At 36.0% G+C, this 72,089-nt stretch overlaps 1 protein-coding gene across 1 annotated transcript; it reads right to left on the reverse strand.

Annotated features, from left to right (window-relative positions):
- Positions 1-3,614: 3,614 nt before the first annotated feature.
- On the reverse strand, positions 3,615-58,659 carry LOC149576456 (2-oxoglutarate (2OG) and Fe(II)-dependent oxygenase superfamily protein). The gene is made up of 2 exons (XM_089817360.1): positions 58,256-58,659; positions 3,615-5,433 (listed from the first exon to the last, which is right to left on the reverse strand). The coding sequence occupies exons 1-2, from the start codon at positions 58,571-58,573 to the stop codon at positions 4,096-4,098; spliced, it is 1,656 nt and encodes a 551-aa protein (XP_089673486.1). The 5' UTR covers positions 58,574-58,659; the 3' UTR covers positions 3,615-4,095.
- Between the last annotated feature and the right edge of the window lie 13,430 nt (positions 58,660-72,089).

Below are 72,089 nucleotides of genomic sequence, written 5' to 3' on the forward strand. Positions count from 1 at the left end.
AGACCGGTTGAACAATGGGACCTTTTAGTTGATCTTTGGAGGAAAGTTTACCAAATTGTTGGAAAAAAGCTTGCAAATGAAAGAAACAAGGTGGAAAATGTACTACAAGTTTAGCTAATGCAACTAAATTAAAGCTTCAAAGTAAAGGGGAAGATGTCATGCTTGAGCAATTATTAATTTTTACTAAACATCAACTTAGATATCAACAAAGATATAGGATTCAAGGCCAAAGAATTTGAGCAAGAATGAACTGGTTGAAAGAAGGGGGACATAGGATTAAGATATTTCTTTAATATCATTTGAGCTAAGCACAAGAGAGAATTGATTGAAGATATGCAGATTGAGGGGGGTAAAACTAATGACCCTACTTTGATTATAGAGACTTTCTTTAAGTTATATTATGATCTTTATTCAGAGGCTCTAAATTGTTGTTTGAATGTGATCCCTAAAAAGCTATCAAACTTGGACAGTGATAATCTTACCAGGAGCATCTCAATAGATGAACTCATCGGAGCCATTAAGTCAATGGCTAATGAGAAATCGCCAAGACTTTATGGGCTCTCAATAGAGTTTTGTAAAGAAATTATTGATTGGATAGGATAGGAACTATTGAGCTTCTATAATGATGCATTTGAATGTGGTTCTTTGGGCAGTAATGTGAATAAAGGAGTCATCAAACTGCTTCCCAAAAGTGGGGACAAATCCTTGGTTAAGAACTGAAGACCTATTACCCTTCTTAATTTGTCTTATAAAATTATTACTAAAGTACTAGCTAGAAGTATTGCAGACATCATAAAGAACTTTGTCCATGTTACACAGACAGGGTTCATCAAGGGTAGATATATTTTTGGAGAATCTTATCTCTAGTTCGAAGGCCATGCATTGGACAGAGGCAGAGGGGGAAAATGTAGCCATGATCCTACTTGATTTTCCAAAGGTATATAATAGGATTGAATGGTCATTCATTATTGGCATGCTCAAAGCTTTTGGGTTCCCTCCTTACTTTTGTAAGTGGATTGAAATTGTGTTCAAAGATTTTTCTACAATTATTGATGTGAATGGGGAGCTCTCTGAGCCTATTTTCCTTCAAAGATCCATAAGGCAAGGGTGTCCCGTTGCCCCCTCTTTTTTTGATAATTGTTGATGCTTTGTTTATAAAACTAATTAATGCTCAATTTGTTGACTACTTTGTTTTTGGAGCTTTTTGAAGAAAATTTTACTAAGGCCCTTGATAGGCTAAACTTCCTTTTCTTGGCATCTGGAGCTAAAGTAGCCCCACAGAAAGTCTTCAGTGCTTGGTTGGTCAAAATGCCCTCTACTTGGTTGACCAATATGTGATGGAACTAGATTGGCCTAAGAACTATTGTAAGGTATCTTGGTATTCCCTTTGCCATAGAGCCATCTATCTCTAACATGTGGGATTGGATCTATAATAAGATTAATAGGAAATAAATCAAATGGAAAACACATTCCCTCTCTCTTGCTAGGAGAGTTCAAGTTGTGCAAAAAGTGCTTTCCTCTCATCATCTTTATTTTGCCTCCACATGGTTGTTTACTATATATCAGACTAATATGCTTGAGAAGATTGTAAGGGATTTTCTATGGTCGGATGGCATGGGCTCTAAGAAAGGACATTGCGTAAAATGGGAATGTATTTGTTTACTTAGAAGGCTTGGGGGTCTCAAGTTGAAGGACATTAAAGCCCATGGGATAGCTCTTGCCTCGAAATGGATTTATAAAGTTTCTTGGAGCAATGAACTCTGGAAGATCCTTGTGAGGAACAACATTGAAAGATTTGTAATCAAGGGCAAACAGTGGTCAAACATCCTACTTTGGGATATCATTATGGGGGAATCCAAATTGAAAGTCTTTAGGTCTAAGGTGTCCAATTCCTTTTGGAATGCATGGTCTCAAGTGAGGGATTTTGGCTCTCTTAAAGGTGTTGTTGGTGGTCCTCAAACTATATTGTCGTTGACAGAGCAATCTGGTGGGGATTATACCTTAATAATAAGCCTTTAGCTTTAACACAAAGCTGCTCTGCCAAAAAATGGAATAAACAGGGAATATATGTTGTTAGTGACTTGCTGGTCAATAATAAGTTAGGGTCGCGGGCCGAAATTTCTACCAAATATGGTATACCCATTTTTCAGAAGAAAACATAACTCTATTATCAAAAGTGATTGGTAGTGAGAGTATTGGTAAGATCATGGACAGTGATACATATGACAGATTTATAAAATGGACTGAAGGTACTCTTCATAAAGATGCTTCTACTAAACAGAACTATGGCTTGCTCAAGAATGATCACTCTGTTTTCATACACGTCTCAATGCTGAGTATTAGATTGTCATTTCTCAAACTGGCATTTCTTTTTTGAGTATTTTTGGAAAGGCCCTAATGAACCAAAAAAAATCATTTTAGTTGGCTTCTTTTGATTAAAAGACTTGCAATTGGCTCTGTTTTGTCTTCCATCGATGTTGAACCTATATTCTGTAGTATATGTAAAAAGTCTGAGAACTTTTAGCATTTGTTTTTTGATTGCACTTATGCCAAGGTGGTCTGGTCTATTTTTTTCAGTTTCCCTATTGAGTGGAATAAGAAACCTGGTTTGTCATGGAGTAAGATACTTGCTAGTTATGTTGAGTCTTTTGATTTTCAGCAAAATAGATCTTGGTTTGTGCTAACTGGTGAAATTCTATGGCTTCTTTAGAAAGACAGGAACAGGGAGATTTTTCAAAATGATAGCTGTCCTACTGGGTTTAATCTTAAACTCACCCATTTTTACATAATGTCATGTCTCTATCTGCTTGGATATCCCAAAGAGCAGATTCAAGAAGCTTATGTATGATGGTGCCCTGCTGATCCACAAAGATGAAGTGAAAGCTTCTCAGTGAATTGGCAAATATCAAAGCTTTTCACCCAAGCAGAGATTGATGATCTCAACAGCCTCATGGAGAATTGCCATCTGAACTCAACTAATAGCACAAAAGGACCCAGGCATCAGGATAATGAGAACCTTGGCGGAAGGAGCAGTTCAAGTGGTGCTGCTTATAATGTCTCTTCTACGAACTTCTCAGCACCCACCTATCACCAAGGGTGCTGGAACCACGGGCTTTAAAACATGCAGCCCAATCTGGATGATATTTTTTTTTTTGTATTGTAAAATCTTTATGTATAAGACACTCATGGTAGTTACAGCAAGTAGTAGCTAGAACTAAGCTCATATGCTCATTAGGTCACCTCCCCCAATATTGTAATTGTTTATAATATATATATATGGGGGTTGGTTAGTTTATTTTGTTCAAATGCTGAATACTCTGTTCTATTCATGTTGATTAAACTATTCTAATACAAAAATATAATGAACACAAATTCATAAATTATATCTCATATATTATTATATATATAGGTTTATCCGACTGAAGTTATCAAACATCAACAGTAGTGTTTGGATAAAGAGCACAAGTTAGATATTTTACAAAGATTACATATATGATTGCTAGTCAATAACATGCAACACCAAGGGCATCATCCTTTTACTCTGCTACTTAGTAGTGACATGGACTTGGCTATGCTCCAGTGTATAAGTGGCATTCATGAAATAACAATGAACATTTAAACATAAGCTCTGGTTTCTCCTTTATCATCTGGTGGGGAGACTGTCCGCTTTGCTATTGGAAGTAATAAGTAGTCAATCCAGAAAAAAATCTTTCTCGACAATTTTCCAGATCTCAAGATACAATTATGGCTGATTAATAATCTGTACCGATAAAAACTACAAATAAACATATAAGAAGTGTTATTATGACTTGAAGTTCAAGGCAATTTGCATCTAGTATTCCACAAATGTGACATATGGAATGCTTCTCCTTCATTTAGGTTCAGACGACTTCTAGCAATTAGCTTTTACGCAAAAAATTTCGAACCATTAATCACATTAACTGAGGATTGAAGACAAAATAGCCCTCTTTCGGTTAACATGCCTTTTCATGGCAGTACAACACAGAGCATGCTAAAATCCAAATCCACCACCTATCCAACCGGGAGATGCCAACTACAGCAACCAAATATCCTTGAAAGCACTTATAACATTTTCTACCTACTTGACTGCATGCCATCAGCACCATAGTACTTCCTAGTAGTTTCACGTGAAAACTCAGCAAACGTCTGGCCTTCTTTCCATCGGGACATTAATGGTGGCAAAATCTTTTGGATCTCATTAATAAGCATTTTCAAGTCATTTGCATTTTGAGTAAAGGTCTCAGTACTCACTGCAGATTCCAGTCCAAGATTTTCCAAACCAGGTTCATTTTCATTAACTGCAAGAGATAAGCTGTTAAGATTGTTTTTCAAATCATTTCGCTCCATCATTTCTGTACTAGGACTTTCAGTAATGTTTTCAAAACTATGTTTGGCTGCCTCCTTTTCTTCATAAAACAATTTCGGGGGAGAGAGAGATTTATTCCATGCCGGTTGGAGAAACACTACAAATGTTTCCCGGCTTACATCTATTCTTTCTGGAGGTCTGCAAACACAATGAGCAGTAGCATGCAACTTTCCACCTGACAATATTTGTGCTGCCTCCCCTACCTGCACAATCAGACTGCCTAATGGAGCACTAGCAAACATAACCTTGCCATTAACAATGTTCAAAATTTTCAAGTATGTGTGCCCATCAGGAGAGGAACACTCTTGAGCAGATTGATTCATTAGAATACCATTACTTATAATTGGAAGTGAGAAAGATGATAGAAATAAAGGAGCAGTGAGCAAGGTAAAAATTCCATAATCATAGTGCCACTCTTGCCAAAGATCAGGTTTGACTGGACTGGGAAACTTTTTAGTACTGGGATAAAATGAATCATTCTTTTCTGCAATGGCAAAATGATCTTTTCCCTTGATTTCTTGATTGCTGCTTGCTGATGAATACTTTTTGGAGCGGGTGCATCTTGATTCCTTACCTGAAAGCCTTTTGTTAGATCCATTTGTTTTTGCTAAGCCCATCAACATATTTGTTTCACTGAGTGAATGGTAGTGGATGAGACGACCCTTGGCTGTGTGTGCATCCAGTATCACCTTCTCTAGTTCAATTCCCTCAATGGCCTGATCACATATTTGAGCCAACCTAAGTCCAACTTCTACCATGCAAAAACCCAGTTGCTTGAAACTATTCCCAAGCCCTTCAAACTCACTACAATGCTGAAGACCTTGTGAAGTAACTGTCTCAGCATCATGTTTTTCAATGACCTTAAATCCTAAATTTTCTTCAGGTAGCAGCACTGTCCTCTGCTTATAGCAATTATCACCTTTTGATGTTATATTTTTGTGTTCCAATTTTACTGAAGTATTCTGAGAAAAATTTAACTGTGCTGCAAATGAAGAGACCTTCCTATCTGCTTTCTTTAAAGAAACATCTGTACCTAAACCATGGTCCTGCCAAGAGCTTGTCAGAAACCACCCAAAGATTTCCCATCATAATTTATATAGATAAATCAATCAAGCGATCACTTCATTATAAGCTAAAAATAAGTTTTCACAAAGAACGTTGTTAGAGATAAATGTATATTGAAACAGAAATTCAATATCAATGCAATCACAATTCAATATCAAGTTTCGGTATGTTACCATGTTCTCTCTCAAAATAACCTATATAAATTTCATAAAGAGAACATTTTCATACAATGCTAGAGAGAACATTAAAATCTTCAATCCAATCACAGTTCCACAAGGGTAACATGGCATGACCACATAGGCCTAGATAGGGATTCAAAGGCGTGGATTGATAATTCAAAGAGTAAATAGTACATATATGATTGTGGAAGCAAGTTGCAAAAGAGCAATCTGAAGTTTGAACAATCTTTTCATAATATATACTGCCAACCACCATTTGAGGTTTATAAATTAAAACTGTATAGTTAAACTATCACTGCTAGACAAATTTCATTTTATTATATTTTGTGAGGAAAACATGTCCATTTAAAAAATCAAGAAGTTCAAGAATAAGAATATAAAAATCTGGATTCTAGTCCATGTTTTAGAATAAAAGCCCAGTCATCTAGAACCTCTATCATCAACTATCCCAGTCTACCGTATTTCCAATCATAAAAAATATGTTGTTTCTAGTCCTTTTAGCTCTCTGATACATAAAAGAGGTGTCAAACAAGACAAATGCATTCCTCTTATTTGCTTCACCTTCTATGCTGCATATATTAGATATTCTCTTTTCCAAAAGGGTTATGAAAGGCACTCTATTCCAGGGCAAAACTGCCAGACTTGACCAAAACAAGTAGAGTTTTTTAGTGAACCTTGAAACTTTTGGCAGTCTGAACTATTACAGAAGTAATTGGTACATGCTTGTTATTAACAAAGACCGGAAGGTCAATTTATACAAAAGAATAAGACAATGTTTCCCTAGGAAACGATTGTAAAGAATAAAAACATTCTATTCTAGAGAAAGCAAACTAAAACTAACTAGATATTTACAATAGATAACCATTAACTAACAATAGACGACTTATCTATTATTGTAATACCCTCCCTTAATGATTAATCTATCTAGAACACCAAGCTGTCCTCTGAATTTGACAAACTTATCAGGACCAAGAGACTTAGTAAGAATGTCTATAGTCTGATCTGTGGTAGGAATACACTGCAAATCTATAGTCTCGTCTTCAACCAGCTGTCATATGTAATGATAGTGAACATCCACATGCTTGGTTCATTCATGGAAGACTAGATTTCGTGCTAACTAGATAACGCCTTCGTTATCAACAAACAGAGTAGTCGGTCTTGTTGGTGACATATGCATATCCCCAAGCATCCAATGAAGCCAAACAGCTTCACATCTTGCCTTAACAGTCCCTTTCTATTCGGCCTCTGTAGAGGAGAGAGAAACTGCCTGCTGCTTCTTACTGGTCCATGTGACTGCACTGGATCCCAAACTGAACACATATCCAAACGTTGACTTTTTATCATCAACAGAGCCTGCCCAATCTGAATCTGTGAACTCACTGAGTTTAGGATTAGAACTTCGAGAGTACAGAAGTCCATAATCTGAAGTGCCCTTCACATAACGAAGCACACGCTTTGCTGCCATCCAACGATCAATCTTAGGAGCTGTCATAAACCGTGAAATATAGCTGACTACGAAGCTGATATCAAGCCTAATAGTAGAGATGTAGATGAGGCTGCCTACTAGTTGCCTGTATGCAGTATCATCAACGGAAGGAGAATCAGACTTTGCTGATAACTTGAGACCTTTCTCCATACATGTAGATCCAGGTTTGCAATCCTACATACGAAATTCGTCTAACAGGGCCTTGGCATATTTGGACTGAGAGATGAATATACCAGAAGACTGTTGCCAAACTTCAACACCTAGCCAATAATGCATGAGCCTAAGGTCAGTCATATCAAAAGACTGGCATAAATTCTGTTTGATTCCCTGAATCAAAGACGTCGAATTGTCAGTGATGATCAGATCATCCACATAAATAACCAGAAGGATGATGTCATTTTCAGTAGTCTTGATGTATAGATTTGAGTCTAAAGAACTCCTCTTGAAGCCTTGATTGCTGAGGTACTTGTCAATTTTTATGTACCATGCCCGAGGGGATTGCTTCAAGCCATAGAGAGATTTTACCAATCTGAGAACCTGATGGTCTTTACCAGCAACCTTGAAACCAAGAGGTTGCGTCATGTAGACCTCTTCATGGAGATCACCATTTAGGAAAGCACTCTTGACGTCCATTCAATGAACCTGCCAGCCAAATTGTGCTGCCATGGCTAGGACTAATCTGATGGTGCTCATCTTTACAGTAGGAGTAAAGGTCTCCTCATAATCAATACCCTGACACTGAGAAAAGCCCTTCGCCACTAAACGAGCTTTGTACTTGTCCAAAGTACCATTTGATTTGTATTTGATTTTGTAAACCCATTTGCAGCCAATGGGTTTCTTCCCTGGTGAAGGATCAGAAGGGACCCAATTGTTGTTCTCCAACAGGGTCTGGTGTTCAGATGTCGAACTATCAGTGATGATCAGATCATCCACATAAATAACCAGAAGGATGATGTCATTTTCAGTAGTCTTGATGTATAGATTTGAGTATGAAGAACTCCTCTTGAAGCCTTGATCACTGAGGTACTTGTCAATTTTTTTGTACCATGCCCGAGGGGCTTGCTTCAAGCCATAGAGAGCTTTTACCAATCTAAGAAATTGATGGTCTTTACCAGTAACCTTGAAACCAAGAGGTTGTATCATGTAGACCTCTTCATGGAGATCACCATTTAGGAAAGCACTCTTGACGTCCATCTGATGAACCTCCCAACCAAACTGTGTTGCCATGGCTAGGACTAATCTAATGGTGCTCATCTTTGTTGTAGAAGCACAAGTCTCCTCATAATCAATGCCCTAATGCTGAGAAAAGCCCTTCACCACTAAACGAGCTTTGCACTTGTCCAAAGTACCATCCAATTTGTATTTGATTTTGTAAACCCATTTGCAGCCAATGGATTTCTTCCCTGGTGGAAGATCAGAAAGGACCCAAGTGTTGTTCTTCAGCAGAATCTGGTGTTCAGATTGCATGGCCTATTCCCACTCTAGAATTCCTTTAGCCTCGGAATATGTTTGAGGTTCAAAAACACTATGAATGTTGGCCATAAGAGAAAAGTTAACAGAATCTGTAGTTTTTCTCTTTTTCCAAGCAGTTCTCCCATCAATGAGCTCATCATCACAAAGATCAGTGTCTTAGCCCACCACTTAGGCCAAATAGGAGAATGACCATCATGAGTATCAGGAGATGTATGATGATCACGTTCATCATCAGAAGAATCTGGATCAAACTCAAGTGAAGCATCTACAAAGCGAAGTGATCCTACAAGAGAAGTCGGAGGTGTCTATACAGGTATCACTTGTATAATTGGAGCTCCAGGAGCTATTGGAGCCCTCCCATCAGGTGGACCTAATGGAAGCCGAACTCCCAAATCATGAACCTGCATAAGCTGGTCTGCTAGATCAAGAACAGGAGAAACAAGCATGAAAGGTCCCTGTTACTCATCAAAGACTACATCATGACTGTAGATGAGACGAGATGTCTCAACATCGATCAAGCGGTAGGCTTTGTGAAGACTGCTATATCCAACAATGTCTTGGCATCCAACTTGGGGCATGACGCATCAGGGATCCAAACAAAAGTAAGGGAGCCAAAAACCTTCAAGTGACTGTTTTGGGCTTGCGACCTAACCAAGGCTCTTCCGGAGTTTTACCTTTGACCGCCACTATGGGTGACTGGTTCAACAGATAAATTGCAGCATTAACTGCTTCTGCACAAAACTGCTTCGGAACATGTCCATGTTCGAGCATGGATCAAGCCACCTCGGTGATTGTTCTGTTCCGACGTTCAACTACACTGTTCTGTTGTGGCGTGTGGGGTGTGGTTAACTGGCGTTTGATGCCATATGTATCTAAGAAGTTGGAGAAAACGTTAGAACAAAATCCCCCCCCCCATTGTCTAATCTAAGAGTAATAATAGTTTCCCAGACTCTTTTTCAACTAAAGGTTTAAACTTTTGAAATACAGGAAATGCATCTGATTTCTTTTTAAGAAAATATACCCACATTTTTCTACTGAAATCATCAACAAACAACAAAAAATACCTGGACCCAAGAACAGGAGTGGCCATAGGGCTGCAGATATCGGCATGTACAAGCTTAAGTACCTGAGAAGCTCGCCATGAGTCGCACTGGTGCAAGGTGTGAGATGTTGCTTCCTAGGCTAGCATGCATCACAAACTCCAAGCTGTTGAGTCTGAATCTCTGGCAAGCCAAGAACAAGCTCATCCCAAGCAAGCTGTGAGAGATAATGCACATTCAAGTGCCCATATCACTGATGCCAAAGTGTGCTAACAGAAGACCGCCGAGCAGCCATAGCTAAGTTCTGAGAATCACCAGAATCAGTAAGTTTGAAAAGACCATGATCCTCAAGACCCACTGCAATAGAAGACTTAGTCGCCCAATCAATGATTGTGCACTAATGTGAACTGAAGGTGACTGCCAAGTGTGGAGAATGTCGCAATAACTTACTAACTGAGAGTAGATTTAGTTCCATCCCTAGAATGTAGTATACATCAAGGAATGTAGATTCCTCCCAACAGAATAAATTTGAATGTTGCCTTTGCCGACAACCATGTATTGTTCTCCACCACCAAAAATAACAGACTCTGAATAAGGTTGGTAGTCAGTAAACCAGTCTCTGCGGTGAGTGAAATGACGAGAGGCACCTGAATCAATGTAACAGGCAAACAACTTCACATGATCTATAGATCTTTTAGCCATGAAGGCGTAAAAGGCAGATTCCTCCTACTCAGTGTGCTCTCCACTGTTCGCTTTGGGCTATGAACCTAATTGGTTAGACTGTGCAGCCAAGCGTTTCCAACATTCAACCTTCATATGTCCAAACTTGTGGTAGTAGTTGCATTGAATGTTCCAATATTCAAAAATTGCAATGGTCTGCTGCTTCCAAGTGCCATAATTTCGACCATTGAATTTGGAGTTATGCTTGAGCAGAATGTTTGTTAGAGATGCCATGGCACGTTTTTCAATGAAAACTATGAAAATCTATGAAGGCACGTTCTTCAAGGCAAAAAATGGAAGACCCAAAAAAATCAAAGTGACCTAGAAGAGAGCTCAAAAAACCTAAAAGGAATATGTTGTTTTCTGGATCTGCTAGCTCGAAAATTGAGGCAAGAAAATCGAGGCACCCAAAAAAACAGACAACCCAGTTGAGCTCTTGAAAAACCCAACAAGAATCTGAAATCAAAATATTTTTTTGAGCTCATAAATCAGGGTTTAGAAAAAAATACAGTCGACAGCCATGGAGATAAAAAAATGGCATAAAAAATGACGTTTGCAAGCAAAAAGATGCCCGATTTGTTCCAGAACAGAGGCATTTTTGTAGGGACAGCACAGACCAAAACACCCAAGAAATCATTGATTTGCAAATTGCGATTTTCAGAAAAAATGTCCAAGAAAATACGCCTTTTTTCCAAACGAATTTGCAGATTTTTGTCTCTGAAACCCTAGCCGTGACTAGGTATTATGAAGCACGTAAAAGACTTCAGAAAGAATTTTGGAAAAAAAATTGGAGTAGATAGTTTCGAAAGAAATTATAAAAAATTCGAAAAAATTTGAAGTCTAGGCTCTGATACCATATTAAGGAAGTAATTGATAAATACTTGCTTGTTATTAACAAAAACCGGAAGGTCAATTTATCCAAAAGAATAAAATGATGTCTCCTTAGGATCGTAAAGAATAGAAACATTCTATTCTAGAGAAAGCAAACTACAGCTAACTAGATGTTTACAATAGATAACCATTCACTAATAATAGACGACTTATCTATTGTTGTAATATGAACCTCGAAACATGAAGTTGAGTTTTTACACCACCGTCAAGAAATAGATCAATTAAGTGTATGAGATCACGTTAACTGATGCTCACAAGAGGATTTTGTTTATATATATACACACACATTGTTCATACTAGATATTCCTCATCAATGGAGTACACAAGTCTTCACTATTTTATCTGTCAGGTTGTACAATGATAAAAAGATTTAAACAATTAAGATGGGAAAGATTCTTGTTTGATGCTCCCAACAAGAAACTTGATTAGAAAAATGTAGAAAGTAAACACCATAGGTTCAAGTCTATAATACTGGGTTCTACATTATTGCCCCCTATACCAGTTGTATTCCAATTCAGATCTATTATAGCATTAGGTTTGTCCTGGGTTTTGCCCATGCACCCCAAGTACCTTGTGAAGGACCCACAATGCATCCTGGGAGCCTAGGGCAGACCATAGGTGAACCCAGATGAAAGTTCATGCACTATTAATTATTTTGGTGCACTGACCTTAAGATATCATTATTTATCTGTATTTTGCTACTATTCATTGAATTGTGTTTTGTTATTACATGAGTTGTGGTTCTAGGTCATACTTTAAGGTAAAAAAAAATTTCCTTTTTATATCACTTCCTTGTTGCCCCACTTTCCATCCCGAATCCATAATGAAAAATGGAAAATGTCTTGTCATTGGTTAAGTCTAGGTGTGCCTAGGTCTAGTTTTCATTTGTCTTAGGTATAAAGTTTCTCCATCGGATTATCCATTGTTCCCTTCCTTCGCATCACATGGCCGGGCAGGTTTCCCTCTATGTCGTGAGTTTGTGGGTAGTTTAGGACCTAATCTGATGGAGATTCTGGCAATTCACAAAGTGGTTTTCGATAGTGGACTTTTTTATGGTTCATGATGTTTTTCATATGAAAATACAAAGCTTGCGGAAAAACAAAGATCGCCCTCTCCTTGGCGAGTTTCCAACCCTTGAAGGTGCTTTTCCGTAGAGATCGACAAATGAAGCTTACAGGCTGAAGCAAGAAAGAAATGAGTTGTTCTATGGATGGGTCATCTCTAAATTACAGCATTCCACCTTGGGAGGCACTCAGGATTCATCATAGTGCTCAAAATCACCTCTAGCGGAGAATTCTGAAATAACTTCTTCACGGCGGGCTTTCGACCCATGAAGTCTGTTTTCCGATAAAGGCATTTGTGAGAGAGAAAAGCAAGTGGGTCCCTTTTCCATTTTCGCAATCCTTTTGAGATTTTCCAAAACCTAGAGGCACATTGACTTAAAGGATAAAGTGAAAACAAAGGCAAGGGCGGAAAAACGGAAATTGCTTTCCCCTCGGCGAGTTTCCAACTCTTGATGGCGACTTTCCACATCTATTGAAAAATCAACTCTGCAAGCATGTCGGGCACATAAATTGATCACAAGATAATTTAAAATGGTAATGGAAACAAGTTAATCACATTTGGAAAGGTATTTTGAGCAAAATCTAGCTGAGCGAATATTTCCTTATGGAGTACTCCGTTCTTAATTCTCCGGAACTTGGTGAAAAACGGGAAAGTATGTAATTAAAGAAAGTTACCGTTAGGCCAACGGGAACAGTGAAAAGACATGGAAAAATCTGTTACAAACTCCCGCATTTACTAATCCAACGGATTTATCCTTTAATTCACTCGTGTAGCACGGATCTTGAAGATTAACGGGTGAATTAGGATTTCTATATAGAAAGAAATATAACAGTTTTTCAAATTACCGCTTTTTATTGAATTGTTATGCTGTTGAATTGTATAGCATTTTCAAAGCTCTTATACTTGCAAATTCTACTCTCAGCACTGCTTTCAATTTTAAGGTTTCAATTCACTTCCATCTCAGATAAAATGGCAACTAGATTCATCGGGTTCGATGGACTGAATGGAATCAAATCTACATTGCAAAATGTTACAGATACCTTGCTCTGTTTCTTTGACATGCAAGATTTTCAAAGGCGACTGAGGTCAGAACCAATTCACCCCATAACTGAGAAGCTCCGACGAAGCGGGCTAGTGGAAGCAGCTGGATTTCCGATGGCAGTTCAAGCTCCTGACTTGATTGTGGAATGTATAAATCACTATAACCCGGATACCAGACAAATTTTTCTGCCCGACCATACAGTTTTAATCTCGATTGATAGGCAAATTGTAGTAAATTGCCTCCGGGTTCCAGAGCGAGAAGAATTTTCCGAGTTGACAGTAGGAGCCATGTCCGAGTTCTCTTTCAAGAAAATGGTGTGGCGAAAAGAAATTATCAGGTCCTCGTTCAAAAAGCCACGAGGAGCTAAGAGTAAGGTTCCTAAGACTCTATTTGGCACTGATCTCAAGCCCGAGATCGTAGACATTTTGGTTCTCTTACATCGATTGAAAGGTGAGGTAGAAGCACTCAATTTTGTTGAACAGTATTTCTTTTTGGTACAAATCATCTGTTCAAATACACATTATGTTGATTGGGCCTATGAGGTAAGTGAGCATCTGTCCAGAGCCCTCAGTGCCGCAAAGTTTTACAATACCTTCTACATGTCTTCTTTCCTGATTTATATGTTAGCTTCTCTACAATTGTGGCTAGGCCTTCCCAGAGTAGAGAACTTCCCTGATGATGTGAAAAGTTATGAATTTTATCCATGCTTGCAATTACAGAATAGCTATGCAGAATATGTCAGATTTAATGACTCATTTACAATGAGGATTTGCAGGGAACTCCAAGGATGCCTGGAGAGGAGGTTCAGCCCAGAGGCAATGGCGGCCATCAATCAGTTTGGTAGCTATTTTATTCAATTCTCATCCTTTTCATATTTGCGTCTTGTAGCTTTCGACGGATTTCCTTTGAAGCTGCCCAGATACCCAAGTGATCTGATTGTGCTGATAGAGATCATGGGGCAAGCGATCCAGGTGAACGTGCTGAGCGCAAGCTTGAAGAAGAAAGGGTATGAATTCCCTATGAAGGTTGGAGCTTACTGTTGTGAGTCTTGTTCTAATGCTAAAAATATGCTCAAGGCATTCGAGACTAAGTACAAGTTGGAAGAATATGAGGTTGTGAGACCTATGTTCGATCCAAATGGATACGCTAGAGAGGTGCTACAAATTGGGAGTGTGATCAAGCATGCTACCACTGTAGAAGATTATTGGGCAGATTGCAAGGATGAGTTGGAGAGCCGAGATTGTGCTTTCGCCAAGCTCACGGTGGAACAAGTAAAGACATATGGTATTGATCTCAATGTTGAAGGGTTGGAGGATGATGGTCAAAATATGTATAGCAATACCTATTTGACTAAGTTAAGGGGGATTCCTATCAGTTCTGAGCCATATGTAGATGTGGAAGAAAATCTTGATATCATGATGGCTATGATCATCAAGAGAATGGGGAAATGGGTTGAGTGGACATCCAGGAAGAGCCAGAGTAAAGGTGGAGCCACTAAAGTTTCTCCAGCAGTTGCAACGCCTACTTCATCTCAGAGTGCTACACCAGGCGTGACCATAGCTTCCACTCAAGGGCCAACTCAACCTTTAGGCGGAGGTGATCAACCTCCGGACAAGAATGTCCCTATAACTAAGACCTATCATGATAGTTCCCTCCTAGTTATAGGAACCTAGACTAATACTGAAGAGAAGAAGACAGAAGAGCCAAAGGACAATGCCTCCACTCCAGTCCCATCCCCTCATACTACTCCAGTTCCATCTCCTCACACTACCCCAATTCCTTCTCCTCATACCACTCCAGTTCCATCTCCTCATCATAGCCCTGTTCCATCAGTAAGTGCTTCGCTTCTGAGGCCAAATGGTTCCCCTATACAGATAGTAGACTTAGGGGATGGAAAGAGTAGCAGCAGCGAGTCTACTAAGTCAAATGAGGTAGCGAAGAAAACTTCAGAGGTGGAGAAGGGCCAGACATCTTCTAGGTTCATCTCTAAAGATTTGACAAATCCTTTCTCTTCAACTGTTGTAACAATAACTCCAGTTAAGAAAAAGATGTTCAGTATTGAATCACTTGGACTGGCTTCCAAAGTGATAGGAACAGATTCTTGGTTGGAAGATACTTTGGAAAGGAAGAGAAAGAGAAAGGATGAAAGTGCTTCCACAAAAGATATTGTATCTCTCGCAGTTCGTTGCGGGTCTGCATTGACAAAAGTTAAGAAGCAAAAGACTTTGTCAATACTTGGGCAAGATCCGGAAACAGGACATTTGACAATGGAAATAGCCAAGCCAAACAAAGGAGGGAGAATCGAGGACATGACGGCCAATGATTTCACTTTGCATTCAATTGATCTTGGAGAGGCCAAACATGACACAAAGGTTGGCACAGCCGATGATTTCACTCTGCATTCAATTGATCTTGGAGAGGCCAGACATGACACAAAGGTTGGCTTGTGGAGGTCAAGTAATGAAGTTATAGAAGGCCAATTAGAAAGTCTTAAGTTATCAAAGATTAGGATGAAAGCTGAGATAGAAGAGTTGAACAAGTTCATCAGGCAATTGGTCACCCCGCTGGCCACTATCTCTGGTGTGTCAGTAACCCAGAATCCTACTGCTGCTGAAGTGCAAGCCCTCATTTCTCAACTTCAAGAGGATAGACACTTCGGCTAGATTGGAAAGGAATAGATTGAGAAACTCAAATCAGAAGGAGTTTCTATCATAGATCAAATCAGTAATGTTATCCTCAAACTGGAAACAGAAAAGGAAAACATCATGTCTAATAGCAATACTCTAGCTGAAGAAAGGGTCAAATGTGATGATTGCATCTCTCTTCTAAAGATGATCATCTGGATGAAAGCAAAAAAAGCAGTTGAAGCAAAGATTTTGAAGAAAGGAAATGAACCTTTGTTCGAATGGTTCCAAAACATGCAGTTCAAGCTAGAAATGATCTAGCTAGTTGAAAAGGGACTCAAGGAAACAGAGGATAAAGCAAAGAAGACTCAAGATAGAGGATTAAAACTCATGAAAGGGTTACACACTGATTCACAAACTAGTGGTCAAGGAAAGGCTCTCATTGGAATAGATATAATGAAAAATAACTTTTCTACATTTTTGGATAATCTGTCTGGAGTGACTTTCAGTAGTCAAAACAGAATTGCGGAACTCCAGACACTCAGTGGTTGTATACACGTGGCTGCAGAGGAGTTGCCAAATCAGTTGAGTGTTGTGAAAGAGCTGGCAAGGGAACATTCAAAATGGCTCTTGAGATTCACCAATATACACGTGCCCAACCATGAGGAGCTAATTCCAGTAATAGTTGCTGCTAAGGCATATAGAGCGAAAACAGAAAAGGGGAAGAAGTCTAAATGATTCATATTATGCCCTCTTTTCGTTTTCTTTTGTAATTTTGTAATACGACAAACTGGCATCTTGCCAATTGTCATTTTCAAAAGATGAACAAATTAAGCTTCTATTGTAACGGTCATCTCGAAACTCTATATGTATGGAATTGAAAGATTAATGAAACGTCAGCAAATTTTTGGTGTGAGATACTTGATGTTGAAAAGACAATTAATGGTATTTTGTGTCAATTATTTCCTGTTCCATTCTCTGTCATTTTTAGTTTGTGTTTTCTCTTTTGCCTGAATTGAAGCAAGGAAAGAACATAGTTTCACTCCCCTGTTTTGAGATAGTGAACAAACGTGATAAGAATTGTTGTTGTTTGTTCGAAGAGAAATCCCTTTAAATGTTTTCCTTTAACTAACTCTAGTTTAGATTTAAATTAGCTAAGTTGAATGTTGTCAGGAGTGTTGTTAAGCTTCGTGAATGCATAACATGTGTGGGTTCATGAACTTAATCAAATCTTCAGAAATCTTTATTTGCCTGAGTTAGATTTTGTTTAGGTCTGACTTGGTCTTACCTCTTCTGTTCTCGGGTCAAGAACATACCCCGAATTAGATTTAGGAATAAAATATAATCATTGATAATCTATCACAGGGAGCTGTACCTATCAATTCAGAGAAAAGCCTATTTATCCATAAGTGGCTTTTCAGCTGTTAGTAATCGGATATTGTCCCAAGCTTGGGTATTCAACAGTCATAATCAAAGGACAAATTTGTTTACCAACATTCCTAAGAGTAAACCACTCCCTATTTCAATCTACGTTTATTTGAAAATGTGTCAAACACTGCATTACAAGAGCAGGAGTCTTTTCACTGTGATCTCATCTCTACTCTGCACTCCTATTGTGAATTAATGCCAATGTGCTTCATTTCAAACTAAAAAAGAAGTGTAATAACTCGTATGCTTTGATATGCTTCTAAGTTTTGCCTTGTCTTGTAAATCAATTGCAGGAATTTGACCATGCAGGAAGAAAGTCAAGAGACCATAATTGGTAGATCCTTCCTATGCTCGAAGTGCTGATTAGGAGATGAATACAATGTTTGGTGTGGAAATTATATGAATTCTTTAGTGAAAATTCAAGCCTACAAGTTATTTACATTTATATGCATATACACAAACTTGTACCTATACCCAAGAGTAAGAAATAGTTGTGCTGTCCAAGAGCAAGAAATAGTTGTGCTGTTATATTCAATGGTGTCCTTGTCCCTCTCCCCAAACCAACAACTTAGATTGGAAGCTAAACTACCAGTTCTCTCTACGAAGTCTCAAAATTTGGGTCTAGATCTGATCCACACCCAATTTGGGATCCAACTGTCTAATTGCAGAATTATCTGCAGAGTGTCTTTTCATCCATGTATCTATCCCTGATGAACTTGGCCGAAACACATCAACAATTTGGGATCTTTTTTTACTATTTTTGGTTTTTCAAATCAATTTGGCATTTGAATTTGACTCTGATGGATAAAATATTAAAACGAACCCTTAACATTACAAGTGGGTCCTAAAGCATTTGAAAGACTGAAGAAACCAAATTTTATCTTAATGTGAATATTTGAAAGTGTAATAACAAGAATTATACCGATTATGAATGCAAAACACAAACTAGTTTTACCTCATTCATTCTTGCTTTCCATCACAAGAATAGAGTTGAAGATTGATCAATGAAAATTCCAAAGAGGTTGGTTGTTATTTCTATATGTGCAAGAGCCATTTTCTATCATTTATCAATGATATTTATAGATCAACGTGCCGTTGGCGTAAATAGGATGACAAGGCATTGGTGAGACTCAAACCCATCATAGTGCAAAAAAATGTTTTTATCCAAGTGTAGGGAGTACTAGAGAGTTCATGAACAGCCACAAATAAGATGCAACCATAATGAAGACTGCATCACCAAATGCAAATCAAAGCACAAGTCGTGAGATTTATTGTGAAGAGATGGAGCAAACTCTTTTAAGTCACTCCGACAACTCGAGATCCCAGCACAACCATTAAAAAGAAGCACGAACCCCTCAAGAAAACATTGTGCAAGCATGGAATGTTGAAACAAACTACAACACACAGATCTTCATAAACATGTTGTCGGTTCCCAAAACTATAGATTGGAAATCCAGGAGCTTGCCAATTCTCCAATAGGATTCCACAATCAGTTCTAGCCAACGAACGGGAATGACTTCAATTCCCCTGCACTTCAGGCTTTGCTACAACTAGGCAGGTAAACCTTCACTTCAAACTTGATCACTTGATCCGAAGCTTTTCTATAGCAAATTTAAGCTTTGCGAGTTCTCCGATCAACAAAATCCTTGAACTCAATCAAAATAAAGTTGGATTTTGAATGTTTGAATTGATTAAATGTTTTGTATAATGTTATCAAAATTTTAATTTGATCTTTGTAAGAAGGAAGATATAGATTTTATGACTTCAAATATAAACCCAATAATAATAGTTCAATGATTCAAAAGCCCAGTGCCTTTTCTTATTTGGGCAATAGAGTCAACTATAGTGAAGATTTCCACATACAACTTTATAAAGTTCCATGCACTTAAACTCTAAACAATTTAATAATCAAGACACAACGGATCAAGTATATATACGAAATTTTAAATTAGACCAGATTGCGCTTTAACTCCTAAGGTAGGGAGACAAACCGGACATAAATACTGAAACAATTCAATATTTCACTATATCTATGATGGGCAAAATTAGAACGGCATAAATGACCCTATCCACTTATCTGACATTTAAATTATTTAAGAATTTTAAAGATGATTATTAAGGATGAATCAGCTGCAATTTAAATCTCCGTGCCTTTCAAATAAACAAAACAAGACATTTTATTTTTTATTAATTTAAAATATTTGAATTCTTATTACAAAGCCATGCTTTAATCTCCTTATTCCTCCTTAGAAATATTCTTCTTCTAATTGCTTCTTTGAATGTGTCTTGTTGTTTTGTTTTGCTTTTGTAACTCTTATTTATACCTTATATAATGAAAAGTCATCTCACCTTATGAGAAACAGACTACACCTTCCCATGAATAATTGCATCTCTTTGTAAAGATCATTTTCTTTAATTATAACCACAATTTTAAAGAATCATCAAATGACCTTAATCCATGACATGAAGAACTAAAACATGTTTACCGATATCTTTGTGATTGCGGTTAATATTTAGTTCTTTTATTTATATAGTTTGGCATCTTTAATAATCAACATGTCCTCTGTATCATAGTTCCCATAATCACTGAGGTTCGATTCCATGTTGTTGGAAAAGTTTAAATAATTCTTTGCCATCTCTGCATTAAATCCATTATTTTAATTGAACCATGCTCCGTGCTTTACTAATTCGAATTAGGCATATACCAATTTATCAGACCTCCTTCAATATATATTTATATCACTGCATAGTTTTATTGTTATCATTCCTTGCCGTGTATCCAACATGGGGAAGATTCATTCAATTGTTTTTTGAAGCTCAGCTTTCCTGATTAAAAGCCAGAACATAACACCAGTCTCATTTCATTATTGAGCATGATAATAATTTCTTCAATACTGTCCCCTTTTGTTTATCACAGGTTGCCATATTAATTTTTCGTTGATGTGAGCACATAAGGTAATAGATGCAACGTTAATAGACTATGCCTCTACTCACAATGACATCAGTATTTTTCATTCTTCTTCTGTAGCTTGTTCGAAACAATAGTCTTTAATGGTCGCTGTATATGTTTTTCTGATATAAGATGTTGCCGTATCAAACTTTTGAATTCACTCACTGAAAGACTTCACAGTGATATGGGCTCGTTTTGCTTCTGTATATTTCTTCCTCCATATCACTTCCGGCAATTGTTCTATTACCTTTCCATTATACACTTTTCTTCCAACTCCTTACTGATAAATTCCTGTATGTCTGACATCAGTCTCTATACTTAAATACTGATCGAATGCTCCCTCAAGTATAAGTTGTTTTGAAGAAATTTGTAATCTGTAGTTGTCAGCACAAGGTCTTCAATACCATCATGGAGGTATTTCATCACCTCTTATGGACAACTCTGTGATCAGCTGGTGCAATGGAAATATATACAGCATCAATATTAAAGCCTTCATTGCCTACTTCTTTTGTGAGATATTGAACTTGCAACTGCAGTTGAATGCTTTGAAAGTAACACATATCCTTCAAAGTGTTTGTCAAACATGCTCTGGTATCTTTGCTTCTGTTCTGAATTATTCTTTTGCATCCTGGACAATAATTTGGAATATTCCCATGATATGTTTGATATTAGATGTTTCTGTATAGTGCTGAAATGCATGCATATATGAACCAGTTTCCTTTTCCACATTCCCCTGATCATGACCTTCAGTTGTTTTGAAGCATATTGTTTGAATATTAGTAGTGGGTAAGATCTGAAGATTCTCCCTTTGGCATGGTATTTGGGACTCTAGATTTTGCCAAAATTTCAGAGTTCCATCACATGGCACAACACATCCAATCACCAACACATGCAATCAACATGTGGCAGCTTCAAGCATGGACACAATGTGTGCAAGCCATAAAAGATGGTGCAACACTTCGATGGACAGGCCGCAACCTTCCAAGACTCGCCAACAAAAAAGCATAAGAAATCAAATCGAATCAAAGATTGCTCAAGCTATATGACAAACACGCACAAGATGATAGATGATAATGGTAATGCTATGGTTAATGGTCCAGCTTTGTAATATCCAGAACAACCATGCTCATTGCGTACCCTTGTAATATCTATCACAACAATGTGAAAGCCAAACCTGATGCATTATAAATGGTGCAATTATTTCAATAGCTCATAGGCATAGACTTGTAGTATGCAGCCATCTCAAGTCACAGCACCAACAGAACCATCAAATAGAGGATCCATATCATTGAGCAGCAAGAAAACATATTGTGCAGCTATCAGAACAATGTGTAAAACAACTAAAAAACATCGTTGAGGCCAAAGAACCATTGGACAAATTTTCAGAAATGGCAAAATATGGGAACAACAAAGGAACAAAGTGCAACCATTAGAGACAGCGAACAGACCCCATAACAATATTTGGAACCGTCGGATCACCAAAAAAACCAAAGGTTGCAACTTAATCTAAACAATGACAAATGTGCTAGGAACAAATGTTACATTATATGTCTAGATAATTGATTGCCATACCTACCACCAACATTTCATACCATCCTTTTCTCCAGCTCAAACTTTTTATAAATAAATGGTGCATAGTTTCAAAGTTGTAAGTTTTTCATATAAAGTAGTGGACTGTAGTTAATCTTCATGCAGAATGTTGAAGAAATGGAGATTTATTTCCTTTTGGGTATTTTTTTTTCCTCATTCTCACTAGTTTTCTAGTTCTTCTACCTACTGCTTTATATATATGTAACCTGTTCTTCAGAACATAAATGGAGATTAGATTGACTAGCAAAAATCTTCCATGAAATGAAACCAATGGCCTAGATCTTGCCACCTCAGCCCTAGTTAGGGTTAGGGCTAGGAAAGAGAATCTACAATGAATGAGTGGGTCCACGTGGACCAATCAGAACAAAGCCTCTCTTAGTGGGGTAGGCAATGTCCACCATGTAAGTCCTCTCAGCAGGAGAGTGGGGATTGAAATGAATGCCCCCCATGCATTAAATGCTTTGCCACCCAAAACTAGCCAGTCAAGGATTCCCTAACATTGAATGCAATGAATCTAGATATGTCAACTTTGGAAGGTGATTAGGCGCCATTCTTATTGACCATTATGTCATTGTTGGAGTTGTTCATGCTTGAATTGGATCTTAGGAACTTGAACATCTCCCTTTGGAAGTTGTCCTTGTTTTTTCCTTATTAAGGTCTTTAGATCCAGAGGAACTTTAAGTGTTGCATTCTTCCTACTACACCTATTCTTGAACTTTGATCTTTGAAATCTTGAACATTAAATGCCTAGAACTAGATTGCTTGAAACTTGATGTCTTCAACACTGCAACTAGATTTTGGGACTTATAGTCTTCCTTGAACGTCTCAAACTAGATTTCTCATGTTGTCCTTGTACTTCTTTTAGACTGGATTTCTTCATCCTAGATCTTTCTTGCATTTATGTCTTTCATCCTCTGACTTGTAAGATGCCATATTTCATGAAAATGTCTCCTTGTGAACTTTGATTTTATGGCTCTAGTCACTTCTCTTCCATGGGTGAATTTGAGATCTCGCAAGGGAATTTCCATGCTTAGCCAAATTTTATCCAGTGCTTGCAATTTCTTCCTTCTATATACATGAGCTAACTAGGTGGATTTTGAACACTTAGATAAATGCCTTAGCATAAGCAAATTCTCGTCCATGGGTGAAAATTAGACAAGGAGGTTGAGTATTGGTCTTCAAAGATAATCCATGAGCATGTAGGATATTTGCTCTTAGGCACAAGGCATGGAGACAAATTTTCCTTATTTAGAAGAATTCCTTGCAATCAATGAATTCCCTCCCTTGGGCATGAATTAGGCATGGAGGAGGAATTTACTAACACTTTGCCATTTTTGATATTTCCTTGTCCTCTTGACTGCAATTGAGACATGAAGAAGGAATTTGGGGTTTTGGGAAAAAAATTCCTTACACTCTAGGAATTCCCCTTCCTAGGTGCACATGGAGCATCGAGATGGACTTTCCATTTTGAAGACATTCCTTAGACAAAGAGAATTCCCTCTCCTAGGTGCACTTTGAGAGTGGAGGATTTTCTCCAGAAACAGTGAAATTTCATCTCCTTTCCTTTACAGGATATTTTCCAAAGATGTTCTTCAAATCAACTGGCTCGCTTGCACATTCTTCCAAATATAGAACTAGACACCCTTTTGTCTCTTATCAACCAAACCTCACATGACAAAATTGAAAATAGACCTGCCAAAACTAGACTTTCTAAAATTAGTAGGTTGTTCCAAAGTCAAAATAAGGCCAACCCGAGATAATGAAATTTACTAAAAAATAGACACTACTAAAAAAAGTAATTTATTCTAAAGTCAAAATAAAGCCAATCTGAGATGCAATGAAATTTACTAAAAATAGACTTGCTAAAAATAAAAAGTTCTGAAATAGGGAGTTCATCAAAACAATCAAAATTTCACTAGCATGCCCTTTTGAAAGATTTTTCCTTTCCTCTTTCATTCCATTTGAATGCTCGAGTGCACTCCCTTGGGAATGTAGGATTTTATCGCTTGGGTGGAATTCCTAAGCAGTGGAGGATTTTGTCACTTGGGCACAATTCCTTGGCAGTGGAGGATTTTGTCACTTAGGCACAATTCCCTGTCTCTAGTGGATTTTGTCTTTTGGGTGCAAATCCTTGGCAGTGGTGGATTTCTTCTTCTAGGCACAAATCCTAGGCATCGGTGGATTTTGTCTTCTGAGCCCCAATCCTTGGCAATGGCAAATTTTATCTTCTAGGCACAAATCGTTGGCAGTGGCTAATTTTGTTCATGACTTAATCATTCTTTCCCTTGCATAAAAAATGTAACATTCAAGTATAAGTCCTTAAAAATTCAAACTCAACCAAATTTCAATATGAATACACTTACATCAGTGTTCTTTTCCACATTTTTATTTCAAGATCTCTACTAAATTTGATAATGGAACAACGATTCTCTAAGAATTTTCACATCTTTTTCTATTGCAATCAGGAATCTTCACAAATTATTTTAATCATTTTTTTTGCATTTCTTTCCTTCCTCGATCAGCACTCAGCCATTTTGCTTCTTCTCCATGCCTTTCTATCCACACTTAGCCATTTTTCAACATTTCTTCCTCCTTTTTTATCCATACTTAGCCACTTTGATTGATTTTCTGCTTTTGGATGTTATTGATAGATTTTCTCCTTTTGGACGTTCTTAAAGGATTTGCTCTGACTTGGTGAAATTTCATCTCCTTCCCTTTTTTGGATGTTCTTCAGACTAAACCACTTTGGGATCAACTACCTCATGTGCCCATTCTTCCGGATATAGATATGGATACTTTTTTGCCTCCTCCTTGGTTGTAATAAACATAACTGCCAAAAATAGACTTACTACAAATAGTAAGTTTGTACAATCACAAAATCAGGCCAATCGGAGACACGGTGAAATTTATTGAAAATGGACACACAAAAAATAGAAATTTCCAAATGTCAAGACATTCAAAAATTGACAAGCATCCTCTCTAAAAATCAATTCATTGTTATAATTGGTCAAATTCACTGCTTTTCACAAGATCCAAAAGCAGAAGGCATTCAAATCCAGACTTAGCCAATTTCACAGAAATGATACAGACTGCAAAGAGAGGGTATCTCTATTTAAAATGGGGCGATGTGCGAAAAGGTCACAACATGTACAAATCCATTGCAACTCTTACAACTCTACAATCTGCCTCTTGTAGCTCTTGATAAATATATTTTTGCAAATGAATAAAGCATTATGTTTACTGTGCCTTTTATGGTTTTGCTTGTCAGTTCATCTCTGCTTTTCATTCATATTTACAGCCTTTGTTTATGTGTGAAACTGAATGATCCTTTTAAATGCGTTCTGACATTTAGATCAATGACTCTGTATCTGTGCTTTCCATTGTTGCCATTCTGACTCCTTGTCCCATTGACAATTAAGTCCTATACAAATCAGCCAACATAAATAAAAAGTTCTTGTTTGACATATTGCAAGTCTTCTAATTTTCTTCTTGTGAAATGTTGGAATAACTTATTGAACATCACAAATAACTTATTGAATATCTAACGAAGAGTCAGCTTTTATAATCCTAGAGGTTGCCCTGCAAATCACATTTGACATTTGCAAACTCCCATGCTTGGTGTTCATTTTAGTGTGGGTGTGTATGAGTGTAGATTCAAACATCAATAATTTTCAGCATACCTAGTGGGGTGTGAACCAAAAAGCTTCAGGCTATGTATCATCTCATTTTATGTTTCCCGCAAATTTGTGATTTTGTTGCTAATTCACAAAAAAAATCAGCATATAGGATAATAGGACAATGAATCTTCCACCTAGCAACTCCATTGATGATTCCATTGCTCGTGAAATTTTGAATCTTCATTCCTGCAAGCTATGGCAGCTAGACATATCTACATGTATCTCAATATAACAGCATGATATTTACCATTTGCAGATTGGGACTATGGCATGGGCCAATGCAACAGTAATGGTGTCAAATGACTAAATTAAAATTGAAAGTATTGCCTCACGTCTATGAAGATGATTCTTTCACAATCAGATCACACTAAAGATGTTGCAAGTTTGTGTATAATTCATAATATTACTACTCAAAATGTGGCCCTGGGATTGCTTGTTTCATATCTCAAGGCCCCAAGGGTGATGCATGTGAATAGTTTAGAGATCCAAACCATCCTTGTGTGATGTCCTGTTTCCGAAATAGAGTTTAATAAATAATAATATATAACTAAATAAATTATAATAATATAATTACAAAACAATAATTAAACATGAAGAAATCTACTGTGTATATCAAAGACAACTGGAGTTATATATTAATGTATTATCAATCACCAAAAAAATATCAGGATAGAGATATCAATTAAGATTATAAACATTAAGAAATTATAATACATTTAGTTATAAACATTAAGAAAGTATAAACCTTATTTTAAATACTTTACTATTTCAATAGTTGAAATAATAAAATACTATCTAACATTGAGAATTGTATTCCCTTGCTATTGTGGATAGTGAAGATACAGATCTAAAGTAAAAATGGTACATATTAATTCTGGAACTAGTGTCAACGAACACTATAAGCTAGTGCTGAGTCAACTACTGTTGAATGAGCATGGTAATGAGGAGTCACATCCTCTCCGCCTATTAACGCGGGTATTCACATCTGCAAACCATTACCAAAGCACATCTCTGAATTTTGGCACATTACCATCTCAAGGGTACAACATACTGATATTCCCCGAACTAAATTAATGGTAGGTGTTTAGAATCAAGGAAACACATCTCCATCCTATTCATATAGAGTCGCCCAACCAATATATGCCATATAATATCTGAAGTTTAATTCGCCAAGTATTCTTCATTTGAAAATAGCCGTAAGTTAAGTGAAGACCAAACATGAGATTAAAAGGAATTATTATTACCGAGAAGAATATCATCAAATATGAGGATACAAGGTTGACTGGCTTCATATAGATGTATTGATTATACTGTTAAAATCCTAAGTTACCAATTCAGCCTCCTGGAGGCTGGATGCGGAAGCGGATGCGGACGGGTGCTAGAAGCGGATGGGTGCACTGTGGGTGCCATCCAGATGCCACTCATAGGCATTCGGACACATCGGGTGCCTATGAGTGGCATCTAGATGGCACCCATAGGCTACCCGAGAGCATCCACAAGCTTCCTCGCCCAAAAAAGAAAGACAAACATTTTTTAATATTTTTTTAACTTGTGTCATGGATCTATTAGGCTTAAATCATGAGTAAAATAATTAAACAAATGTAATGAGAGATAAGAGCGATACAATAGATTTGAACAGCAATGAGACGTTGATGCCTCAGAGAAACTCTTTGTGGGTGAAAACTTCAACCAAATAATACTATATGCTGAGTGCTTAAAAATGGCTTACAAAACTAATTCTTTTGCTCCCTTTGAATTGCAATAGGTTTCTTTGCAAGGGTTTCTCTTGGGCTTCTATCTAGGGGTTTTGCATCTAAACAAAATACTTGAAAGAAACAATGTAGATCATCTTTTGATCTTGAAGGTAAGAATACAAGACTGAAATTACTTATTTGATTTCTTTGCATACACGTAGTGTGTGTGTGTGTGTGTGCGCGCGCGTGTGTATGTGTGTGTATACACATCCATACGCATCCGCATCCCCCCAAAAAAAGAAACCCTGCATCCTGTATCTGTTTTGGAATCCACATCCGAATCGGTAACTTGTTAAAATCCATGTTGTAATCAAAGTATGGTTAGTAAACATTAACACCGATATAAAATATAATCAACGCCGCACCCATATTATCTGAACAATTAATCCATTACTAAGGTATTTGATAAGTTTGGAATCTTTGCCTTCATTTTATACCTTAGGTAGGGAGCTTGTGAAGTGAGGGAGGAGTAATTCGGTTACCTGACGCTGAGATCCCAAAACGGGCAAGAACCATGAGGGAACCCACTTGTAGACTGGTTCCACACCTGAGCACAGTAATTCTACCATCCGCCATAGGTATTAGTCAAGGTAGGGAAGACATCCATTTCAAAGAACCAAATAATAGTATTCCATGTGTTGCTTCATAAATCTTTTTATTGAAATTGGATACTAATAGGATATAAATCAAGTGATAAGCTTACATGTAAGAAATTTGGTCACCTCATTGATATTTCCCTTTTATCAATCCTTACATCTGCCCAATTCCATGCTCTAGTTCACTGTTAGGACAGCTCTAGAAAGGGATCATTGCAATTGGTATCAAAGCATGATCCTGCCATCCTACAAGGTAAAGATAAAACAAAAAATCATTCTGGCCAATGCAAAGGAATCAAAACATACACATATACTTGACATAATATCAATAGGAATATAAATAAATAAATTATTATAGATTATAAATTGATTACCATGATTACATTGTTTATATATGTGTGCGTTTGTCTTACCTCATAATGGATTAGAATGAATGGAGGAAGCGAGTTAGGGAATTGCAATTTAGTAGTTCTCCCAAGCTAAGTAGGCCACCTCGAGGGATGGAATTGTGATAATGGGACATTCTTGCCTCTTGTGGACCAAGAGGTGAGTTGTCATGGTGGGATGCTACACGCTTTTGGGCTTAGTTGGGTTGAGTAGTTTACACACACCCTCTTGAGGCTTCCCTACCGAAATAAACTATGATTGACTATGGGTAGAAAGATACAATATTAATTGAGTTACTCATATTTATAAAAAAATGATAAGAAGAGATCTAACAATGTGTGTATTATGTGAATTCTTCGTGTACGCTCTATGTCTTCATGCATTTGTGCGTATACTTCATGTCTTCATGCATTTATGCATATACTTTGTGTCTTCATGCATTTTATGTGTGTACTTTGTGTATGCTTCATGTCTTGATGTGTTAATGTGTATACTTTGTGTATGCTTTGTGCCCTCATACATTTATGCACACATTTCGTATTTTCAAGAGTTCTACTTTGATTGATCTAAGATGAGAGAAAAATTAAGAATGAATCAAAAGATATAAATTTATATTAGCAGTTGTAAACAAACTATGGTGCATACATTGATCAATTCGATGCCATGGCCTTGTCTCAACTCTTAAGAGTTAAAAAAGAAAATTTGTGTTAAAAATTAGCAAATTCTTCATACATTTGTTAACATCAAAAGAGGCAGTCCACGTTGAAAAACTTGCATAAACTATCATTACCTGAGGACAGGCAATTCTAGGGAGGGAAGGACCATGATGTCTCAATTCCGAAATAGAATTTAATAAATAATGTAAAATTATATTAATATAATTACAAAACAATAATCAAAAGTGAAGAAATCTACAATACATATCAAGGATAACTAGACTTATATATCAATGTATTATCAATCACCAAACAAATATCAATATAGAGAAATCAATCAAGATTATAAATATTAAGAAATTATAATATATTTAGTTATAAGCATTAAGAAAGTATAAACCTTTCGTTCCTCCTTTGGGTGATAGAGATATGGCTACTCCCCCGACAGAAGCACATGCCTACCAGGTTGGTGTGCCAAACTCGGTGGACAATGCTCATTCTGGTGTTGTTTCCTTGGCTGCAAATATGGATCACGATCTGAGCTTCCTTGATGATGACCCCCATCAACAATCCATCGAGGATGAATTGGACATTGTCGAGCCCACATCTATATCTCAATCTGCTGCTCTCTTTTTGTCAACTGATCCTGTTCAAAAATGCAGGGGGAGAAAGACAAACAAACAAAAACATGAGGCTGTCCAAGAACTGGATCTAGCCTCCATCAACTCCTATTTGACTCATTGGAACAGGGCTCTAGCTCCCCCACAATAATGATGATCAGCAGGTTTTTGTGGGACCCTTCCCCCATCTGTTCACACTTCTGGTTGGTTGTGCTTATAGCCACTAGTTTCCTCCCAATGACTCTTTTGGATTGGCCCTCATGTGGGTAGTTGCTCCTCATCAGATTGTCTTATGTCCCCTTTCATGTTACTTTTGAATGTTCTATCTGGGATTTTCCTGTTGCCCTTTATCTCATGGTCACTGTTGGTTGTGTTTTTGTGTTCCTCCCCATGTTGTCTCTCTATGTTCTCAGTGTTTGGTCCGCAAGTTGTACCTCCTTTCTTCTGAGGTTTTTTCTCATGATATTTTCCCTATGTGCTGGTTGGGGCCTCTTGCTCCCTCTCTCATTATATGTAACATTGTTTTTGGAGATTAAGAGAAACGATGCTACCACCTTGGTAGCAATTTGCTTTAAAAAAAGTATATACCTTATTTTAAATACTTAACTAGTTCAATAGTCAAAGTTATTAAATACAGACTAGTGTTAAGAATTGTATTCCCTTGCTATCAAGGTATAAAGTAAAAATGGTACAAATTAATATTGGAACTAGTGTCGGCAAACACTATCAAGTATAATCTAGTGTTGAACGAGCATAATAATGAGTTGCATTCTCTCCATCACCCATTAAAAGGGGTATTCACATCTGTGAACCATTACCAAAGCAAACCTCTAAATTTTGGCACATTACCATCTTAAAAGTACGACATAATGCTCTTCCCCAAACTAAAGTAGTGTTAGGTGTTTAAATCAAGCAAACACATCCTCGTCCTATTCATGCACAGTCACCCAACCAATAAATGTCATGTAATACCTGAGCATTTGGAAATAGCAGTCAGTTAAGGGAAGACCAAACCGGAGATTATAAGGAACATTTAGTGTGGAGGACAATATCATCAAATAGGAGGATACATAGTTGACTAGCTTCACAAAGATGTATTGATTGTATTGTTAAAATCCATGATTATTATCAAAGTACATTTAGTAAACATTAACACTAATAGAGGAATGGCACACAGATGTATTTTAATGAATGAGATATCAAAAAATTATTAATATTGATTATTACTTATCAATAGACGAGATTTACCGGAGCCTATCAAAGGAAGTGACTCTCATTCTATTGATGGAAAATGTATATGGGTTAACAGTGATTTATAATAGGGATAAGGAGCCCTTATAATAAAGGGGTTGACCCTACAACACAATGGTGATGTTGAGAGCTGTGTTGATAAGGCATCTTGAGTTTGATTCCTTCCACTACACATTTTGGTTCCTTTGTTGCCTTTGTTTTCTCATTTATTCTTGGTTGCTTGCGGCATCAACCTACAGGGCCATGTCAAATGATGATTGTTTGACAGTTGTTATCCTTGGAAGGCATAAGGTTTATCCACGTACACAAAGTAAAAAGGAAGTTACAAGGCGGTTTGTCCACGATGAAGAATAGAGGTGTTACTTTCAAACCTGGCAGAATGAAGGACCTCATGATGCTTGGAGAGATGGGATGTGAGCATCACTCAAAGAGAGCAGGAATTTTGTTGACATCGGTCACCAAGTGTGGGAGATATAAGGGTGTATGGCTTGGCCATGCTGAGGTAAAGGGAGCAACCATGCAAATTTGCAAAAGGTCCATAGCACATAATGAATATTTGAGGTGTTAATGCCTCAAACAATGTGATGTTTCACCTCAAGGATGGGGTCCCACTAATGTGACCCCATTGGTTCGTAGCTCTAGTCAAAAGCGTTTGTCAATCAAAAAATAGGAACCCTTATAATGTGTGCTATATATAGATATATTATAATTTATAATATATATATATATATATACATTTGTATAAATTATAATCAACCAAGCAGCCATGTTATCTCAATGATTAATCCATTATTTAGATCTTTGGTAAGCCTGGAATCTTTGCCTTTGTTTAATACCTTGGGTAGGGAGTTTGTGAAGGGAAAGAGGAGTAATTTGGTAACTTGATGGGGAGATGCCAAAACGGGTGAGAACTATGAGGCAACCCACTAGTAGACTGGTTACACACCCAAGCACAGCAATTCTACCATCCACCATAGGCACTAGTCAAAGTAGGGAAGATAGTCATGGCCCATATCAAAGAGCCAAATAATAATATTCAATGTGTTGTTTCTTGATTCTTTATACTAAACTAGGATAATAATAGGATATGAATCAAGTGATAAGTCTACATGTGAGAAATTTAATTGCTTCATTGATTTCCCTATTCTCAATCCTAGCTTCTGCCCAATTCCATTTCTCTAGTTCAATGTCAGGGCAGTTCTAGAAAGGGGTCATTACACCTTGGGAGTATAGTTATTGTCAAGTCCAACCTTCACAATTCCTCTTGGCATAGAATCATGAGAAACACAAGGTGGATGTGATCAGCAATGTGAAGTCACCAAAAATATTCCATGAAAGATCCCTGATGGATCTCTTATGCTGATCTACTGTAATTTTATATTTTTAAATTTGTTTTCCCTATTTATTAAAATTTTCTTGTAGAACTAGATAGAAGTTGCAGAAGGGTTTGATTGTTTTATATTTTTGATAATTTTTCAATAAGTAATAACAAAAGTACAATAACATGAACCAGTTCTGAAAATGTATTCCAAATACATTTAAAGCAAAGTCGTTTCAAGCAAATTTTTTGAATATACACCTAATATGTAACTAGATGAAAATTTACAATAATATCCAGATGATTACAACCAAAAATAAAGCCAACTTGAAGCCGTGAAGGTGAAATATGAGCCCAGAAGAAAGCTACGGCTAGAATCCAGCTCTCAAATGTTGCACGTGGGAAAGAATATGGCTGTGAGGCACGGTCGTACAGCTGCAAAGTGCCCACACGTGGGTAAAATGCCCAAACCCCAGCTAAAACTCTGACTTAGTACTGTGTTCCCCAGAAGAAACAATGCACAATCTCCAAGATGCTTCTGACTGCAAGAATCCAAACCACTGTTTTGGGGGCTACTTCCCAAACAGGTAAAGCAAGCGGGGTTGGCGTCCCAAATGCTGAAAGCTCAATCAGAGCCCAAAACACAAATCCAAGATGTAATATCTCAATAATGCGTTCAAACTTTGTCTTTACCTTCTTATAACCCATCAAACTTAACTCGAACCCTAAAAGTGTCTCCATGTGGCGTTGGGTTATAAAATAATATATTTCTCATTTTTAAAGTGGTCAAGTATCTAGAAAATGACCTTTTCCCCAATAGAAAGAAATCCGTTCACCGAAATGCTCTGAGTCGAAAGAGAAATATTTAGAAAAGTTCAAGACCTTTCCAACAAGCTATTACACCAAAGGATAAGAGATCCAGATGAGGCCAAAAACACCTTATTACTCCAAAATGGCTATACCTTAACCCTATTTAAATATTAAATGCTAACTTAGGAAATATTAAAAATATAACCCAAGTAGCTACAAAATGCCCCAAAGACACCACAAACCATGAAATCATCCTGTCACTTGTCTCTGACTGAAGTCGGAAATCAAGGATCCACTGGCAATCTCATCCCTAAAATCTAGGGATGCTCCTAAAACTTAGGAAACAAACCCTATTCCTCTGAAACTGAACTCAAGGAATCATCTCGTGGAGAACCAACCTTGGGCCTGATCATCCCTCCTAAAAAGTAGGAATAACCCCCTAATTTTTAGGAACAACCTCCTAAAAACAAGGAACATCTCCAAACTGAATAACAATTACCAAAACACCAAATCCCCAACACTGTATAACCATACTGGGTCTCTATCCAACCCTAGCATCCTACAAGACCCCATAATAAGCTGAGTCTCTGCTAAATGGAGTTAAAGAAGGGACATGACAATCCTCCCCTCTCGGAGATGCTTGCCCACAAGCAACTGTAATGCTAGATGCTGTAAAATGCTCTTACCCTCCCAAATGGCATCCTCTATGGGAAGATCTCTCCATCGTACCAAATACTCTCGAATTACCCTGCTTCTCAACTTTCATTCCCTTACTTCCAAAATCTCATTAGGAACCAAAATCAATTTACCTTCCTCATCCATGGGAGGTAACTCAAGTGAAACTGTAATATGCTGTCCAGGTGCCTTTTTCAGGCAAGATACATGGAATACATTATGAATTCTACTACCAGGTGGTAACTCAACCTCAATGCAACCTCCCCCACTCGCCTGATGACCCGATATGGACCATAAAAACGTGGTTGGAGCTTTTCAGCTCCCCCCCTTTTAAGTGTGCTTTGTCGATATGGTTGTAAGTGCAAATAGACCATATCATCCACCTCAAATGTTCTCTCAATCCTGTGCCTGTCAACGTATATCTTTTGTTGATTCTGGGCCTGCTGTAAATTCTTCCTGAGAGATCTCATGATATCCTAGTTCTCCTGTAACCAATCCTGAGCCATGTGTACTCTACTATCACTAAGTGCCAAATCAATGAAAGATAATGTCTCGTATCCATAGAGAGCTCTGAAAGGCGTCATGCCAATGGACATATGGTGCGTGGTATTATAACAATACTCGCCCAAATACAACCAACATACCCATGCTTTTTGTTGCCCTGACACATAGTTACGCAAATATCCCTCAACCCACTTGTTGAATATTTCAGTCTATCCAGCAGTTTGAGAATGGTAGCTAGTACTAGGTGTCAACACAATGTCTATTAGCCTGAAAAGCTCCTACCAAAAGGAACTCATGAACCTGCTATCCCTGTCACTCACAATGGTCTTGGGAAGACCATGGAGTCTAAACACCTCTCTGAAAAATAACTCAGCCACCTATGATGCCGTAAAATCTAATGCAATGAAAAAATAGTGGGCATACTTGGTTAGCCTATCCACAATAACATAAATACAATCTTTCCCCTGAACCAAAGGAAGACCTATAATGAAATCCATAGAGATCCCTGTCCACTTCTGTTTTGGTATAGGTAAGGGGTGCAATAAACCTACAAGGTAGGTATGCTCCGACTTGTTCTACTGACAAGTCATACACTCACGGACATGGCGTAAAACATCATCTTTGAGACCCTTCCAAGAGAATCTCTCAAAATCTCTCACAAACCTCCCTGTAAGTCTTACCATATCTTGGATGTCCTGCTGTAGGAGTATCATGGAGAGCATGCAAAATTTGTTCCTTCAACTAAGAACTCGGAACAAGATAAACCCTACCCTTGTAGTAGATAATATCATCTACAATGCTATATCTGTCATCCACTATCAAACCCTCTATGATCTCACAAGCATGCTGATTCTTGGAGTACTCAACTAAAAGTTGAGACTTCCAATCTGCTGAAATCTCGCTCAATGAACATAGGGCAGCCAATGAAGGTTTCTGAGAGAATGCATCAGCCACAGTATTATTCTTTCCCTTTATGAATTCGATATCAAAGTCATAAGCCTGAATTTTGCTAACCCATTTTTGTTGTCGATCATTGAGCTCTATTTGATGTAGGAAATATTTCAGACTGTTATGGTTAGTTCTTACCACAAATTTGTTGCCAACAAGATACTGTCTGAACTTGGCTAACGCATGCATAATAGCCAACATTTCCTCATCATAGGTCGAGTACAACCTTTCATTGTTTTGCAACTTCCTGCTCTCATAGGCAATAGGGTGTTTATTCTACATCAACACTGCTCCTATACCCAAGCCCGAAGCATCACACTTTAGGACAAATGGCTGCAAGAAATCAGGTAGTGCCAAAACGGGACAAGTACTCATAACCTCCTTGAGTCTATCAAAGACCCCCTGTGCTAGTTCTATCCATCCGAACACCCCTTTCTTTGTGAGATCTGTCAAAGGTACTGCCAACTGAGAGAAACCTTTCACAAATATTTTGTAATAAGCACACAAACCAAGGAATCCACGTAACTCAGTAATGTTCTAAGGGCTGGGCCAATTCTGAATCGCCTGAATCTTCTCCTCATGCACCTTTACCCCATCAACACTAATCACATGACCCAAATATAATAACTCCCTCAATCCAAACTCACATTTGGATAGCTTAGCAAATAGAGACTGACTCTCCATAATGCTAAGTACCTCTTCAACATCTCTGATATGATCCTCCCAAGTATGACTGTAAATCAATATGTCGTCAAAAAATACTAGAACCGACTTCCTCAACTGCTTGTTGAAGATATGCTTCATACATGACTGGAAAGTAGTTGGTGTATTGGTAAGGCCAAAGGGCATTACCAGAAACTCATAGTGTCCATAGTGACAACGAAAGCCAATCTTGTGTACATCCTCTGCTTGTACACGTATCTAATGGTAGCCTGAGCGAAGATCAACCTTAGAGAACTAAATAGCTCCATGAAGCTCATCCAACAACTCATCAATGCGTGGATTAGGATATCTGTTCTTGATTGTTCTTTTGTTCAACGCTCTTTAATCTATACACATCCATAGAGTCTCATCCTTCTTAACAAGCACTACAGAGGAAGCAAAGGGACTAGAACTTGGCCGAATGAAACCCATATCCAACAATTCATGAATAGTCTTCTCAATTTCATCCTTATAGGCCCTAGGATGACGATATGGTGTAGTCATTACTGGTTTTGCTCCATTCTCTAACTCTATACCATGCTCAAAACCTCTATCTGGAGGGCACTCCGGGAGGGATGTCACCAAAAACTCTCCATAACGATCCATCACTGGCAGCCTGTCAACATGAAACACATGATCATCCTAAGGTGTGGGTATTTTGGACTTGACCAAACAATACGTAGCCCAAAGCACATCGTTATGTCTAAGGATAGTCTCCATCCTACAAGAAGTCACCTCTCTAGGTCCACCATTTGCAGTTGCCCTCAAAATAACCTTCTTCCCCCCAAAAAGGAACTCTAACTGCATACAGTGGTGATCAATAATGTAACGCCCAATATCATGCAACCACTGCATGCCCAATCCCACATCATAATCTTCTATAGGAAGCACATAAAAATCATCGATCAGAGTATAATCCCCAATCTGAATACTAAGCTTTGGAATCTGTTTGGTGCAACCCAAAACTGCACCATCTGCCACCTTCACTCCGAAACCACCAAACTCCTCACACTGTAACCCACTCCTCTCAACCAACTTCTGATCAATAAAGTTATGTGTAGCACCTGTGTCTACCAAGCTTGTGACCTGCTTGCCCTTTAGTGTACCTCTCAACCGAAAGGCATGAAACTTTGGATAGCTAGAGAGAGTAGCCATAGCTACTTCAGCTGACGCCATGGGCTCAGGGGTATCTAACTCCAACTGTGTCTATACCTGCTCAACATCCTCCCTACTATCCTCAATATCAGTGTTGGGCACATCCTCATCTCCTAACTAAGAAGTCACCTCAATCAAATGAACCTTTCCTTTACCCATGCAACAGTGTCGGGGCTCCCAAGGTTCTTTGCATGAGAAGCATAGTTTTTTCCTCCTCAAATCATTCTGTGTCTCTGGGTCCATCCTCGGAGGTCTAGCTGACTGACCATCCCTAAACTGTAGGGTGTTGGCCTTCTGTGGAGGTCGTGAATCTCTGAATGGCTTTTTATCCGATGGATAAGTAGGAGCAGTGTCCAGTCTCAATGTCACATCAATAGCATCCTTAAGAGTGGCCGGCTGGAAAGCACGAACCAATCCCTTAAGCTTGTCCTGCAATCCCTCAATGAATAGCATCACACTACGCTTCTGGGGCATATCAGGTACCATAACCACAATACGCTGGAACTCATTAACATAAGCTTCTGCATGACCAGTTTGTCTCAGATGAACCAACTCTCTATAGTAAAGTTCTGTATCCTTACGGTCAAACCATGTAATGAGTCGCTCAGTGAACTCAGCATAGGAATGTACTAAGGCGTGATCCTAGGTAACCAATCCATGGTGTCGCCAATCATAGGCAATCCCCTCTAGATGCAACACAGCAAACTGAATAGCCTCACGCTCAGGCATGGGCTGTAATGAAAGATATATATCCAACTTGTGAACCCAAGCTCATGCACTCATCTCCTGAGCCATTATATGTAGCCAATGTGATCTTCCTAGTAGCTCTATTGAGGTCATAGTTCTGCTGCTGTTGTGGTGGTCTATAACCACGATCCCCCCTAAACCTAGCTATATCCCTATGCTGTGCACAATATTGGGGAAGAGGGAAGACGCCCCTAACCTCAGGGGGTAGCGCTCTCCACTCAACTGTGGCTGCCAAAACTAACTCCTGGAACCCCACCTCTGGCGCTTCCACCTGCACTAGTCGTTCACCTAGTATGAACTGGGAAGCAATGGTCTATTCATAGTAGGTGTACGATGGCGATGCCGCCTAGAGGAATGAAGGGAGCTCCCAACTAAAGAATGGGACTGATGGCTGCACTGACTACCAGCCATTGAAACTTATCTACTTTGCCTGCCTCTGTGTCCACCCATCTCCAAACGCTCCAAGGTATCTTATAATCTGTCTAAAGCCTGAGCGATCCTGGGCTGAGTAGTGAATAGGGTCCGCACCATCTCTCTCTTCATCATCCTAATTCCTTGTGCCGCCCACCTGTTCTTCTGCCATAATAGGTTCCTGGTCTATTCCAAACCCTTGCTCAAGTTGAGCTCTCCTACGAGCATAGAATCTATGTATCTCAACACTTCGATGCATAGATTTGTAAACAAATCCACAGACTGGCAAGATCAAGCTATGATACCACTGAAAGATCCCTGATGGATCTCTTCTGCTAATCTATTGTAATTTTATATTTTTAAATTTGTTTTCCCTATTTATTAAAATTTTCTTGCAAAACTAGACAAAAGTTGCTGAAAGGTTTGATTGTTTATATTTTTTATGATTTTTCAATAAGTAATAACAGAAGTACAATTACATGAACCAGTTCTGAAAATGTATTCCAAATACATTTAAAGAAAAGTTGTTTCAAGCAAATTTTTTCAATATATGCCTAATATGTAACTGAATGAAGATTTACAATAATATCCAGATGATTACAACCAAGAATAAAGCCAACATGAAGCCGTGAAGGTGAAATATGAGCCCAGGAGGAAGCTATGGCTAGAATCCAGCTCTCAAATGTTGCACGTGGGAAAGAATATGGCTGCTAGGCACGGTCGTACAGCTGCAAAGTGCCCACACGTGAGTAAAATGCCCAAACCCCAACTAAAACTCTGACTCAGTACTGCGTTCCCTAGAAGAAACAATGTACAATCTCCAAGATGCTTCTGACTACAAGAATCCAAACCACTATTTTGGGGGTTACGTCCCAAATAGGCAAAGCAAGTGGAGTTGGCGTCCCAAATGCTGAATGCTCAATCAGAGCCCAAAACACAAATCCGAGATGTAATATGTCAATAATTCCTTCGAACTTTGTCTTTACTTCCTTATAACCCATCAAACTTAGCTCGAATCTTAAAAGTGTCTCCATGTGGCATTGGGTTATAAAATAATATATTTCTCATTTTTAAAGTGGTCAAGTATCTAGAAAATGACCTTTTCCCCAATAGAAAGAAATCCATTCACCGAAATGCTCTGAGTCAAAAGAGAAATATTTAGAAAAGTTTAAGATCTTTCCAACGAGCTATTACACCGAAGGACAAGAAATCCAAATGAGGCCAAAAACCCCTTATTACTCCAAAATGGCTATAACTAAGCTTTATTTAAATATTAAACACTAACTTAGGAAATATTAAAAATATAACCCAAGTAACTACAAAATGCCCCAAAGACACCACAAATCATGAAATCATCCTGTCACCTATTTGTGACTGAAGTCAGAAATCAAGGATCCACTGGCAATCTCATCCCTAAAATCTAGGGATGCTCCTAAAACTTAGGAAACAAAACCCTATTCCTCTGAAACTAAACTCAAGGAATCATCTCATGAAGAATCAACCCTGGGCCTGATCATCCCTCCTAAAAAGTAGGAATAACCCCCTAATTTTTAGGAACTGCCTCCTAAAAACAAGAAACGTCTCCAAATTGAATAACAACTGCCAAAACACCAAATCCCCAACACTGTATAACCATACTGGGTCTCTATCCAAACCTATCAGCCTACAAGACCCCATAATAAGCTAACTCACAATTCTCTGCTAGACAAAGTTAAAGAGGGGACATGACATCCCAATGCAAACATTGGCATGTGATCCATCACTTTGAACATCCATCCGAGCCAAAGCAACACCAAAGCATCATAAAGCGAAAAGGTAGTTTTTTTTTTCTCTCTATAATGTCCCCTTTCAGGATCACCTTATACTTTGTCCTAAATTCAGAAATCTAGAAAGAAAAATTAGCAAAAATATAGTTAGAGATGTAACTCTTACTTGAGAATAAAATAATTTTGGAAGCGGACTTGTAAGAAAAGATAAAATAGAGCAAGGAAATGAAATCAATCTAAGTCAGTCAAGTGAGAAGTAATGTTCCCATGAAATAACCAAGTTCCAAGAGCATACACCAATGTAGAGCAACAAAGGAGACAGAGTATTTGAACGGGGAAAGTAAAGAAAACCCCTTGTGAATATTATGAATGAAGGCAAAAGCCTAGAGAAGAGAGAGAGAGAGAGAGAATGGTGGAGCAAAATAGCTCATTACAATAACATTAATGTGATGTGTAAAGAAGAATGAGAGGAAGCATCTCTTTTATAGAGATGAGAAAGGAGTCACATTTGTAACTCCAACTTCTATGAATGCCACATTCATAATAAGTGTGTGCAAAGTGTCAAGATCCTCTTAAGAAGGATAAACTAATTTCCTTTATAAAAAGAATTACACAATGAGTTGTCCTCACATGTGCACTAGAGGACAAGTAAATGACATGTCCTTTCACACATGTGCAAGAGGACAAACTACATGTAGGGTTCCTTGGAATATCCCAAATTAAATACATCCAAGGAAAGATTAATATTTCTAACAGGACTTATATTCAATTCCAACAGATGTATACAAATCTGAAGTCTGATTTCTCGTATCAAGCTAAAGTCTTAGACCAACCTCCTTTATCACATAAAATTCTTCTGCTCAATCTATCCTTAGAATCTGAATAAAAATCATTTATTATTGACCGCCCTTCCTTATTATATCTGCTCTAAGCTCTAAAATAAATTGCCACCTTCCTCTTTCAGTTCAACTTTCCTCTCCCCTTTTATATCTCCACAATGGATATGATGATAGACAAAACCTGTTACAATAGGATTCAGATTATACCTCTTTAGTAATTATACCTTTCCATATTTTAAACTCTGCCCTTCATCAGTTTTTTTCATTTCCTGATGAGGATTGCTGCTTTAGTAATATATATTAGCTATGTCATATTTTTCTCCATCACTACACTTATTATTTGTTATGGTAAATCGATGTTGTTTTAGCTGTATTAAATAGAGAAGTGAAAACTCCTTATATAGATTTACAAAGACAATATTTCTAAAAGAAACAATCGCGAACTAAAGATGAAAATAGAAACTACTTTTATAAACTAAAGACTAAGATAACCATTACAATAACATTATAATATTCTAATACCCTCTCTTAGTGGTCATTGTCTAACTGATGCTTTTTCACCGCAAGTTCTTCAATACATTTTGTTGTTGTTGAGACCCTCCCTAGATCTGCAAAATGTTAAAGACTAAGAAGCCAAAATCCGTCCAAAGAACCAAGAAGAATGCCCCGTTCTTCATAAAACTTTGCAAAAAGTGACAAGAGCCTGTCACTGACTCTGCCACTGAGATGGGTTTGTCACTAACCCTCAAAGAATCAACAAAACATCTGACTAGAAATCATCACAAACCTATAACAAAGATTCTCTTCGCTGGAGACAGAGATAAATGCTAAGAACAGCTAGCACAAATATGAGAAAAAATCGACAAACCCTCCAAACTTTGCAAATGAGCATAATGCCCCAAAACAAACTGCAAAAAGCCACGATTTTTAAGAGGAAATCGACAAAAGGCCAACACAATTTTGGAGGTGTTTTGAGGTGATAATCAATCAAAACCAAACAGAATCCAAGACACAGATAGTAGAATACAAAACTTCGTTTTCGAGGAGACAATTATAAACCCACAAAGGAATCCCATGCAACTTTGTGAATTACAAAATCAGAAATTTTATAAAGGAAAAAAATACGAAGACCCATCAAAAAGTTTTCAATGGAAAAAAAATATGAAAATCCATCAAGAAAATCTTCATGTGGCAATACACGAGACTTTGCATGGTAAAACAGCACATGCAAGTGCATGCAAGTAACAAAATGCACATGCAAGCAACATGCAACTCACATGCAAATACATGCAACCTTCAAAAATTAGAGTTTTTGCCCAAACCAAGAAATCATCCAATCAATACCCTCAACCAGGATTGTGAATTTCAGCAAAAATCTTCAAAGACAAACCACAAATTTCATAAAATACCCCTTGTGGTTTTTATTTCGGAAATTCGAAAAACAAATTTCTAGAAAAGATTCTAAATCAAAAGAGGCTCAATTTTTTCTTAAAAAGTCACCAAATTTTATGAAATCCAATCGAGGAGATGAAAACTCCTTATATAGATTTACAAAGATAGTATTTTTAAAAGAAACAATCGTGAACTCAAGATGAAAAATAGAAACTACTTAATAAACTAAAGACTAACTAAGATGACCATTAAAGAAACATTATAAAATTCTAATATTATTAGTTATTATAAATAATATTTGGTCAATTAAGACTCATTAAACTATGTTATAAAGCATGGTCAGCCCATAATGTAGTCTTCATATAACCAAAAAGGCGGCTAGGGTAAATTTAATCTAATTCCAAATGCTGCCACTAAATATTGTCTTGAATGATTTGTTTATGAACTTGGGTGCCAATCAAAATGAATTTATTGTACTTAAACTATAAGCATTGTATCTGTAGCATCCCTCTAATGTTGATGTAGACTCACTATTATCTCCTTGGGTCAATATTTTCTTATCGATTACTGATCATCCTTCCTGGAGCCCCCTAAATCTTTCTTCTTGGAATGAAAGGACGTGTCCCTCTCTGCAGTTGTCTTCTTGTGAGAGTAGCGTCTTTTCATTATATCCTTATTTCTTAACTAATTTATTGCTATTTGTAATTCATGTTTATTTAATATAAACTGTCTCTTCGCAAAAGATTATTTTATGAAACTTCTATCAATAAAATTTGCCGCTTCATTCTCAAGTATCATTGTATCATTTTCAGATCATTGCTTCAACCTATACATCAATGTTGGGTCATATGGATCATTGCTTTATTCCTAGGCAAGGTAATGATTATCAATCATGGAGAACAATTATATATTAAGTTTGATGCTTAGAAAATTGTGAATTCTTATCGAATAAGACAATTTTCTGATATATCAAATCCATTGGAGGGATATAACAGTCCACCCTTCCCAAGATTGCTTGTCCTCGAGCAGTGATTGAATGATCACATAATCCTATCTGTAATCCACCTTCCACTCCCAACTCTAGTATTATCATGTATGTTTTCTCCCTTATTTTGAATGGGAATTATGATCAATAGTAGAAACATGGCAAAGCTTAAGACAAGTTTTCTCTCATCTTCCGAAGAAAGGGATCACAATGGAATTAATTGATTTGCAAAAAATCAATGTTTGCATGATAGCATGCCTCAAATTCATATCTTTGTGGTTTACCCTTAGTTATTCTCTTCTTCTAAATCAACTAATAAAATAGAGCAAAGCACAAAGCATACACTTGAAAACACAAAGTATACACATGAATGCATGAAGACATCAAGCATACACAAAGTAGACGCAAGAATATATCTAGACACCAACCATATACATTAAAACACAATGCATACACATGAAAACATGGAGCATACAAGTGAATATATGTAAACATAGTTCACTTGGCTCACAAGAGGCAGGCTCATCCAACCAAGATTAGATCCATCTCTTGGGGTAGTCAATTTACCACTTAGCCCACAACAAGCAAGAACATCCAACCAAGACTAGATCCATCCATTAGGGACATCAATTCATCGTTTGGCCAACAAGAGGCAAAAACGTGCAACCAAGACTAGATCCACTCCTTGAGATAATCAACTCATTATTTCGACCGCAAGAGGCCCAATTCCATCCCTTGGGCTAATCAATTCATCACTTGGCCCACAAGAGCCAAGAACATCCAACCAAAATCAAATCCATCTCTTGGGGTAATCAAATCATCACTTAGCCCACAAGAGGTAGGAACATCCAACTAGGACCAGATCCATCTCTTGGGTAACCAATCCATTACTCAGCCCACAAGAGGCAGGGATATCCGACCAACACTAGATCCATCCTTTAGGGTAAGCAATTCATCATTTGGCCCCCAAGAGATGGGAACGTCCTGATGGAGCCTTGATTTTTGCAAAATTTGGAGCCTCTATTTTTGTGATAATGTTGGGGACTTAAGGAAGTGTTGTTGTTCATGTCAAAAGGTTTTCACGGCTATGAATAAAACTACACGCAATGAACAAGACACTAAGTAAATTGAGTGAACATTTGAAGACAACGACATATATGTTGGATCAGTTACAATCAGGATATATACATACAGCAATTTGGGGAAGATGGTGTATAAACAATGAATTCATTCCTATTAATTCACAAACATGGATTATAATAGTTGGTCGACGAAAATGAGCAGATGCTCGATGTAGTTTGGGAGAGGAGAAATTATTGGATATCTATTCCATAAGCAGCACGCCAAGAAGAGTTTATAACTCAGTGAAGAATCCCGGGAAAAGGATAGTACCTACAGCAGTTTGGAAGCTTCAAAGAATACTATGGGATGAGAATAACCAGATGTGAGATCCAAGCAATTCCTTTATTAAGAAGTGATTAATTTGAGATGACTTATATGAGAGTACAAAGCAGCAATTGTTCTGAAGTTGATCATTCTGAACAGAAGGTGCAGCACAATCAGAGCAACTCTTATTAATGTATCGCATATTGGCATAAAATTATGGATTATTGAATCTGCAAAGAGAAGATGAATTCTGGTATCTAGTGAGGGGATCTTTTCAATTTATTAAGAAAATATATTCAGATCAGGAGATGAAAGAAATGGTATTTCAGACAAGGCCTAATGACATAGATGAGTTCCTTGTCCAACCTGAAAAATAGCATGAGACTGAGACTGAAATACGGGATCTGCTCGAGAACTTGCTAATAAAAGTGGCTAAAATCTTTGATTTCATTATCAGCCTGTACCTTTCTTGTCAACACTTTTATGATAGAAGGATCAGCTATATCTGTTGCAACAGAGTGTCATTCAAGATGTTCAGAAGGTAGCAAAAGAGTGCAAAGGAAGCATTTTTGTTGTTTTTTCGATGTATGCATAGAATAGATATGTATTAAGATGAAAAACTTTCAAGCAAATGCACTCAGCAAATATAAAGATTAGCTTCTGCAACCTTTACCAGTATTATCTCTGTGTGAGGATATGAAAGCACGAATTGCAAGAATTGCTAAGGATAAATTAGCTCACAGAGTTCTTCACATATATGTTAGAATGCCTGCATTCAGAGATTCATGAAGATTATTCCTTATTTGATAGAAGTTGCAAATCGTATGGCATCATTACTATGAAATAAAATAAAAGAATGTTTGTTATCGAAACCATGAGGAGCCATTGCGAAGTAAGAATTAAGAAGACGATAGAGCATACACAGCAAATATTATCATCAGATAGCAATCTGCTTTCTTACACAGGTGGCACGATAAATTTGCAGAAACCCCAGAAGTGGGCATTGAATTCTGAATACAGCATAGTCAGCGGAATTGACTATAAGATGTTCACACGGCTATAAGTTTTATTATACCTCTGAGTAGTTTTGGTATATCATCGCATTGGAAGGGCTGGAAGAGAGCTAACGACACAAGTTATCAATTAATGGGTAGAGTATCGAATGGAGCCCTGTTTATTCGAAAGTTGTTTGCTGGAGACTGGTGTTTGGCAGATTGTACAATCCCATGGCAGATTGTAGAAGCGAAATTTTTATGTGGCGCACAAGCTAAACACAAACACAATTAATGAATCTCGTTATCAACCAAGAATAGAACCGGAAATCACCAAAACTCAAGCACCTTTCAATCTGGAATCATGGGTAATTCGTTTCATTTGATTCAATTGTCGTTTTAAGTTTTAATCCATATCTAATATTGCTTTGGTTCTATTGCAGGGTTAATCAACGCATAAGGAGGAGCAAAACGTTTGTGAAGATGGAACATAGGAAATCCATTAGTTGCATACGCAAACTCCTTGAATCACATTTTGGCTACCGACTAAGGATTTAAGGCGCACCAGCATAAAAACTTATATTACCATTTAACATTGCTTGGTTATTAGTTTTGAAGAGGTGCAATGGTTAAATAAATGCCTTTCCATCCTTTATAAAAAGGAGATGTAAGAACATACAATTCAGTTTCATATACAGTGTCCTAAAAATTTGGCATACTCAAGATATACATGCACATTTGATATATTATGTTCTTCTATTGGCGAAGATTGAATGATTGAACAAAGCTCGTGGATTTGGAGTATTGGGCAAAATTTTAATACTGTTTGGGATTGAATTGCAACAAATATAGCATCATCATTAAGTGTCTTCATTGCATTTTTATTCCAGGCATAACCAGTAAGATATTTTGTTTTATTTGTTCTTAAAGCCTTAGAAGCAAAATATTATATAGTTCTGTCCTTTGTGATTATTTTTATTTCTGTAAGGAGTTTAGGATCAGGATAACTGGATAGAATCAATTATAGCTATTCAAACTTGATAATCATGGATATTGTCAAATACAAAATTATTTTGATATTTGTGTCTATTTTGTCTCCATGTGAGTTAATAACAATTTAGACAAGTTTGAAATTGCATATGTGTAATTGATTTGTCGCATCTTGGTAATTAAATTATTTATAGTTTAAATATACAAGATTTCATAAAGTTGCAAATTAAAACTTGTAATATTGACTCTATCGCCCCTTTTGAATTCTGGCACTGGTCATTAATTTGCTCATAATTCCTAATCCATATGCTGGCAACCATTTGTATCTTTCCTTTAAAAGTTGATATATCCACTTGTTTTAACAATTCAAAATATCTTTTCTCTCCAAACACTCTCATATTAATATAATCAATAATTTTGTTCTTAATTCAGAATCTGCAAGTTCGAAGTATTCGTATTCCGAAGTTATCGTACTTATTTGAGGAAGTCAAAAGCTATCTAAATTTCTTGCCATTCTGGAAGACCTTTATTGCGTTCAAATCTATCTGGTATACGTAATCTTGGATTCAAGTGAGTGGGTCAAGATCAGGTGCACCCGCCTTGGCCTTGATGGAACTCTAAATTTTGGCAAAATTTATATTCCAAATACCATGCCAAAGGGAAAATCTTCAGATCTTACCCACTACATATGTTCAAACAATATGCTACAAAGCTCTGAGAGACATGATCAGGAGAATGTAGAAAAGAAAATGGTTCATATGTGTTTGCATTTCAGCACTTTACAAAAGTATCTGATACCAAACACATCATGGGAGTGTTCTAAATCACTGTCCAAGATGCAAATGAATATTTCAGAACAGAAGGATTTACATTTGTGCCTCTAGTCGTTTGAACAGTTCAAGTCTTATGAAGCTCTTTATTTCTTTTTAGACAAAAATGGAGTCAAACTTCTAAGAGACTGTAAACTAGTCCATATGTTGAAATATTTTTATCAATGTCAAAGTTGAGTTTGAAGGAGAGATTGATCCACTGAAGAAAGCACTGAAAAGATTACAATAAAGATGTGAGATGCTAAAAAAAGAAAACATCATCTCCAAGAAACAGATTAATATGAATACATCTATTGAACCGGCTACATGAGTAATAGAGATGAGTGGCTATAAAGAGATGGAAGTGACAGTCACGTAATTATATCAGCCACTATAAATATACATACTGTTATTGGCAGAAGGCTACATGGTGATCTAGAGAGAACAAGTATGATATTAATGAGTATTGATCATATATGTACAGAAATGTATGAAAACATTGTGAAGCATATATGATTGTACAGGAAATGATAAACTGGAGCATAAATTGACCAATAGCGAACTCAGGAATATGTATATCACGAAGATCTGAAGATTGGGCAAAAATCATTATCTTTGAATCATGATGAGTCCATATCAAGAAGAAACGATGCCAGGAGCAAGCATAAGAGTTTGCAGAAACTGAAAATGTTCTTGCAAGATGAATACTAGTGTGGCACAATTCATATTAAATGCGAATGAGAGATTTCATTTGTGAGATGAATTTCAATCATTGCCCAGAAAATCATTATATGCTTTTTAAGCCTTTAAGAAAAATTTTAACATTGTCAAATATAAGGATGGATACAAAGATAAGGTAACAAGAGTGTGTATTTGATAAACAATGATATCGAAGCAACATAGACATCATTTGAAGAAAGCACCTCAAATAATATACGCGATGGCCATAGTTCCATTGTCGCAGGTATTGGAAAGAACAGATATGATATTCGTTTAAATGATTACACATAAACGGCAAACAATCACCATTGAATATGCAATTGGAGTGTCTTTGATAACTAAAATTGCAAACTCAACACTGATCGTTAAAGGAGAACATACGTATTTTTGCTGAGCCAGCCAGTCGAATGATTTCAAGGTGTCTAATGTTTATCATACTTGGATACAGTTAATTATTTGCTCAGGCATGTTACTGGACAATAGATAAATCGACAATTACTATTGATTAGGAGAAAGGATTATATGTTTGCACCTTATAATATGTCCAATATAATTAATAATAAAGAAGGTGCGATCACAATTAAGGTCAGATATATATATATATATATAAAGGCAGGGCATATACCCAAAAAAAAGGGCATATCCAACATTTGGAAAAGCATTTTTATAAAAGAAATATATTTTTGTACGGAAGAATAAGGAGCTTAAATATGGCTTTGTAATATAAAATTCTAATTTTATATTTTAATGATAAATAAAAGACCATTTGTTTATTTTTATTAAAGGCATGGAGATTTAAACTTCAGATGATTCGTCCTTTATAATTATTTTTTGAATTCTGTAAACAATTTATGTCAGATAAGTGGACAAAGTCACCTATGGCATTTTAAACTCAATCATAGCAGATATTGTGATTTATTTAATTGTTTTTGAATCCATGTCCAGCCTGCCTCCTCAACCTTAGGAGTTAAAGCGCAATCTAAACTAGTTTAGAATTGCGTATATATATTTGATCTATCGCATCTTGATTATTAAATTGTTTATAGTTTATGTGCATAAAACATTATAAAGTTGTATGTTATAATCTTCATTGTAGTTGACTTTGTTGCCCGAATAATATTTTGCACTGGTCTCTTTATCATTGAACCATTGGATTTACATTTGAGGTCAAAATATCTATAACTACCTTCTTACAAAACTCAAATCCATTGTTAAAACAGATACCTTATACAAAAACATTCATTTCAAATAGGACCTTGCTAATCGGAGAACTCCAAAGCTTAACTTCGCTATAGAAAAGCCTTGAACCAAGCAATCAGCGTTTGAGGTGAAGGTCTATTCGCCTGGGTGTAGCAGAGCCTAAAGTGCAAGGGAATCAAGGTGATTCACATTCATTGGCTAGAACTGATTGCAGGATCCTGTCAGAGAACTGGCAAGCTCTTGATATTCCAATCTACGGTTTTGGGAACCAACAAATTAGCGACTCTACTGGGATGAGTTGCTCTCAATATATATTGTGAACTTACCCAAAGTTTCAGATTTCGTAGAGAATCAAAAAGTAGTTCTATTAGTTTGTTTGGAAGTGTACCCTACTGAAAGTAAGAACCCGAAAGATCAACAAATCAATATATTCCTCGAAAGAGGTGGCGACTCTATTGGGAAGGATTTCAACTAGTAGCATTGTTGAGGGAGAAGACTCAGAAAGAGATGGTGGATAGTTTTTTTTACAAAGTATCGATCATTTCAAAGAAAGCCTTTTATTCTAGATGGCATTGGGCCATTGGATTTCAGCAATTTTGATTGTGAACCTAGCAAGTTATCCCCAAAGCTTTCACAACTTGTACCAAAGTTCCATGGAGAATGGGATGAGTCGGCAATTTGACATTTGGATGTGTTTTATACATTCATTGAGGACTATGAGGTTTGTGCAAGGATCAGGTGATGAAGTTGTTTGTCAAAACATTGAAGGACAAATGCAAAACAGGCGTATGAATCATTACCTACACAATGTATCTCATCTTGGAAACAATTTGAACAGTTCCTATGTGAATTTCATGATGGTAGCGAGGAAAATGACATGAATTATAAACAACATGAAGATCAAAATTGCACAATCAAAGAGGATCTTAACATGTCTCCACTTGATGCCTTTTTCAATTTGGAAAGATTTGAAGGGGAGCCTTCAAAACATTTGTACATGAGGATGACAAGTAGTTATCATGAGATACCATTAGACATCAAGCCTCCATATGTGGAATTTATAAAGAAATTTTTTGAGATGGGAGTCTCACCATGTGACCCTGATTTGAAGCTTCATTTTCAAATATTGGAAGAAGGTGGTACTGAAGTGAAACAAACACATGAGGATGTTCTTGATTTGAATGGGGAAGAATTTTTGGGCCAAGTTGAAGAAGAATTCATCCATAATGAGACCTGTGTGGCAACAAATGACAACAAATGTAGAAATGAAGAGGATGATTCTCTCAATGTGGAAGAAATTTCAGCCTTGTTAGGTCTGGCATCTCAGAGACATGTTGAAAGAAGTGGTCCAAAAAATTTCTCAATTCACCATGGTGAGCAAGTTGATGGATCAGTGCACACTCAAGAGGTACTTGATGAAGGAGATAATAATTGCCACGAGTCATATAGTGAAGATGAAACAAAACTACGTACGACATATAAATAGGAGGAAGTTTTAAGATATATTGTTGATGAAGATATCCATCTTACTGGTCAAGAAGATGATGATTCTCAAAAGGGTGAATTTAGTACACTATTTGATGATATTATATCTAGTGATGATCCAGATGAAAGTTCTTATGATAGTATGCCTGAATTCTCTATGTTCCTAAATCCCTTGTTTGATGAAACTCATGAAGTTTGTTCAAAAGGTGAGGTGTCTTTCAATTCGTCCTATGAGCAGGAGTTGTGTAATGAGATGGAATCAGCCAAGCATGATGATGAAGATAGACTGAAGGCTAGTTCTAATGATTTCTCATCAGATCATACCCTTGATATATGTGAAGTGACATCTTTTAAATGTGAATCATCTTCAAAGTCTTATTGCCGAAAGGATATGCATTCAGAGTATGGCGCTGAAAAGGATTGTGTACAAAGGGACATCCAGGCAAAAGAGCTTAATCTAGATGCTGATATGATTAATCAAATGCATAGCATGGACCATAGTACACTTGGCAATTTCTCAAAGGCTAAACATGAAACAAATACCAAAATTTGCATTGATGAAGTAGCGGCAATAAGTATTATCAATGAGGATGATACACGTAACGCAGCTTTGTAACATAGGCAGCAAATCAAGGAGATGAAAGAAAAGCATATGTCATGTGATGGTTGTCTTTTGAAATTTGCAAATGGATCAGATTGTACTAAGGAACGATATGATATCATATTCAGGAGGTTCGTAGTGTTACATGATCAGAACTATGTGTTTGACAGAGGGAACAATCAATGTTCCTTTTTAGGGGGCCTGGGGTCACCCAATTTCACCTTGCATCATGAGAAGCTTGGATACTCGGTCTACTCCTCCAGAGATACCTGGAATCTTATTATGCCCACAAGGAGCATATGTCCCCAACGAGAGCCACTAATGGAACTCCAAATTTTGGCAAAAATTAGAATCCAAATACCATGCCAAAGGGAGAATCTTCAGATCTTACCCACTACTTATGTTCAAACAATATGCTACAAAGCACTAAGAGTCATGATCAAGAGAATGTAGAAAAGAAAATGGTTCATATATGTATGTGTTTCAGCACTTCACAAAAGTATCTGATATCAAACATATCATGGGAATGTTCTAAATCACTGTCCAAGATGCAAATGAATATTTCAGATCGGAAGGATTTGCATTTGTGCATCAAGTTGTTTGAACAGTTCAAGTCTTATAAAGCTCTTTATTTCTTTTTGGACGAAAATGGAGCAAAACTTCTAAGAGACTGTAAACTAGTCCATATGTTGAAATATTGTTATCAATGTCAAAGTTGAGTTCGAACGAGAGATTGATCCACTGAAGAATGCACTGAAAAGATTACAATAAAGGCGTGAAATTCTAAAACAAGAAAACATCATCTCCAAGAAACATATTAATATGAATACATCTATTGAACTGGCTACATGAGTAATAGAGATGAGTGGCTATAAAGAGATAGAAGTGACAGTCACATAATTATATCAGTCACTATAAATATACATGCTGTTATTAGCAGAAGGCTACATGGTGATCTAGAGAGAACGAGTATGATATTAACGAGTATTGATCATATATGTACAGAAATGTATGAAAACATTGTGAAGCATATATGATTGTACAGGAAATGATAAACTGGAGCATAAATTGACCAGTAGCAAACTCAGGAATATGTATATCACGAAGATCTGAAGATTGGGCAAAAATCATTATCTTTGAATCATAATGAGTCCATATCAAGAAGAAGTGATGCGAGGAGCAAGCATAGGAGTTTGTCGAAACTGAAAACGTTCTTGCAAGATGAATAATAGTGTGGCACAATTCATATTAAATGCAAATGAGGGATTTCATTTGTGAGATGAATTTCAATCATTGCCAGAAAATCAATATATGCTTTAAGCAGACTTTAAACATTGCCAAATATAAGGATGGATATGATGATATGGTGAGAAGAGTGTGTGTTTGATAAACAATGATATCGAAGCAAAATAGACATCATTTGAAGGAAGCACCTCAAATAATATACAAGATGGCCATAGTTCCATTGTCGCGGGTATTGGAAAGAACAGATATGATATCCATTTAAATGATTACATATACACAACAAACAATCACCCTCGAATACGCAATTGGAGTGTTTTCGATAACTAAAATTGCAAACTCAACACCGATCGTTAAAAGAGAACATACATATTTGAATGATCCCAGTGAAGACAATGTGATGTGTTGGTGTCATGTTTTGCTGAGCCCGTCAATTGAATGATTTCAAGGCATCTAATGTTTATCATATTTGGATACAATTAATTATTTGCTCAGGTGTGTTACTGGACAATAGATAAATAAATCAACAATTACTATTGATTGGGAGAAAGGATTATATGTTCGCACCTTATAATATGTCCAATATAATTAATAATAAAGAAGGTGCGATCACAATTAAGAGTTTATGAAGAGAGGCGTCTATTCACACTGCTCCCTTTCAGATATATATAAAGGCAGAGCGTATACCAAAAAAAGGGACATATCCGACATTTGGAGAAGCATTTTTACAAAAGAGATATTTTTGTATGGAGGAATAAAGAGCTCAAATATGGCTTTGTAATATAAAATTTTAATTTTATATTTTAATGATAAATAAAAGGCCCTTTGTTTATTTTTATTAAAGGTATGAAGATTTAAACTTCAGTTGATTCGTCCTTTATAATTATTTTTTAAATTTTGTGAACAATTTATGTCAGATAAGTGGACGAAGTCATCTATGGCATTTTAAACTCAATCATAGTAGATATTGTGAAATATTTAATTTTTTTGAATTTGTGTCCCATCTGTCTCCCCGACCTTAGGAGTTGAAGCAAATCTGGACTAGTTTAGAATTGCATATATATATTTGATCCGTTGCGTCTTGATTATTAAACTATTCATAGTTTATGGGCATAGAATATTATAAAGTTGTACTTTATAATCTTAATTGCAGTTAACTCTATTACCGGAATAATCTAAAGCACTGGCCTCTTTATCATTGAACTATTGGATTTATATTTGAGATTAAAAAATCTAGAACTTCCTTCTTACAAAACTCAAATCCATTGTTAAAATCTTATACAAAAACATTCATTTCAAACCATCACATAACTCCATATTAATCGAGTTCAAGGACCTTGCTAACCGGAGAACTCCAAAGCTTAAACTCGCTATAGAAAAGCCTCGAACCAAGCAATCATTGTTTGAGGTGAAGGTCTACCCGCCTAGGTGTAGCGAAACCTAAAGTGCAGGGGAATCAAGGTGATTCTTGTTCGTTGGCCAAAACTGATTGCGAGATCCTGTCAAAGAATTGGCAAGCTCTTGGATTTCCAATCTACGGTTTTGGGAACCAACAAGCCTTGTAGAGCTAGAAGTGCAGAAGATTGAATTGATTGCTCTTGTCAAGTTGGCCATAAGCGATTGGATATCCCAACATCGAGTTGGCAAGACTCATAGGATTTCAATCTGTGGTTTTGGGAACCAAAACGTCCCACTAGGATTGAATCCATCTCTTTGGTTAGTCTAACTTTCTACTTTTCTCAGTCATAGGTTTGTCACTTCTCATTACTCATCCATGTAGGGTTAGTTCTCAAAACTCTTGTCCCTCTTCTATCCTCTTCTTGGTTTAGAAAGTTATGAATATCTCGTTTTGGATTATCATACCTCCATCCATGCAACACAAAGTTGGCTTTTATCTATCAAGTTTTATGGATTATCATCTTATATTTCAACTCTACCTTTCATATAAGTCTACAACTGTGTTCTTGAAGTTTTCCATGTAGACCAACTTGGATTACTCCAAGGGTTTTAGATTTTCCTAATGATCTTTATTGTAAATTGCATATGTTTGCAATTTATTGCTCACCCAAACCTCACTTTAGCATTCTTGGCCTCTCAAGCCCAACATGCTTGATCAGCTCAATTCTACATTAAATTTTGGCACCTCCTTGGCATTTTGGACCCCAGGTCCCAATTTGGGCCTGCATTAGGGGGAGAAGGTCCCTTTGGGCACCTCACTCCTTGCAACTGAAGCTCATATTCAAATCAAGCAATGGTTAGCTTGCAAAAGCAAGAAACTTAATCTTGTATCAACTTGCTCTGAAGTTAACACCCCAAAAATGCTAGGGAGAAGTATAAAATCAAATTATTCTTCCTCATTTTACAACAACTCTCATCCATCAATTCAAAAAGCAACTCAATTTTTAATTCAAGCACTCAAGTCCTCAAGAGCAAGAGATCAAGCATCCAAGACATTGAAGACAAGGAGTAATTTTCATATTTGTGCATCCATGATGGCATCCATGATCAACAGTTTCTAAAGTCAACTCTACAAAGTCAACAACATCTTCACGAGTATTTCAACACAAAGAAGGTCTATGAAGGTATAAACATTTAGTTTTCAGATCTAGCCTCTGCTACCTAATAGAACACTTTCAATTACATGTCAATTTCAAGGTTAATTCCAAAACCAGGGTTTGACCTAGGAGTGGACCTCGGAAACCACTTTCGACCCAAAATTTTATTTATTTTTTTGTGTGCAAACACAGGTAGGAAACACACTAAAAAAGCTACAACCTGAGCATCAAGAGACCTTCAAAACATTTGTCATTAGATTGAAAACTGCTCGGAGCAAGTCACCTCACAGCTGGCTCCTAGGAGTGGGTCAATCAAGCGCAACAAAGTCCCCCTTGATTTTGCACGAAATTTGGATCACAAGTCAATCATCATGTACATCCCAGATCTTCTATTGGACTCTTCCTATTAGTTTTTTGTTTTCCCGTGCACATTGAAAGTCTTTATTTCATCATATTTTTCCCTAGATATTGCATTCACCTCCCACAAGATCTTAAGCCAAGTGGATCATTCTCCATCCAATGTATGTGTAAATAGGAAGATAGGCCTAAGAGTCCTAGCTTCCACGCATAGAATAGCAAACCCTATGTCCCCACATTACAACTATAATAATTATTGCCTCATCTAAAGGAACAGAAGCATGAATGATTGATCTCCTTCAGGTTAGTTCTAAAATTCCTTATCAATTTGTTTTTGTTTGGTCCATTGGTGTAGCACAATTTTCCTCTAGGGAGCTTAGTTGAAAATTGATATTGGTTTCTACAAGTCTCAAGTGCACAATTTATGAGCTGGGCAATAGCAGGTTAAACATTCCCAAAAGTTTAGATTGATGATGGATGGTTTTGGGGCAAAACTTGTCAAATGAACTGTTCTTTTTTATTGCTACGTCTTTGCTAAGTTGCTGATTCTAGTTCAGGTCCTAGTTAGGGTTTGCAGATTTGGCGAAAAAAATGGGGTTGGGTTTGTTTTAGGGTTCATCCATACCATGTGTGTGTGTGTGTGTGTGTGTGTTCGTGTTCCCTTTTCCCATTACATTCTCTAAACATCTATATTTAAATAATAAATAAAACACTTTTTCTTGATAAATGAATTATTCCTTATCATCAATTGAAACACTTCGTCATAGGGAAAAAAAGTAACAAACCCTTAGACAATTTAATATTTTATTATTACAGTCCTTTATCTTTATAGAGATAACAATATTATCCTTATGATAAGATTTTTATAATTTTTTAATTAAAAAGTCTCCTGAAAATTACTGCCTCTCTTGCTTCGCATCACCTACCTTCCTACACACCTGTTGTGGCTAGGGATCTGTCTCCATCCCTTTCTCCCATGGATTTTTCATTATTATGTATGTGAACTTTTGAGTATCTATGAAAGAAATTTTCTCCTGGTTTATTTAGGGCAAAAATTCAGAATATTACTCACAATCTGATAGTAGTCTCCTTGCCAGATCAAGGTTTTCATCACTCAGTAAACATCAGTCTCCTCATGACAGCTCAACTAGAACTTCTTAAGCAAAGATCATGGATGATGTTGTATAAAGCATATCCCCTTGAGATTTGTGACATGGTCTGACAACCTCCTATGAGATCCTCAACTAGAAAGGTAGTGGTTTCCTGAACAGATGCATCTTTTTGGGAGAAATGGCCAGCTCAACTCCCTACAAGTTGTATCAGAGCGAGGTTGAAGGTTCAAATCCCCTTGGGTAATGCTGAGGGGTGAGTTTTGGAATGTGTGTAGTATATCCCCTTGGGGTTCGTGACATAGTGTGACAACTTCCTGTGAGATCCTTAACTAGGATGGTAGTGGTTTCCTAAATAGATGCATCTTTTGGGAGAAGTGGTTAGCTCAACTCGCTACACATGCTTCAATGATTCTTTCTCCCCATGAGTCTACTGAGCTATGCCGTGCTAATTCCAGTGCTTTTCATTTTTTACATGAAGATCAGACCAGTTTCTAGCAAGGTGTAAACAGGAAAAAGACGAGACTCGCTTCAAAGAATACAAAAATATATGGATTTAAAAAAAAAAAAATCAAAATTCAGTGGATTCATTTTGGATTCTGCAAAACTTGTGAAATTTGGACTAAGCTTCACTTGGATTTGTGCAAGAAAATAAACAGTACTTCTTCCATCTCTGGATGATTTCCATAGCCAGATCAACCCTGAAGATCCTACATATCTTACAGATCTGGCAACATAGGTTCTTTCGTTTAAAGGGAGCATATCCCAATAAGATCATTTATCTGTTACAAATAAGAAATACAGGGTTTGACATGAAGAATGATATTCTTAAGCAAGTCAATGCACAGCTTTGAAGCTACTGACATACATAGCCAATCATACATATGCGAAAAATAGTGACAGTTAATTTATTTTTTCGGAGATCATCTGAGTGAGAAAATAATTAAAGATAAAGATAGTCAGAATCAAAATCAGAAAGAGGGGATAGTAACGAAATAAAACAATTATTTTGAAGTTTGACAATTAAAAAAATTCGAAGTTGATATTTCTAAGAGCTGTAATTTCAGTCATAAAAAGGGCATTTCTGTCTGCGAGTTGTGATCTAGTGGTAGGATGGTGTTTATCACAGTGACGAACCAAGTTTAAATATTGTCCGAGTAACAGCATGAGCAGGTATCTGCCTTCCAGTGGAGTATGATACTATTAATGGCTCTAAATAGTGGAAAGCTACCTGGTGACAGCAAATTAACCAATATTCCCATATTACCAAGAAAAATTGAAAGAGTGATCGGGTAGTTCAGCTAAAGTGGAATATGGTATTTTGGTAAATGCTTGCAAAATGGGGAGCCCTCTTTGCTCATAAATTACCCAACCGATCTATTCCCCAAGAAAAATTTAAAAACAAAAGGGTCTCTCTATGTAGCATAAATAACAAATGAACACTGTTGGGCATTTTTATTACTTCTCCTCAAACTAAGGCTTTATCCCTCACTAATTAAATTCTCTTTTAATGTGCAGAAAATTGTGTGCGTACTTTTTTTTTCCAAAAAAACAATTAGAATTTTGATAAGAAAGATCCATCTATTGCCTCTTTGCAAACTCGAGAAGAAGCAGAGGATTATTAAAAATTATAGATGATAACACAGGAAGAAGATAAAGCAACCTGTTAAGAGTACCTTCAGAATATGAAGTCTTTGTACGTCATCCATGAGGGCAAGCTTCCTGGCAAAGGAAAGAAGTGTATTTGTGAGCGACTTGGCATTGGGTACCCCTGTTATAGCCAGTAGCCCCGGGCCTTCTGGACCTAACGCCTTCATTACATTTCCAATGCAATCGTTGCTTTCCGATAACAAGCGGCAATAATCTATCTCCAACAGCTCTAATATATCTGTCTTTTCCTCCATCTTTGCTCTTCTTGCCTGCAAATGAGTAAAAGGAGATGTACGGGAATTTAAAACTCGAAGCCAACATATCTTCCCAGATTGCAAGCTCATGCCCTTTCCGTCAGTCTTCTCTCAGTCTTTTAGTGTCGTGCAGTTTCAAACTGTGTTGTGTACTGTTGCATTGCCCTGAAAGAAAGTACTGTTTGGAAGGGTTTAAAAGAGTTAAATATTTTTTTAAAAAGTTTAAATAAGCGTGGGTAAGATTTTTTTTTTTTGTTTGAGTTATATTATTAGATCTATAATATATAATTTGTTTTAAGATGTATAAATATATTTTGTTTTAAAATATATCTATAGATAAATAATAATTTAAAATATAAATATTTTTTATTTTTATTCAATCATATCAAAAAAATTGTTTAATATTATAATTAATTTTAATTTTACACATCATTTTAAAAATGTTACATTGTTTTCAATATTTTTCTTTTCAAAATCATTGTTAGCTATTGTTTTTGTATTTTAACCAAAAAAATTATAAATTGTAAATTAAATTAAAAAAGATTTCAACTAAGCTAATTTAAATTATTCTTAGTATTTGAATAATTTTACTAATTAAAAACTAAGATATAGTTTTACAATTATAGTTATATTTAAGTTACATTATAAGTTTAATCTATAAATTCTTCACTTCGATTTCATAGCATCATTTTGAATTTTAAAAAATTTATTTGCATGATTTTCCTTCTTCACCAATATTTTAATTTATATATTGTAGATACATATATAGCTTATTTTAAAATTTTCATATATTCAATTTTATTATATGTTATTAATTTAATTACAATGGTATGGATAAAAAAATTAATTACAAATGTTAATATGTGATGAATATAATAGTGATAAAAAAATTAGTCTCACTTAATTACTTATCAATGTATAAAAATTTAATCAAGTTTCTAAAATAATAATGTAATCTATAAATATAAAATTTTAATATTTATAAAATGTAAATAATCAAGAATAGTTTGGTAGAATTTTTACTAATTTATTTGAGATTTTTTTTTAATTTAATATTATGTTCTTAAATTTTTGTTATAATCGTTATAGTTAATTTACAATCTAAAAGTCAAAATATAATATAAATATTTAAAATATTATTACATTTTTAAAAATATTTATAAAATCTTTTTTTTTTTTATAAATACGATTGAATAAAAGAACAAAGTTATATTTCTAAACATTATTTATCTATAAATTTTTAAAATTTATAATTATCTTAATAAAATAATATTTAATATTTTTTAAATGATTTATTATTAAATAAACTCATCATATGTACTAAAGAAACATTTAACTCTTTTTAACTCTTCCAAAAAATACATTCTTTCTTAAATTTTTTAAAACTATACATACTCTACATGATAATGCAACAGTACACAACACCTAAAAGACTGACATACAAAAATCTGACAGGGCATGGCCATGATGGGAGGGGCCATCTGGGCAGTCGAACGAACTGCCTAGATAATCGTTGTTGTATGTCTGTTATGCGGTCTCTTTTTTATCTTTTCAAATTGTCATTTTATAGTCTAGGATGTCATTGTTTGGGGTTCTCTATATATGCTAGCCAGGACACTCAATTCTATTTTCTTCTAGGATTTGAACTTGTGACCTTTTATTTAAAGTGGGGACCTCTTTTTCAAGACTACACTATTAGACCAGCTCAACTTAAATTATAATATTTTAATTTTGATCGTAAGACAATTAAATTTGTAGTCTTAAAGTGCTTTGGATTAAAGGTGTTCTCCACCACTAGGTTGATTTAGACTATGATCTTTTAAAATTGATCTAATACAAACAAATTTGTAAAGAACTTTGATTAAACGTGTTACAAATATCTAGGTAGTCTAAAAATTAAAATTAAAATTTGGATACTTTGTATAATATTCTATTTAATAGATATAATTATCACTAGTAAGTTGTGCATTTGTGGACATGCAACTATTAGCTCATAGATTTTATATTTTTGAATGGGAGTAGGTAATTAAGAGAGGACCATAAATTTAGTTGGTTTTAGTAGTAGAAGCACCCTAATTAGTTTTTTAAAAATTGTGTCACCGTGCATGCGTATATTTTCCAACCCAAGCAATCATTAATGTACTACACATGCAACAACCTCGAAATAGCTACTCCTCCAAGCACAAAATTGTCATTGGGTCAGAAGATCGACTATTTTTTGTACTCATGAACCATGCAAGGAAGCAGCCCAAAGATTTGGAATTGCAACAATAATAAAAACTTCCTAAAAAGGGTAAGCAATGCAAGGCTTGATTAATGAGTACTTAGAGAGTCATTGATTTTACAATTTTCAAACCATGTGACCCAAAGTAGTGAAGGTTCAAGGCATGCCCCTCTTGTCAACAATGAATACATAACACATATGGAAGATAAAGGACATGAACCATGCAAACAAATTGTGAGAACCCAATGCCTAATATTCCTTGACTAGTCAACTATAACGACGTAAACATTTAAAATCATGCACAACAAGGGCACCAATTATAAATGACTAAAACATATCAAGGTAGTTGAGAAAAACATAGGGTTTCTAAACTTTTGAACCATAAAGCATAGTTGTGACAACAAACTTTCTTTCCCATGGTATGTAGACACTCGACAGGTTACTAACGCTAATGAATATAATGAAGTTAATAGTTGAAGCTGACAACTAAGTTATTTTCTAACTAATAGTCATTTCTAACCGCGAACACTGGATTCATTGCAATAAGTGATTGAGTTCTCATTAATTTATAGATTTTTGTGGATTTTTAGAACTAGTTGAGTAGGATATTAACTTAATTTATAGAATTTATTTGGTAGTTGACTATAATGCCCTTAAATTTTAACAAATATCAATTTTGTTTTAGCTCTCTCTTAATTTTCCAGATTGTCAATATAAATGTCAATAATTTTAGGGCCCAAGTTGTCATTAATTTATACGTTTCTATGGATTTTTTGAAATAGTTAACTATGAGATAAATTCGAGAATTATAGATTTTTTGTGATTTTTTTAGAACTTAACATTGTAGAATATATTTTACAAGTTGTTGCTACCTTCTAACAATATACAAATAATAAACTCCACGTAAGCATTGAACCAAAAAGAAAATAAGTTGTCCCATTTAAATAGGAAGGCTTAAAAGGCCAGAAATCATAATAGAATTATAATTTATTCGAATACAAACATTATTCCCCAAAATATTAATATTTTTAAAAAAAATGTTATTGTTCCATTTTTCTAAAACCAAAATCTACAATAATGTGCGTAGAAAACTTTCATAAACTATTCAATAAATTCAAACAAAAGAATATCCAAATAACAAAAAATGCAAATAAACAATCCATCAACCATAGCTCAAAGTTTATAATCCATGAAATTGCATTCATATTTATTTGAAACTAGTCAAGTATTGAAAAAACCAATTAAAGATATAATACATTCATTGTCCCTCATTTAACATATATAAATAATGCTTAAAAACTATCTTTAAAAATAACAAACTCTTTGAAAATGACTTATTCAAAAGAGAAACTTAAAAGCTACTAAAAATACTAAAAAAAAGACCCACTACAACCTAATTCTATACTACACCCTCCATACTAGTCACAGGTTTCTAGATGTTATTATCATTATCTCAAAATGGGAATCAAACATTTCTACGTTATCTTATTCTTTTTTCAACGCTAACATGACATTTATATGTTGTGTGGAGCTTTACTTATATTTACATGCCAAAGTTGTCAGTTTGAAAAGGACATCTTATGTTACCCCCAACTAATAATGTATGTGAAAGAGTCATATCAGTTGTTATGTTGTATTTCCCCACCCAAGCGATCATTAATGTACTGCACATGCAACTATCTTGAAATAACTACTCCTCCAAGCGCAAAATTGTATTTGGGTGAAAAGATCAACAACTTTTTGTACTTGTGAACCATTCAAAGAAGCATACCAAAGATTTGGCATTGTCCCAACTTACCAATAAAAAAAAATTATTAAAAGGGTAGGCAATGTAAGGCTTAATGGATGAGTACTCTGAGAGTCATTGATTCTACAATTTTCAAACCATGTGATCCAAAGTAGTAAATGTTCAAGGAAAGCCCATCTTGTTGACTATGAATACATAACACATATGGAAGACAAAGGACATGAACCATGCGAACACATTTCAAGAACCCAGTGCTTGATATTCCTCTAGTGGTCAACTACAAAGATGTAAACATTTCAAATCATGCACAACGAGGGCACTAATTCTAAATGACTAAAACATATCAAGGTAATGGAACAGAACAAAGGGTTTCTAAACTTTTGAACCACAAAGCATAGTTGTGACAACAAACTATCTTTCCCATGGTATTCAAACACTTCATAGATTACTAACTCTAATGAATCTAATGAAGTTAATAGTTGAAGCTAACAACTAAATTATTTTCCAACAAACAGTCATTTCTAACCACAGAAATAGGATCCATTGCAATAAGTGATTGAGTTCTCATTAATTCATAGATTTTGAGAATTTCTAGAACTAGTTAACTAGGATATTAACTTAATTTATAGAAAAAAAATTAGTAGTTAACTATAATGCCCTTAAATGTTAACAAACATCAATTTTGTTTCAACTTTCTCTTAATTTTCCACACTATCAATATAAATACCAATAAACTTAGGGTCCAAGTTACCATTAATTTATAGATTTTTATGGATTTCTAGAAATAGTTAACTATGAATTAATCTTGAATTATAGATTTTTTGTGATTGTTTTAGTACTTAACATTATAGAATATTGGGCTATGATAATTTTACAAGGTGTTGCGACCTTCTAACAATATATAGATAATAAACTCCATAAAAGCATTGAACCAAAAAGCAAGTTGTCCATTTTAAATAGGAATCCTTAAAAGGCAAGAAATCATAATGTAATTATAATTTATTTGAATACAAACATTATTCCCCAAAATATTATATTTATGACAAACAAAATGTTATTGTTTCATTTCACTAGAACCAAATTCTACAATAATGTGCATAGAAAACTTTCATAAACTATTCAATAAATTCCAACAGAAGAATGTCTAAATAACAAAAAACACAAATAAATAATCCATCAACCATAACTCAAAGTTTATGATCCATGAAACTGCCTTCATATTTATTTCATTAATATTTATCTGAAACTAGTCATGTATTGAAAAAACTAATTAAATATGCCATACATTCATTGTCCTTCATTTAACATATATAAGTAATGTTTAATAGCTGTCTTTAAAATAACAGACTCTTTGACAATGACTTAATCGAAAGAGAAACTTAAAAGCTACTAAAAATAATACAAAAAAGACCCACTACAACCTACTTCTATACCACACCCCCTATACCAGTCACAAGTTTCTAGATGCTATTATCATCATCTCAAAATGGGAATCAAACATTTCTACATTATTTTATTTTTTCAACACTAAAATAACATTTATATGTTGTGTGGAGCTTTACTTATATTTCCATGCCAAAATTATTAGTTTGGAAAGGACATCTTCTGTTACCCCCAACTAATAATGTTGATAATGTATTGAAAGAGTCATATCAGTTGTTATGTTGTATTTCTCCACCCAAGCGATCATTAATGTATTGCACATGCAACTACCTCAAAATAGCTACTCCTTCAAATACAAAATTGTCAACAATGTCTTGTACTCGTGAACTATACAAAGAAGCAGCCCAAAGATTTGGAATTGCCCCAACTTACCAATAATAAAAATGTTAAAGTAAAGGATTTGTTTTATTTTATTTTATTAAATTACCTTTACTAGATAACCCTTTATTTACATGCATTCTCATTTAATAATTAAATATTAATTATTAAATGTCATTTAGCTCTTAATGTTTCCCTTTTAGGTTTTACGATCTCCTATAAGGATTGATCCATTGTATATTTCTCTCATTCTTTCAGTCTGATAATATATTCTTGGTTATTTTCAGAGCCAAACACTTGCCTTCTCTTGTCTTTTTCTTCTCTATTACATGTTCTTGCATGAAGGTGTTCTACTGGATGTATGGATTTGTTCTCATCAAATCCTTCATGGTATCAGAGTCAGATTTGACGTAGCTTGTTTGTATTTGAACAAAAACATGAACAAGGGTTTGATAGAACAAATCTGGCATTTTTTGGGTATTGGTTGTGGAAATAGTGGGGTCTCTAAATTCGAAGCACTTTGGGTCCAAACATACTCATGGTTGGATTTAGAGGACATCAAAACTCTTATTTCCATGTAAAACTTGTCTATTTTGGAGTTGGGCAATTCTGAGGCAAAAAAAAAAAATTTGCCTCTAGGGCTTCTACAAACTCTGCACGCATTTTGAGGTGCAAAAATAAATATATATTATTATTTTTATTTTTTATGTTTTAAAATAATGTAGCCCGTGCACTGCCAACTACCCACCCACACTCTATCATGCATCGCCACTAAGTCACAGTCACCGCTCGATTCTGCCCCCCGCGCACTGTTGTTGGACCACAAGGCCAACCTTGCCCAAACAATAGTCATATGGATGCTTGAGGGTCTACTTTTAAGTCCCTATTTTTTCTAGGTTTTTTTTGGCATTATAGGGTACCTATCTATTTTTTGGCTCCAACTTGAGCATACAAAAGCATTTTTTGGCAAACAACATATCGTGAGAAAGATTATTTCGAGATGGACACATTGGTATAGGTTTTATTGGTGAATGTTTCCAGTATGGTACCTATTTTTGCAGTCAAAGTTAGATGATTTGTTTTTTGCATTCCTAGGGCATGACTTGCTCAATTTTACTTCATTTTTTTAATCCAGAAGAAGTGACGAAATGCTCTCTTCAAGCTCTTTCCAGGTTCTCTGTAATTTTCATCATAATTTTTCAAAGGTACACATGATTCTCATTTGACATATTTTTTCTTTTCTCATTATATAAGCTTCCTTTCTAACAGTTGGGGTTCGGTTTTTTGCATTATGGGGGGTGTTTTATATGCTTGTTTCTGTCATTTACTTTAGTAAACTAGAACTATATCAAAACAAACACATTCTACAAATATGGTTGAGACCTCTTTTTATCCAACTCTTCTGACCCCACGTAACTATCACACATGGAAAACCCTAATGACATGACTTCTCCATTCAAAAGGATTGTGGTCTGGTTTAGATGGCGTACAACCAATTTTAAAGAGGGGCTTTGAGGTCATGCATCACATGAACAAGATGGATGAGACCATGGTGTTGATTACTTTGCATGTATCTAATAGTTTGTAATTTCATCTTGATGGGTGCACTACTCCTCGAGATATGTGGACTAAGATAGAGGGCTTATTTGGTATAGTAAATGAGTTCAAGGCACTTCAAATTGAGGTAGAGCTTAGATCATTTCTACCTGATGCTTGTTCCTCTATTGAGGACTTTCTGATGAAGTTTAGACAACAAAGATCTTTGTTACATGGTTGTGGGTAAGTAAAGATGGATAAGGAGTACAATTATTTGATTTTGTCAAAGCTTTGAGGAAACTTTTAGATTTTCTCTTCTAACTTCCATTCCATTATGAATGTGTTGGGTCCCAGATTTACCATGCCCACATTTGAGGTATTATATGATTGGTTGACTAGAGATTAGGCCAAGCTTACATAGTTGGATTCTCTAACAAGATCAAAGAACTATGGATTAGTTGCTTAGACATCTATAGGGAAGACAAAGCAAAAACTAAAGCCCATAAAAGATTCAACTGGTAGTAAGAGTTCTTCCAAGCCATCTCCTAGATAATTCTCAGAAATCCACTCTGAAAGGCGAACCTTCTAAGTTTGGTGAGTCTTACTCCAAGACTAAGAAGTTTATAGGTGATCCTTGCAATTTTTGTGGCAAGGAAGGACATCCAATTTCCAAGTGTTGGAAACATCTTGAGGCCTTAGAGGAGGCCATGCAGTAGCACAATATTGCTTCTCTAAAGCCACCACCTCCTCCTTTAGGGAAAGGACATGCTCTTTCTACATGAGATTTGTCTTCTTCTTCTTCTACTTAGATCATTGACTCAGGTGCTTTCCACCATATGACATGCTCACCTAATTTGGTTACCTCACTTGCTCAGAGAGTTACTACACATATTGTAGTTGGTGACTTGGCACAACTTTTAGTTTTAGGTTATGGCACTATCTCTTTGGAGGGTGGTTCCCTAGAGGATGTTCTATTGGTTATGACCATTTCTACAAACCTCTTGTATGTCTATCAGATTTTTCACTCTAGCTTTGGTAAGACAATTGAGTTCTCATCACATGATGTGGTTATTTGAGACCTCCATGAACCTAATTTGGTTATTGCTACTAGGAGTGTTTATTTACAGACTCACTTATACCAATTTAATGGCTTTGAGAGCTCTAATTCTACAGGTGTTTCTCTTGTTTCTCATGCAAATGTGCTGTGAGCAAACTTTGGCATGAGCATTTTGGCCATGTCAACTACAAATATCTACAATAAATGAGTGCACAGGAGCTAGTGATTGGGCTACCTCAAATCTCTTATAGTGATGATGTTTGTTAAGGTTGTACACTTGGAAAACATCACAGAGATCCTTTTTCTAATAGGTAGATCCACACGTGCTAAGGCACCATTGGAGTTGTACACAATAATCTTATGACATTCCCCACTCCATCTTTTTCTAGTGCCCCATATGTACTTGCCTTCATAGATGACTTGTCTAGATGCACATGGGTGTACTTCTTGAAGTACAAGTTGGATGTCTTTGATTCATTTTGAATCTTTAAGACATTTGTGAGAAGTAGTCTAGTCTTCTGTTAGGCATATACACACTAACAATGGCAAGGAATACGTGAATTAGTCTTTTAGATATTATTACATTGTGCATGGTTTGTAGCATCAGTTCATAGTTCCCCACACCCCTCAACATAATGGGATTTCTAAGAGAAAGACCAAAACTTTACGAGAGATGGCCAATTGTATGATATAGTCCCCAGATATGAGTCCTTCCTTTTGGGATGAGGCTATTAATTATTCCAACTATATTCAAAATCAAATGTCGCAATCTCACAAAACATTGTGAAATTTGACTCCTCGGGAGTCTTAGACTCATGTCAAGCTTGATGTTTCTACATTACATTTTTTTCACAGTGAGCCTTGGGCATTTATTCTAGATGCACAATGGAAATCCATGGAGAGGAAGAGTCAACCACTCATGTTTGTTGGCTACTATGAGAATGTGAAGGTGTATAGGTTGTTTGATCCTGATTCTAGAGAGGTCTTGTTTCAATGAGATGTCTATTTTGATGGGTGTTATCCTCTGATGGAACCTCCATCACCAGATTATCCCTCACTATTATTACTTCCTCCTCTTCTCTATAGGATTCTTTATCCTTTGGGGAAGATTTTGATGATGATCCACCTTCCCCTCCTCCCCATGATGTTTCACGAGTACCCAAGTGGGTTCGTGATAATGTCGATGTAGTTGGACCTATGGAAGGAGATCCTTCATATTCTCGTCACACTCGTGCTCAAACATCTATTACTAGACTTTTCATTCATGTCATTTCAAATGATCCACAAAGTTTTTCACAGACAACAAGATACTCAAATTGGGATAGGGTTATGGATGAGGAGAACACTTCTTTGACGAAGAACCACACTTGGGATCTTTGTCCTCTTCCAAAAGGAAGAAAGTTGGTTCAATGTAGGTGGGTATATTGTACCAAGTATGTTGTAGATGGTTCTATTGATAAGTACAAGGCACATTGTTGCAAAGGGTTTTTCATAGGTGGAGGGTATTGATTACTCTGAGACCTTTCATCATGTCGCCAAGATGAATCTTATTCGTCTTGTACTATCTCTTGCATCTTCTCAGAGATGGACAATATTTCAAATAGATGTAAAGAGTGCCTTTTTGCATGAAAACCTACACGAGGAGATCTATATGAACCAACCTCGAGGTTTTATGCAGGACTCTTCTATGGTGTGCAAAATTCAGAGGTCCTTATAGGGTCTCAAATAAGCCCCTCGGGCTTGGTATGAGAAGATGGATTCCTTCATTCTTGCATCACACTTTCTATGTATTCATTTCAATCCTAAAATTTATATCTGTTATCATGGGGTTAATTTATTGATACTTGTGTTTTATATAGATGATCTCATCATTACAGTGAACTCATCATCCATGATATAGAGTGTTCAGTGAGCTTTGAGAGAGTAGTTTGAGATGATAGACCTTGGACTTCTGCACTATTTTTTGGGCCTACAGGTTGTTCAGCCTTTGGATGGGATAGCCATACTCTAGCAGAAGTATGCTCTCGATATGCTTCAGAGATTCAACATGCTTGATTGCAAGCCTTCTCCCACACCTTTCCAGTCAGGTGTTGTTTTGTCTACCACTTGCTCTACTCATATAATGGATTTCACTTTATATAGACAACTTGTGGGTAGTTTGTTGTACCTAATGCACACACATCTTGATCTTTCCTTTATAGTTGACCTTGTCTCTCGATTATCACGCGATCCTTACGAGAGTCATTGGAAAGCTTCCAAATGTATTTTGAGGTGCATTTGGGGTACTACATGTTATGGCATTCACTATACATCAAGGGATCCTCACATTGTTGGTTATATAGACTTAGATTGGGCCGGTGATATTAACAATCAAAATTCTACTTTTGGCTCTTTTTTTTGCCTTGGCTCTGATCCTATCACATGGTCTTACATGAAGTAGCATGGTCACACATTATCATCTATAGAGGTAGAATATAGGGTAATTGTGCTAGCTAGTCAAGAGGTTTTATGGCTTTGACAATTGATGATAGAGTTTGGATTTCCCCTTAATAGTTCCACGCTTCTTTGGTGTGACAATCAGAGTGCTATACGCATTTCCCACAACCCATTTGAGCATCAGCAAACCAAGAAAATTGAGCTTCATATACACTTCATCAACCATTTGATTTAGGATAACTCTTGTAGCTTGGAGTATATTCCCATTGCTGAGCAGGTTGCAAACATCTTCACTGAACCTTTTGCATCCCTACAATATCTTTAGCTATGTTCTATTCTTAGGGGGTGAAGGAAGTTGTCCTTAGGGGGTCTCAATGATGAGCCCTTCCTTCTTTTGTTTTTTAGCATTCTTCTATAACTTTTTGGAGTAGGGTTTTTCCCATGTGGTTTTCCCTATTTCTTTGTTTTTCAAAAGATTTGGTTGTGTTGGGTACCTCATCAAGTTATGTTGTCTAGACCCATTTACGCTTTCAACATTGTAGTTTCCTTGCTTTTTCTACATTGTTTGTAGTTACATTGTTGCTCATCTTAAGGGGTGGGGGGGTTAGAGTAAAGAATTAATTTAGTTTAATTTGATTAAATTACCTTTACTACCTTCTTAAGATTTCCCTTTATGCACATGCATTCCCAATTAATAATTAATAATTAATTACCTCTCAGGGTTTCCCTTTTAGGTTTTACGATCTCCTTTTATAAGGATCGATCCGTTGTATATTTTTCTCATTCTTTCAATCTAATAATATATTCTTGCATATTTCTAGAGCCAAACCCTTGGCTTCTCTTGTCTTTTTCTTCTCTGTTACAACTTCTTGCATGTGGGTTTTCTACTAGATCTATGGATTCATTCTCATCAAATCCTTCAAAAAAATCTGAAGAGCGTAAGTAATGCAAGGCTTAATTAATGACAACTCATAGAGTCATTTATTTTACAATTTTCAAACCATGTGACCCAAAGTCGTAAAGGTTCAAGGCATGTTCATTAAGATAAAGTTACATGAACCAGGCAGACAAATTGTCAGAACCCAACACTTGATATTCCTCAAGTGGTCAACTACAAAGATGTATACATTTTAAATCATGCACAACAAGGGCATCAATTATAAATGACTAAAACATATCAAGGTAGTTGAGCAAAATAGAGGACTTCTAAACTTTTGAACCACAAAGCATAATTGTGACAACACACTATCTTTCCCATGGTATTCAAACACTCGACAGATTACTGACTCTAATGAAGTTAATAGTTGAAGCTAACAACTAAGTTATTTTCCTACCAATAGTCATTTCTAACCATGAAGATTAGATTCATTGCAATAAGTGATTGAGTTCTCATTAATTTATAGATTTTGTGGATTTTTAGAACTAGTCAACTAGGATATTAACTTAATTTATAGAACTTTTTTAGTAGTTAACTATAACGCCCTTAAATTTTAACAAACATCAATTTTGTTTCAACTTTATCTTAATTTTCCACACTATCAATATAAATTCCAATAAAATTAGGGCCCAAGTTGTCGTTAATTTATAGAATTTTATGGATTTTTAGAAATAGTTAACTATGAGTTAAACTCGAATTATAGATCTTTTTGTGAATTTTTTAGTACTTCACATTATAGAATATTTCTCTATACTAATTTTACAAGGTGTTGATACCTTTTAACAATATGTGGATAATAAACTCCACGTAAGCATTGAACCAAAAAGAAAATAAGTTGGCCATTTTAAATAGAAAGCCATAAAAGGCAAGAAATCATAATTGAATTATAATTTACTTGAATACAAAAATTATTCCCCAAAATATTAATATTTATAAAAAACAAAATCTTATTGTTCCATTTTGCTAAAACCAAAATCTACAATAATGTGCATAGAAAACTTTCATAAACTATTCAATAAATTCTAACAAAACAATATCTAAATAACAAAGAACGCAAATAAACAATCCATCAACCATAACTCAAAGTTTATTATCCATGAAATTTCATTCATATTTATTTCATCACTATTTATTTGACACTAGTAAGGTATTGAAAAAACCAATTAAAGATATCATGCATTCATCGTCCTTCATTTAACATATAAATAATGTTTAACAACTATCTTTAAAATAACAAACTCTTTGAAAATGACTTATTTGAAAGAGAAACTTAAAAGCTACTAAAAACAATACAAAAAAGACCCACTACAACCTAATTCTATACCACACTTGTCATACCAGTCACAAGTTTCTAGATGCTATTATCATCATCTCAAAATGGGAATCAAACATTTCTACATTATCATATTATTTTTTCAACACTAAAATAACATTTATATGTTGTGTAGAGCTTTACTTATATTTCCATGCCAAAGTTTTCAGTTCAAAAAGGACATCTTCTTTTACCCCAAACTGATAATGTTGATAATGTATGTGAAAAAGTCATATCAGTTGTTATGTTGTATTTCCCAACCCAAGTGATCATTAATGTACTGTACATGCAACTACCCTAAAATAGCTACTCCTCCTAGCACAAAATTGTCTTTGGGTCAAGAGATCAATAACTTTTTGTACTCCTAAAACAAGCAAATAAGCAACCCAAAGATTTGCAATTGCCCCAACTTACCAATAATAAAAACTTTTCGAAAAGTGTAAGCAATGTGAGGCTTAATTAATGAGTACTCATAAAGTCATTAATTTTACAATTTTCAAACCATGTGACAGAAAGTAGTAAAGGTCCAATGCATGGCCATCTTGTTGACAATGAATACATAACACATATTGAAGACAAAGGATATCAACCATGCG

Source organism: Cupressus sempervirens, chromosome 1, assembly GCF_028749045.1.
Source record: "Cupressus sempervirens isolate cs-2001-9-10 chromosome 1, ASM2874904v1, whole genome shotgun sequence".
In the NCBI taxonomy this organism is placed as follows: domain Eukaryota; kingdom Viridiplantae; phylum Streptophyta; class Pinopsida; order Cupressales; family Cupressaceae; genus Cupressus; species Cupressus sempervirens.

What these genes read in the sequence shown, in the direction of transcription:
- LOC149576456 (XM_089817360.1), bottom strand. Translation starts at nt 58,573, where the DNA reads ATGAGCTTGCAATCTGGGAAGATATGTTGGCTTCGAGTTTTAAATTCC. An exon ending in AAAGACTTCATATTCTGAAG is followed by an intron (nt 5,434 to 58,255) that starts GTACTCTTAACA and finishes AGCTCTTGGCAG; the next exon opens with GACCATGGTTTAGGTACAGA.